The sequence below is a fragment of the Drosophila persimilis genome, unplaced genomic scaffold (assembly GCF_003286085.1).
Source record: "Drosophila persimilis strain 14011-0111.01,24,50 unplaced genomic scaffold, DperRS2 tig00000686-arrow-arrow-pilon, whole genome shotgun sequence".
Lineage (NCBI taxonomy): Eukaryota > Metazoa > Arthropoda > Insecta > Diptera > Drosophilidae > Drosophila > Drosophila persimilis.
In genome coordinates this window covers 1,414,242-1,472,424 of record NW_020825336.1, presented here as the reverse complement: position 1 = coordinate 1,472,424, position 58,183 = coordinate 1,414,242, and the positions used below count along the sequence as shown (strand labels likewise).

The window sequence follows — 58,183 nt, the reverse complement described above, 5'->3', positions numbered from 1 at the left end:
AGTGGCAGTGGCAGCGGCTTAACCAAACTCGGTTTGCCATTGATCTACATATGTACATGCGAATACGTGCACTTGTACTTGCAACAATCTGGTCATCCTTGCAGCCTGCATCGAGGTGCATCGAGAGCTGCGACTAACTAACTAACTCCAACTAATGTCTAATGTTAATGCAAACCGATCAAATTAGTAGATCGAAGCAAATGATTGTGCTAACGAGCCGATAATGAGCCAACACACACACACATCATCCGACCATCACGCAGCGGCATTAAGTTATTAAATATAATAGATTATCCAGCTGAGAGGAAAAGGCATAAAAAACATAATCATCGCGCTGATAGATTCATTATACAAATTGAATTGTACACATGATTGGATGCCATGATTCATGGATGCGATGGATGTTGTATAAGCAGGAAAATTATCCATTTATTAAAGCAGAACAAAATATGGAAAATGTATGTACAAAGTCGAAAAGATATGGGAATTACCATTAAAAGCTTCAACTTTCAATACAACTTTCCTATATTTAAATATAAATAAATTGAACGCATATTTCGTTTAAATAGAAAACACTTAAAAATTAATATAATATGTTTAATTTAAATATATAAAAACACATATATTTTAAAGATGAAATATAATTGATCAAATATTGTCATATTAAAGTCGAATTATAATATATATATTGCCAATTAATGCAAATTTCAGGGCTGCTTTCTCTCGAAAGATGGCTACAGAAATGGATTGGCCTGGCTTCATCCAGCTTTAAGCCTCCCTGCCATAACATTGGCCCCTTAAAAGCCTAAATGGGCTGTCAATCCATTATATTACCCATTTCCCGCATTACTCATTGGCTAATGTTCAGGTTTAGGTTCCCACATTGGCATTGCCCCCATTCCATTCACATTTAAGCTGAACGTTTACTTCCGATTTTCATGCACTCTTTTTAGGAAGCCAATCAAGAGTTTAGTTTGAGCTTAAGGTTTTTGCTAAAACATGCAAAATAAAATATACAAATACTCGAGTATCTTAATCTCTCACACGTTCGAATGCCTCCACGCCTTGGGCGAGCTTTTCTTCCGACTTTAGTAGTTTTCTGCGATTGTTCTTTGTGTGCCTGCGCCTCGGCCTGGGCCTGGCCTGCCTGCCTGGTGCATAATTGAGGCACAGCCTCTATAATTGTTGCTGTTAAAGTCTCTTATTTGGTATTTTTTTTATTAAATATTTAAATTTAATTGTGCATGCAAACAGATCCGAGAGTACACACACGCCCAAGGTTCCAGAAGTCATAAAAGTTGGAGTTGGAGTTGAAGTTGGAGTTGAAGTTGGAGTTGAAGTTGGAGTCGGAGAATCGTGATTCATGGCATTCTAGACACGTAGGCAGGTACAGATACAGATACCCGACCATTCACTGGGATTTCCTTGTCCTTGACCGTGAACCTTTAACGGTTGACTAGCCACCGTTTCTAGGCGAGATTCCCCCGTCTATACCTGGAGTTGTTTGGTCAAGCAGTTTGTTTGTTGTATTGAAGTCTCATGATCAAACCATAATAAGTGAAGCAAACTACATATATAAGCGATCTCCGATCTCCGATCTCGGCTCCCCGCCCGACCTATCCGAGTATCTATCTCTGCCCCTTTTTTGTTTGTAGTATATACAATGTTTAATTGTTTGAACAATACATTTTCGAAATGGCTCCTTTGAGAATTTGAGTTGAGTTTGAATTTGGCTCGAGATTGAAGGTCGATGCTTTTTAGCTTTTGCAATTTTTACTTTTGTTACATAAGACGGATAACTTTTTTTTCGGTTTTTTCTTAGACCTAATGATCAATCATCAAATAAAAAAACACACACACACACAAAACGATAATAGTAAAAAAAGAGCGTTCAAACAAATTAGATTCTATAATTAAAATTTCACAGGCGGCCAAAACCTTTGGCGGACTTTATTGGGTTTTTACTGTGCCACACGCAAACAGATAGAGGGCTTTGTTCTAATAAAAAGAGATAATATTTATGTTTGATTCAGTCACGTAGTCCATTTTGTTGAGGGGGGAGACATATGTAGTCGTAGCACAGTTTTGTTTGTTTTTGTATCCATTCCATCGATCATAATTGTCAGCATGAAATGCCAAAAACGTATCGGCGAAAGCAGTTCCTGTTGGCCATTGGATTCGTCTGAGAATTGAGAAAGCCGGAGAGCTGTCAGTCGTAGAGAAATATCATGAAAATTTAGATAAAAGTATAGTTACATAGATGGGCTGATGTGTGGATGGATATAGCCAGAATTGTAGAAAGAGTTGTCTAAGAGATATTGAAGATCATACAAAAGTGAAGTAAATTGGTATTTGGATAGGTACAAGGAAAGAAATAATGTGAATATTATATGCTCTCGAGAGCAGATTGAGAAATAGTTTTTATGAAAAGAAACATAGAAATACATGCGGATTTGCAGGAATATTTTTGAGAGAAGATGGAGACTGTCTATGTTGATTTATATGTGGAATGAAAGATAAGGATTTTACCTAATTCCTAGAGAGAGAACACATGAATAGATTACCCCAGATTCTGCTGCCCCCAGACCAGAAATTTTCCCAACCTTCCCGGACTACGTTTACTTTTTTCCCTTCTCGCATTTCCCATAATCTTGCAGCCTTGCCTCGGACCAGCTCCAGCTGCAACAGCAACTGCAGCTCCAATGATTTCCCAGCCCTCGTCGTGTGCCCTTGCAAAAACTTCCGAGAATATAGTGAATCTGTTGCAGGGACTCCACTTCCTATGAATCAAATTAAATATTATTCATAATTCAATTAAGTGCAATTAATAATACAATTACGAATCCATTTCAAAAATTCTCAATTTTTAATTTTTTTTCCATTCTACTGCTACTACACCAATCTACGGGCAATTATGTGCATTAATTACAAATGGCAATCGTTTTTGTTGCTAATTATTGTATAATATTGAGGTTTTGCTTTCCCAAATGCCCCAATCGGAGCCACAATCGGAGCCACAATCGGAGCCACAACCGGAGCGGAGTGTCCATGTGGATGAGCTGTCAGAGTGCGATCGCGGGGGACTCCACTCCACTCCACACAACACGCTGATGTATCAATCACGTGCCACTTAGAGACTGGACGACGCGTCGTCTCTACCGCCCCCGTCGCTGCCCCCTCACCGGCGGATGGCGCTTTCTAAGTCATATCGAACTCGTTTATGGCTGATTCACCTGGGGGCCAAAGATGACGCCGGCTATAGCTGGGCTGGTATCTGCAACTGTATCTGTATCTGTATCTCTCCGTACATCTCGTATCTCTCGCATTTAGCAATAAAAATTGTTCATTTGAATATGCAAAATAGCCGCGCGGTGCGCCTCGCGCCTCGCGTCTCGTTCGCATTTTGTTTTGTTTTCTGTTTATGGTTTTTTATCACACATTTTGTTTGTTTTTCTTTTTCTCTTGATTTTGCGTCACGTGCGACAAACAAAACATAAAAACAAAACAAAAAAAACCACCGAAAAAGACCAGCGTCAACATTTCTAGAGGGGGATTTTGTTGGCCAGGCAAGGACCACAGCCTGTTGACGTGGTTTCGGGGCCAAAAGACCGAGAGATTGCTCATTAAATGGATGTTTATCGATCTGGGAATTTGTGTGAACTATAACTATTCCACAGAAAAGCGTTGTCATATGGGGGTTTTAACCAAATAATTATCGAAAATAATTAGCTATAATTAGATAGATTCTCGACTACAAATGAACTTAAATGGATCGTGCAAGTGCTGCTTAGAATCTCAATCTCCTGGTGATGATGACGATGGCATGGATGGCTTGGAAGTTCCCCGTTTTGGTGGGGGGTTTTCGGTAGCCTCTGCACAGGACTCTCTTGTCCGTTCCGGCAGGCCAATCACAATTTTATATTTAGCTTATTGTTGAGTTAACGACTTTGCCTTACTTATTTGTGAATGTGTTCCAAAACATTTCCGAGGCGTGTTCGCTCGCTGGCTCTCTGGGGCCCCAAAATAAACACCAGCTTAATCACCAGCAACAGCCAACAGCCAACAGCAACGGTTGTGGGGCTCCGAACGAGCCCCCAAAAATAATCATAAATATATATCTGCCCAGAAATATGCCCGAGTACGAGGAGTACGAGTATATTATCATTATTATCACATTGTCGTTAAACGCCAACAAAGCAAGGGAAACCAGTTTATTGCACCTTGCACCCGGAGGGGCCAACTAACTTTACAAAGAAAGTTAAAATTAAGCCCAAAGTCGAAGAATGCACTGGATTGTCTGCTAAAGATTCAGAGATATACATATATTATTTAATAAGCCTATTAAATGGTGCGAATGACGGACCCTTTTAGTCACTTCATAATGTTTTTCTCTCCTCTGGAAGCACTTGACCCGATTAGCCAATAGCCAGAGGGTTTTTGTGGGAAAATCAATAGACATCTGTCATTGACAGGTCACACACGTCCACAGGTCCACAGCCGTACAGCTGGTGGTGGGTGGGTCACAAAAACACAGAGCGGAAGGCCTTCCACTCATGCTTTTCATTTTTCAAGTGCCTGTCTCTGTTTTTGATCAGTGGTGAAATCGAAGCGAACTTTCAGCCAAAATGTAAATCACACAAAATTCTCATTAAAGAGGTAAAGTCCCGTCCCGCACAAATGCTGCAAATTGCTGGTAGTGCCAATGTGGCGTGGCATGCAATTAAAGCCAAAGGAGTCACCTCGCAGATTAACGTCTGTTTGTGCCACAAAATCAAGTTAGTTGGGTCTTCCCCAACGCACATGTGCGTCAAGACTGTGTGAGAGTTGTGGCTGCTGCCTACGATCAATCGCTAACTGAGTCATGGTCGGAGTGTCAGCTGAGAGATACTTTCAAAAAAAAATTAAAAGGTAACAAAAACGCGATTATTTTTCCCACTTACATGGGGATTTTTCGTTTGATCAGCATTCTTAGTGTGTTGTTTTTTGTGTTATTTTCAGAATCGGAAATGCTGCGGTTGAAATGAAATGTGTAGATGTCACAGATTGCTCTGGCGCTTGGGCTTGTCTTTGGGGAATTTCCTTATTCACGAGTTATGGAGAAGTATCTTAAAAGTACAATACAATGGGAATGCAAGGGGAATCATTTGTAAAAGAGTTTTGAGATGAATGTATCCCGAGATACAGGTAATCCCGAGGTAATATCTAAAGATGCATTTACGAAACGTTTGTGTAGCTTAATATTCTTCAAATATGCCTCCCAAAATATTTCTGGATCGATGAAACTATTTTCTGCAGAAAAAACCTTGGGGGGTATTTTTCCAAGTTACTCGGTGATTCTTCTTTGATCAACATTCCAAATGTGTTCTAACTGACACTTGGGACTATGGAACATTCCCATTGCTTTTTATGCATTCCCCCAATCTGTCTGTTAATCCATAGGACTACTTTCTGAAGAGAAACATGTACAGTTTTCTAAATTCCATGGGGATTTTTCCTTCATCAGCATTCTAGATGTGTTCTTTTTGAACTGTCAATCAGCAAATAGGAAATGCTGCGGTGGTTTAACCACAAGAGATGATACACATCACCAATGGCTCGGCGTCTCTGTGTGATTTGCATAATTCTGTGCAGGTCTATTTCCTAGGAAACGTTCTATATATTTTCACAATAGTTTTTTTGGGCGTCGAGCGAATGAATTGACAAATTTTTTCTTTGGGTTTCTCTAGCGCAAACCAGTTTCCACAGACTATTTAGCATAAAGCGCTAATATGCTCCACTTAACGTCCAGTTTTTTGAAGACCATTGATAAGCTACCGTTCATGGATGTGCTTATGGGAATTGTCCCCAAAACTGTGTGTTAATTCTAAGGCAATTGCTAGGCTTAGACCCCGAACGAAGGTCGAGTACTTTCTAAGGTCTGTTTATGGTTTGTGTGTGTTTTTGTCAGAGGCCCAGAGGCTGTGGGTTCTAATATCTGGCTGCGTGTTAGTTCTAGTGTTTAGCATTAACATAAATTGCGATTCAGTCGATCAGCAGCAGCTGGCCATAAAAACTAGTAACAATTTCATTAGGCCAGCTGGCTGGCTGGCTGGCTGGCGGGCTGGCCCACAGGCTGAATGATGTTTAGCGTTTGAGTTAAGATACTTTCAATGCTTAACGAGGGTGAAAAGTGGCGGCGGCTAATTAGAGGCGAGTGTCATGTGAATCGAGATCTTGTGTGTGTGTTTTCGTGTGGGGGGGTTGAGCTCTCATTTATGTAATGCTATATTTCATCAAATGCCATTGCATTCTAAATTTAAATTTTTCACTTTACTTTTGCAACGCGCGTGCGCGACGAAAAATTCCATTGAACTTTTGAGGCGTTTGTGCAGGAAGTGGAGTTCGTTGCTTAAGTCTTTTGAATCTGTCGGAAACGAGAGGCGCTTTGCTCTTAAATATGAAAATAATATGCGACGTTTACGACAATGTAAATTTACAGCACAACAAAAAACTGAGCTGATACATAATCCTCTTCTAATGATCCATTAATCAAAGATCTTGCTCTTAAGAGGGGATTATCTAATAGAGTTTTGCAGATGACAGGGCGCCATGCACAGATCTACAATACACTACAGATCGGATCAGATCTACTATATTGTATAATCGCTCAATCAAAGGCCAAGTTCAAACCGCACCCGCCATAAAAGCCATTGTCTTAATGGCAACCTAACCACAAAACCCAACATATAATATTGTGTGTATATTGACAACTGAGGCCGCAAAATTCATTAAAAAAGAAAGAGAAAAAAACCCACACACACACAAAGGTTCAATGAACGCAGCGGCAGGTCCAAGGGAGCGCTATTTTTAAGCTCGATTTAATTTGATTTGTTTGCATTAATTGGCCGGATAACTTCTTTCTTTTCTGATTCACAAACGGAAGTCTAAGTCAAGTTGCTGACTAAAGAAGTTCTTGTAAATTGTCTCAACTGCACCGCGAGGCGGATTCACGAGGCAGTGGCAGTGGCAGCGCCAGTGGCAGAGGCAGAGGCAGTCAGCCGGTGCAAGGCTTGTAATTTAAATTTAGAAAGTAAAAGGCTGTATATGTATGCTCTCTGTCTGGGATAAGCAAATGCTGACTGCCTGACTGGCTGACTAATCTGATGTATGTATGATTGCATGTTATTTGCACATTCTCCTTGATTTACAACCGCCGCTAACTACACACGAAATCAATAAAAGTCAATTTTAGCGTGCCCATTACACCAATGTAATACAATAATTACACACATTGCCACCCATAAGAACCCCATACGGCATGGCGATTGCACAATGCACTCCTGAAGAGGCGAAAAATTGATTGCCTTATAATCGCCTTATTACGGGGGAGTTTATTGTTATTCCCAAGGGAATTAAAGTCTATTAAATTTATATGAATATGAAACCATCACCAATAATTATTTCAAAATTTTTTAGCTGCTCTGAAACTTTCCAGGAGAAATTGTTCCTCAAAGAAACATTGACCAAAATATCCTATGCATGCTTCCATGCATACAAATATATATATTATTTTGTTGATGATTTCTGCTTACAAAAAACTAATGAACCTTAGAAAAGTACACATTTCATTTTCTAAAATAGCCCTTAAACAATTCTTTAATATTTTTCCAGCATATCCATTAATGATGTGAGATTTCGAATTTGATAATTGTGCCTTTGAAAGTGCCTTTGAAAGGTGTGGAATTACTATTAAATATCCTGCTGAAACGACCAGCCTATGTTTCCTGAAATTATTTCTAGTTAGATTTCTAGTTATTGATTTTGCCAGCTAAAGAATCATTCGGTGAAGCGGATTTATCGATACAAGATTTTTATAGCCAACCATCGCATTATAATCATTGAAATTTCCATTCAAGCAAGCACCTGCAGCCAGCTGATATACCCAATTAAAAGTAATATTCCCACCCATTAGAGTGGTGGTGGCGTTGGTAGTGGTGTGCACCAATATTTGTGGCAAAAACTGTAGAGAACTTCTACTACGTATATAGTATATACACGAGTACTCGTAGTGGCATGGAATATAGAAGTGGCTTAACGCCATAGCAACAATTACGAGTTAAACTGCATAAATTGTATGACCTTTTTGGTCAGCAACGTAACGACGACGCACAATATTGTTTTAATTTTGTTCGTTTTTTTTTTTTCTTTTTTTTTTGGTTATGATTATTATGTATTACTATTATTCGTTGTTGTTTTATTTGTATTTAGCCTTTTTTTGCAATGAGCTCGTAAATTATGCAATACTGCCACACATAAATCTACAGCCGGAGGCTATTTTAGAATGCTGCCACTGCCACTGCCACTGCCACATGCCACTGAACAGCAGGTGAAAATCGCTGCGTGACTAGTTGCTCCGTAGAGTACGGGTATAGAAAATGATAGGCTAAATGCCACGCCTATAAGCAATTAGAATACAAGTAATACCGAAAATCCCAATCAAATTCGATTGCATGTCAATAACATTGAAAGAATTTCTCAAAATATAACAATCGTTACGCAACTGCCGGCATTTAATTAGCGGATTTTAAATTGAAATTTTTTTAAAGAATTTATTATGCGTATTTAAAATTTAAATTTAAATGTTTGTGCCGGTTTTTTTGGGGGGCGCTGTGTTTGCTTTAATTTCCATACATTTTATTTTTTAAAGCTCCTTCCTTCGATTTGATCTTGCTGCTGGTGAATAAACCAATTAACATGCACAATAATTGTTATAAATAAAAACCCTCAATCGCTGGCAGTCAGAACCGGATGGAAATTTCGTTCACTCGCGTACCACCAGCCAGCCAGCCATATGTCAGGTCATTAATCACTTGGAGCCATGACTCAAAGACTATCTTTAATATAGATTGCTACTAACACGATCGCATAGGTGTTGAAAACCCAATGTAACAGTGGCTCCATTAATTGCTGGAAACCCCAATCTTAACCGAAGAAGAGGTTCTGAACAGAACCAGTCCTCAGGCGAGCGTTAGTCACGCACAGCGTTTTTGGTTTTCTAATTTTTATATTTAATTAGCACCATGTTCAATACAATTAATTGGGGTGTTTTTCCTTAGCCCTGGAGCATGCTCTGGGACACGTCATCAAGGTATCTTTCTGTCAGCAAGGTATTTTTGCCTTCACCAAGTCCACTCCATGCCAGAGATTCTTTAAATATCTCCAAGTGAATATCAAGCGAAAGCCAAGGCAAGTACTTTAGTAGCAGATGATAATTAAGGCTGATCAATTACTTTCAGCGATTCGAAAGCACTCGGAGACTGACCTCTAGCAAATGGCACCAAGCATTAGCCACATGTTTCGTTTTCAACATCGTGCTTCGTTCTAGAAGACCTGACCAGATGATAGATGTATATCGTATAATAAATACTTGGGGATACACTTGCAGCACAGCTGGCAGCGGTTGTCTGTCTGCAATCTGTGTCTGGGAATTAAAAAAAAAAACACCAGAGGGAGAGCTGGTGAAGGGCAATCGCCGGACTCCGAACTCCCCGACAATTGTATGCAAATGAACGCGTGCCGTGCCTTCACTTGTCTCTAAAAAGTTTCTTCGCCTTTTCATCGTACAATATGCAATAGAATTCTTTATTGTAATTTATTTTTTGTTGTGTGTTTGCTGTGTGTATTTTTTGTTTATACATATAAATTTATGTACTCGCATTTTACTGTGCCACACAATGCATCACGTACGGCATATAATATATAATATATATATATATATATATATATAATGTATGTATATATTTATTCATTATTAATATAATATTTGTTTAGCATGTGGTTCTTTAAATATGTTTGTTTCTGCTCTTTTATGCTCTAGGTACCGCTTTTGCTTCTCCTTCTTCTTCTTCACTTCTCCTATAATCTTCGATTTGTTGTTCTTTTATAAACTATTTGTTTTTATCCATAATGAAAATTTAAAATTTAACTTTGAAAAACGAAAGCTTTAACAACTTAATCGATTACAGGGAGGGGGGTTCTATATATATTTTATATTTATATAATTAAGGGCTCTCTCGGTTTCATGTTCTCTCACTTTACTTGTGAATTTCCTCTCGGTTTTCGTAATAATTTTTAATAGCGACTAAGACACTTTTCAATATTTCATTAATTTCCCATTAAATTTTCATCTAATTTCGAATCAATCAATGTTTGTTTTTACACCGTTTAAAGCTACAATTTTGAGATGTGGTAAAAACGAGTAGAGTTTTTACCTGTTTTTATGTACAGCAAAAATGGTCGAGAGTATTGGATGTTGCTTTTGTTTTGGGTGGTTGGGGTGGATAAGTGCTGAGGGTTTTCCTTTTTTGTGGCGGAATGTTGCACAAGATTTGAGATGGGAGGAGCGGAGCTCTGTTTTGAATTGGTTTATTTGTGGGGCTTTAGGGTGTACGGCTTACTTAGCATATTTAACAAAAGTTTATACATTTTTTGCTTGGCTTTCTACAAACTAAAATTATGTGTCCTTTACGGTAGATAGTTCTGTTGTGTGCCTGCGGCTGCGGCTGCTGCTTTTGCGGTTCTCTTTTTAGTTTTTGCTTAGTTTTACGATTAATAAATATTTCAACAAATTGCCCGCTGCACGATCATCCTTCTCCTGCTTCGATAATAGTCATTGTAATAGTAGTACAGTACGTAATCAATAATAATATTCATAATTTACACGTTGAATCGTAAATTCTGTGGAAATAAACTAAAAACTAATTATAGTCGGGGTATTCTTTGAATTTCTATCCTCCTCCTCCTCCTCCGCTTGGTTCTTCTTTGCTTGTTTGTTTTTTTGTTAAGCAGTTAAAACAAATTAAGTTCAATTAAATAAAATTAGAGGCCTAATTAGAGCTAAGCCTAGTACGAGTTAATTGTCATAAAGAAAAGGCTTAGGACGAGTACTAAATACTAACTAAAAGACCAACTAACTGGCTAATTGGGGGGCGTGGTTCGCCAAGGATTCGGTTCGATTCGGTCCAGGGCGCAACTGCAGTCAAAACTAAAGGAAAAATTGCACAAAGGATGGGGTCAAGGGAGTGGGGATCGGTTTGGGCAGTGGAATTCGAGTCTTAAATATCAAACAATATCATTTAGAAACAATCACGCCCCAGACTTCTTTCGCACCACACAATGAAATCTCTGCCTGTTTGAAACCGTTCTACTATGCTGTCGAATCTCATCGCAATCTCATAGCTGTGTGGCTCCTGCCGCCGCTGACGTGGCAGCTCCTGTGGCCGTTGCTGCCGCTGTTGCTGATCCAGTTGCCGCCCCCGTTATGTCGTCCCCTTGGAGATCCACGTTGGCGGCACTGGCGTACTGCTAAAACCATGACTGCCTGTTTATGTCATACGGCTTGGGCATGCCCAGCGTCGCGGATCGATAGGCGGACGGCGGTGGAGGCGGTTGGCCATAGCCGGCAGCCGCTGCCGCCGCCGCTGGTCCCCCGAGCAGACTCTGGTTGAAGATCATCCGCGTGTGGAAGTCATCTCGCCGCAGATACTGTTGATATAGCTGAGAATTTGGATCCGCGAAGGGATATGCTGCGGCTGCCGCTCGTGTGGATGGATGTGCGGCCGCCAGGAAGGGATACGAGCCGGCAGCCGTGTTCAGTGGATTCTGCGTCTTATCCGCACCATTCCCTGCCGCATTCGCTCCCGCTCCGCTGTGCGCTGGTGCCGGTGGCATGTAGTAGGGATTGGGGGCATCTCGGAATTGATCCAAGTAGCTGCTGGCAGCCGCAGCCGCCGACTGGTCGCCGTAGAGGCCGAGGGCTCCCGGTGTGGGCGCAAAGTTGAAGGCACTGCCCGGCACCATGCCGCCTGTGGAAGTCTTGAGGGAAATAGCCGCAGCATCTGCCGCCGTTTGATTGCTTCCATTCGCTCCTCCGGCTGTGGGAGTGGCCGCTGCGCTGGCTGCCGGCGAGGAAACGCCTCCTGATTTGAGTCCTGCATAGAGCTGGAATCCCTGGTGCAGCACCTGCGCGTGCGCTTGCAGCTGGCTGTTGGTTGCCGACGAGGCGACTGCTGCTGTCGCCTGTGGCATGTTGTATTGCGCCATTGTCTGCTGGTGTTGCTGCGCCGCCTGTTGTTGCGCTTGCTGCTGCGCGGCAGCCGCCTGTTGCTGCTGCTGCACTTGTTGCTGTTGCACCTGTTGCTGCTGCTGCTGTTTGGCTGCCGCAGCCGCTGCCTCCGCAGCAATGGTGGCTGCCTTCTTCTTCCTGCCACGCTTTGCCGGTGCCTTGACCTCCGCGGGTGCCGCTGCGACAGGAGCCTGATGCTGCTGTTGCTGCTGCTGCGCGGGATTGTTGCTGCCGGGCACATAGTTGCCTGGCAACTGCTGTGCGGGATTACCGTACGCTGTGGCCGCCGCACTCGAGGCACTGAACATGTGAGCCGCCGGCGGCCTCGCCTTGTCAAAGTAGTTTCCAGGATAGCCCAGCATCGACTCTGGGAGGCTGTGCATCAGGGGATTGTTGTAGGTCTGCGGTGGCGGTGGCGTGGGCTTGTTGTACGCCGCCAAATGGTGCGTCTGGCTAAGATGATGCTGGTGCGCGGTCGAGGGGAGGTGCATCATATTGCTCGCATCGCTGACGGCTGCCCCAGCGGCCTGCGTGACTGGTGGTTTATCCGCAGTCGCCTGCTGCTGGTGCTGTGACGGGTAATTGTGATTCAATTGGGATTGCTGCTGCTGCTGCTGGTAGTTGTGCTGCTGCTGCTGCTGTTGCAGTGGCAACTTTTGAGCCTGCTGCTGCTGCTGTTGTTGCTGGTAGCTTTGACTATGCGGCGTTTGCAGCTGCGTCAAATGTGGCTGCTGCGTTTGTTGCTGATTCGACTGCGGCTTGTTCCCGCTCGCCTGTTGCGTTGCTTGTTGCTGCTGCTGCTGTTGCTGCAGCTGGCAACTGTTGTCCTTGCCAAAATCCTTGGGGAATCCCATGGCTGCCGCTCGATTGTACATCTCAAAGGCCTTGTCCGGCGCAATGTTGCCCAATGGTTTGCCAAACGTCATGGTGCCCAGGAAACTATTGAACATTTGCTGCTGCTTGGCCAGGAGAGATTGCGTGGGGTTCTGGACCTGCTGTTGCATCTGTGGCGGCGTTTGCTGCTGCTGCATCTGTGGCGGAGTCTGCTGTTGCTGCTGCATCTGTGCTGGCGACGGCTGTTGCATTTGTGCTGGAGTCTGCTGCTGCATCTGTGGCGGCGTCTGTTGTTGCTGTTGCATTTGTGCCGGCGATGGTTGTTGCTGCTGTGACGCAGCGTCATCTATTTTCGGCATTTTATTTGTTGCATTTCCACTGAAATCCATTCCCATCTCCTCCCCGGGTCTCTTTAGCGGATTGATCAGCGTCTCCGTCTTTGGCGGCTGCTGAATTTGTTGCATAAATGTTGCCATGTCACTGCCATAAGTTGGGGGCACAATCTTCTGCTGTTGTTGCTGCTGCTGCTGCTGTTGCGTGTCTACTGCATCGGCAGCTGCTGCAGCACTGGCTGCCGCATTGGTGGATTGATATTGCGCGTAGGTTGGATACTTGGGTTTCATTTGATGTTGGTGCCCCAGGACTTGCTGTTGCGCGGTCGTCTGCAATTGTTGCTGCTGATGCTGTGCCGCTCCCTGCAATTGTGGTTGCTGTTGCGTTGCCTGCTGATTCACGTTGTTTGTAATACTCGGAGGCAACAGACTCCGATTCAAACTCCATTCATTATTCGGTTTCGTTATGGAAGCCGCCGCGGACACAGCTGCCGCTGCAGTGGGCAGGGGGTTGATCAATGTTGCTGGATTATACAGCGATCGTTGCTGCTGCTGCTGGTAGCCATCGAGGGTGGAGCCATACGCATTGTTTCCCAGAGCTGAAGGAAGAAAAGTAAAATATTAATCCACTTTCCCGTAAAGAACTCCTTTCAAACACTCACCTGTTGGTGCCACTGCACTTGTCGTTGGCTGTACCGCAGGTGCGGCACCAATCACAGGAGGTTGCACCACCTGTTGCTGTTGCTGCTGCTGGTAGGGCGATAGCACGGGCTGCTGATACGGCGAATGCTGCTGCTCTGCTGGGGATTGTGCCAGCGGCGTTGGCGGTTGAGTGGCTGCCGAGGAGGCGGGCGATCCCACGCTGCCTTGCATCGGACTGTGCGCCTGCTGGTGCGCCGCCGGACTGTGCGAGGATTGAGAGCCCCCCTGCTGCTGTTGTCCCGCCTGCGGATGATATGGTGAGTGCTGCTGCTGGTGGTACGGCGATTGGCCGTGATACGGCGATGGGTGCGTCTGCTGGGGCGTCGTGTAGGGCGAACTCTGGGGCTGCTGGTAGGGCGAGTGGGGATTGGGGGTACTCGGACTCATCGACGAATTGTAGTCCGATTCCTGGGAGCGCGGCTGCTTGTACTGGTCATAGATCGGCAGCGGAGAGGTGGACGAGTACGCCGGGGTCTTGGAGGCCTCCGATCCAGAGGGATTATAGCTGTTCCCCCCGCCATATGGCGATGTCCCGCTCAGATCCGGAGTCGACACATTCGGTGACGAGGCGGACGAGTAGATGTGCTGCGAGTACTGCGGATATGGGGAGTTCATCTCCCGCGGACTGCAGCTCTTGTCGGGACTGCTCTTGGTGGTGGTGTCCTGGTAGAAGCCGACCTTGATCGCTCCATTCAGGGGATAAGGCGACGCCGGCTTGCCCATGTCATCGTTGGGCTTTGGAGACACCATAATCGGAGAGGCCCCGATCGGGGAGGCGCCGATCGGCGAGGTGTAGGATCCCGCAGCATACGCTCCGTAGCGCTCATCGATGGCTATCCGCGGCGAGTCGGGATCCTGGCTAAAGGAACTCCTCTCGGAGTTGGTGCTCCCGGTACTGGGCTTCCGCTGACGCATCACCGTGGGCAGCGAGAAGTTATCCCCCGCGGGCGAGTGTTCTGGTGGCGCCACTTTGCTGGATTCCCCAGGCAGATCTCCAACCAATCCTAGCGTCTGCTGCTTCTCCTCTTCGTCGGACTTTTTGCTGACCTTTGGACCGCCGAAGGCCTTTAGCCAGGCATCCAGATTCGGCTTCTCCTTCTGCCCAGCCGCTTCTGCCGCCTCTGAGAATCCCTTCCCATGTTTGCTCAGCTCCAGGCGAGCCTCAAAGGGCTTGGGCGCCAGATCCTTGCTGGTGGTTTTTGGGCTCACCGACGACTCATCCGATTTGCTCTCCTCGGTGGGGCTGCTGTCATCCTCATCCGTTGGCTTCTTGACAGTCCCCGTCCCCGTTCCCGGCCCCGTCCCCGCCCCCGCCAGCTCATCGAACGTCTTGCCCAGCGCAAAATCTTGAGTTTTGATTACAGTGCCCAGACTCAGCTTCGGTGCCCCATCGGTGGTCTCTGTGATGAGGGCATTCTTCAGTTCCTTGTTTTTGGTGGCCACCTGGTTGAGTGTGGTGTCTGCGCTCTCCTCTGTCTTCCCTGCAGCCACATTCTGGATGAGATTACCCTTCGCCTTGCCCGGCTGCAGGCGCTCAATCGTCCGCATCACATTCGCCTTGGCCTTAACCTGCTGCGCCTGTGCCGAGGCCGCCTGCTTCTCCTTCAGGCTCTTCCTCTTGGCCTCCTTGGCCAGCTGCTGCTTCACGTGTGGCGGCGGTGGCGGGTTCAATAGCAGTTGCGTGGTCGAAGGCTCCTTGGGCTTCGGAATGGGCAGTACTGGTGGTGGAGTGGCAGTCGTCGGTGTGGGCGTCACTGCCACCGGCATGGGCGTGGGCATAGAGGTGTTCGAGCAATTGGAACTGGAGGCAGCCGTCGCTGAGGTGCTGCCAATGGAGTTGCTCGAGTGCATCGAATGCGGGGGTGTCCCACAGCTGCTGCTCACGCTGCTGGCCGTGGGGGCTGCCGATTCGGACTCGGATTTGGGTCCCTCCTTTGGCGGACCATCGGCCACTAGTTCGTTTAACGCCTCCGACAATTTGGTGGGCACCAGTTCCACTTTCGGAGCCGCTAGGGCCACCGGCCGCCGAAAGTCCGCTGCCTCCAGTTTGCTGCCACCCAGAGCGGAGTCAAAGTCGTCGAGGAGATTGTATCGCGAGTTGGGGGAATTGCTGGCAGAACTGAACTCGGTGAAGCGCGGCGTGTGCTCCAGCCATCGATTGATGTCCTTGAGGGTCTGTTCTGTCTCCACATCGAGGGCTTCAAGGTTCGTGGTGCTGTTTGTCGTCGGTCCGGCGCCCTTCTGGGCCCCCTTCTTGCTGGCACCCTTCTTGTTGGCTCCTTTCTCTCCTGATTTCTCTGCAGGCTTTGGCGGTGGCGGCATTTCCTTGGCCGCACGCTTCTTGGCCGCTGCTTTGGCTGTCGTTTCCTTCACTTTGGAACTCGGAGCAGCAGCAGTGGCAGAAGCAGAAGCAACAGCAGAAACGGAAGCGGTAGCAGTGCTGGAGACAAGAGGTTCCTTTGTTGTCTCAGGTTTGGTCGTCGTGGCTGTTACTTTGGGAGGGGATGCTTTTGAAGCTGCAGCCTTTGGAGGCGGCGCCTTTGAAGACGACGCTTTGGAGCTTGAAGACTTCACAACAGCTGTGGAGGCTTTTGCAGGAGCTGGGGACTTCTCTTTGGGGGGTTTCTCCACTGTGGTTTTTGGTATCTCCGCTTTCTTTGACTTTTCCGGATGCTTCTCCGCCTCGACCTTGGCAGGCTTCGACGAGGGTTTCTCTGTTTTCTCGGTTTTCTCCAGCTTTTCGGCGTCCTTCGAACGCTTCTGTTCTTTGCTTTTTCTTCCACGCTTGTGCTCCACTGGCGGCTCTGGTGACTTGTCTCGCTTGGAGGCGGACTTCTTGCTCTCGCGACTCCCCTTGGTGCTGGCCGATTTGGAGTCCTCGGAGGGAGCAATCGAATTGGAGGCGGAGGAACCACTTTGAGCCGCGCGACTGCGTCGGTACTTGATCACATCGTACTTGTCCATAAAAGGGAGGAGCATCTCGAGTTCCGCCTGATCTGCAGCGGCGGCAGCAGCAGCAGCCGCCTCTTCTTTGCTTGCCTTCTTGTGTTTCCCACTTCGTCCTTTATCTTTATCCTTTTCCTTGTCCTTGTCTTTGTCCTTCTCCTTGATCTTTTTCTCCTTTTCCTTCTCCTTTTTGCTTGGAGAGGAGCTCTCTCCCGCTGCCTTCTTCCCTCTCTTGGTAGCCACTGGCGAGGGACGACGTTCTGTGGAGCTGGAACGACTGCTGCTTAGGGATCCGCGTCGGGCTTTCCCCTGGTCCTGGTCTTGCTCCTGCTCCTGGTCCTCCTCCTCCTCCTCGTTCTCGTCCTCGTGCTTCGCACTGAGTTTTGTTGTCTCTGCGGTGGGTACCTTTTTCACCGTCGTCAGCAGCTCGGAGAGATCATCGTTAAGTGCACTTTTCGAGTATTTCTTGTGAAGATCAACCTTGAAGGGTGACATACTACGCGATCGTGATCCATCCTCATCCTCATCGGCGTCATCGTCGTCGTCGTCATCATCTTCATCCTCCTCCAGCTCTGCGGCGGACTCTGCGAGAGCTGCGGCTGCAGTGGGTGGCAGGAGTTGCTTCTTAGCATCTACATCCGAATGATCGCTGTCCTCCACCTCCGTCGTCTCCTCTTCCGCCTTGGCCGCCTTTCTGCCGCCCTTCTTACCCTTCACCTGACGCTTCACGGGCGTCGGTGTCTTCACCTTCGATTCGGCCGGCACGGACTTCTTCTTTTGGGCCGCTATCGTGCGGGCGGAGGGCTTAATCAGGGACTTGGCCTTGGCCAAAGCCAACTGCCCGTCATCGCTGGAGTTTTCGTCCTCGCGAGAATCGCTTAGGTCCGACTCCGTTTCGGGCGCAGACTTCTTACCTCCCTTTTTGGTCTTTTGCTGTGTCTTGCCGCAGCTCGCCTTCGCTGTGGCCTTTTCGCTTTTGCCCTTTCGACCGCGTTTGACGGCAGCCGGAGTATCTTTCTCCTTCTCTTTTTCCTTTTCTTTCTCTTTCTCCTTTTCTTTTTCCTTTTCTTTGTTCATCTCCTTCTCCTTTTCTTTGATTATTTTGCCAGCTTTGCTCTTTTTGGTGGTGGCTGGATTTGGTGCTGGTGGGTGCGGCGATGGTGGCGGCGTTGGTTCTCTTTCGGGCTCAAACTCCTCTTCGTCCGTGTCCATCTCGTCCGGATGTGCTCCTCCGCTGCGATCCGCCTTGGTTTTGGTCTTCTTTTTGCGCCGCTTATCCTTCTCCTTGCGCTTGCGCTTTTGGGGCCTCTGTGCAGTGGCCGCTGCCGTCGCTGATGCCTCCGCCAATGGTTCTTCGATCGCACTCGGCGGCTCCTCCTCCTCGGCGCTGGTATCCACACGTGAAGCATTCCCAGCCGCATCCCTGCCCTCCTCCTCCTTGGCCTTCTTGCTAAAGTACTTTTCGCGGAAGACATTCATTTTGGAATCGGCAGCTGGATAGCTCAAATTCGGATCATCGTCCTCGTCGTCCGAGAGATTATCAAAGTACTTTTTGGTGGCCTTCTCAAAGGCATCCTGCAGATTGTTCACCATTTCCGTGTATTCTAAAAGAGGTATCACAATTAGCTATGAAATATGCATATATTATGGAGGGACGGGATCTCTACCATTATTGTGCCCATTGTACAGCCGACAATTGTTGACAATCAGGCGAAAATCATTACGAAATTCACCAAATTTGTGATACTCCCCGCTGTCCAGTTTATCCTCCATTTTCAAGAGATCCATAGGTCTGTAAAAGAGGCATTAATGGGGGGCCCAAAAGTATATATATCGAATGTTTAGTCACCTCCTAATAATCGAGTAGTATCGCGGGGCTATGTCCTCCTCCACGGGATCCATAAATGGCCACGCATCCCGGTGATTCTTGACATAGACAAGCACCTTATGCATTCCGATTTGTAGCACTTCCTCCGTTTCGGTGAAGCTAAGAATATTCGCATGATTGGAGGAGTTGTACGTTGTTGAATTGTTGTTTGATTTTGTTGTGGTGGTGTGGTTTGTGATTGAGAATGGAGGATGTGTTGTTAGGGAGTGGTTGTGGTGGTTGTGGTTGTGATGGTGCGTCTTGGATTTATGTTTATTACTATGATTAGTGGTTGTATTATGATGGTACGGATACTGGTAGTGGGATATAACAGAGGAGGTTGTGTTTGTGTGGTTGTTATTCTGGTGGTGGTTATTATGGGATCCATACGATGCTCCTCCTACGCCTACTCCTACTGCTACTCCTAGGCCTACTCCTCCTCCAGCCGCCATTGAGTGGTTATTCTTTCCATTATGATTGTGGTGGTGCTGCTGCTTATGATTGTTGTTGTTGTTAAGGCTGCTGCTATTATTATTATTGTTGTTGCTGTTGCTGCTGTTGTTGGTGGTGGCTGTGATGGTGGTTTTGGTGGTGGTGCTACGTTTGCTACTATTTACATGGCTACATTTATCGTACATTTTTTGTTGTTGTTTGTTGGTTGTTGGTTTTGTGATGAACAGTCGGAATGTTGTTGTTGTTGTTGGTGGTGGTGGTTCAGTGGTTGAGGTAGGTACAAAAGTTTACAACAAACGAATGATAAATATATGTTAATCAATTGAGATCACATTATATACAATTTGATGGGTGAGTATTTTATTATATGATGAAAAATAAACAAAAACCAAAAATTACAACATGCAAATGGTTTTAGAGCCACTGTTCCATTAGCCGAACATTCCCATAAGCGAATGGATACAGCACGTGAATGAGCAGTGAATGGATTGCCAGTCATACGTGAACGTAGGATGTTATATTACCATTCACGTGTGAGCGTACTCCAATGTGCTGCCAATGGAACTAAATAACTAAATAATTACTAAATACTTAAGAATTGCACAATCCATAACCAAAATGAAACAAATATAAAAATAGCAGTACTATGGAGGGGGCCAGAGACCCTCTACATAATCCCCATTTCTAGCATTTAGTAACTGCATTAAGCTTGGATTAAATGATATGCTTAGGCTCTAAAATTAGTAGGATCTTTGTGTGTGGGGCGTATGGTGGGGACTCCACTTCACTCCACTCCCCTGCCTGGGGCTCATCACTTACTCATCGCCACTCTTGTCTGAGAAGGCACCGCTGTGCCGCTCCGCCTTGCTGGACGATGATGAGGCCGATGATGGTATTGACTTCTTGCTCTTGTTGCCCGTCGTCGCCTCTTTGTCCGTCGAGCTATTCAGCACGGCCTTTTGCTTCTTGGAGCGCACAGTGCTGGCAGATCCCGAGGCCCCGGACCCACTGCTGTTGCTGTTGCTGCTGCTGCTCTGCGATTGCTGATGTTGTGGCTGCTGCGATTGCTGATGTTGGGGCGGCTGCGATTGCTGCTGCTGCTGCTGTTGTGTGCCACCGCTGCCTGGTATGAAAATGTTGCCCGTCAGCGAACTGAGCGAATTGTTGGTTTGCCGGCCTGGCAGCTTTACATTCGCCGCCGGCGCCATTTGCCGTTGCGCGCGCTTTGCGGCGGCCGTCGACTGTCGTGGTCGAGCTGGGGACTCTGCTGGTTGCTGCTGCTGCTGCTGTTGCGCCTCCTGCTGCTCCGCGTCGCTCTCATGTGCCACTGGCGAGGGTATGCTCAGGTCTGCAATGTTTGTGGCCACTGCAATGGCCGCCGAATTCGAATCCAAAAGCTGGAGCTGCCGACAAAAGTTCTCCTTGTCCTCGGGACTCAGAGATGGGGCATGCGGTCGCTCTTCTGAAGCGTCTGTACGCTGTTCCAGCTGCTGTTGTTGCTGCTGTTGCTGGTTTTGCTGCTGACGACGACGTCGCTTATGCGACACACTATTGCTGCTGCTGCTGTTTTCGCTCTGCTGTTGCTGTTGCTGTTGCTGCTGCTGCTGCAGCTGCAGCTGCTGGTTGTTGTTGTCGTCTTCTTGGTCTGCCTCTCCCTCTGAGGCATGCTTGTGACGCCTCCGATGGTGACGGTGCTCTCGCGAGCGTTTCTTCTGCTTCTTCCCCGACTTTTTCTTTTTGTGGTGATGATGATGGTGATGGTGGTGATGATGATGGCTCTTGCTCTTTGATTCCGCTGGCGTTTGCGATTCTGATGGCGGCGGTGTTTGAGGCGTACGAAAATCTGTGTCTGGTGCTACTCGTGTTGATGCTGATGCAGCTATTAATTGGTTCTCTTGGTCTTGCTGCTCTGTCGGCGACGAAGACTGTTCCGCGTCGTTGGTCTTGCTGTCGTCTTCGTCCTCCTCGGTGTCGGTGTCTTCTTCACTTTCTGGCGATAGGCAAAAGGTTTCCCTGTGACACAGAAATTCGCTCGAATTAGTGGTTGTGGTACGTCGGAAGGAGCTTGCGTATGTGGAAATACCGCTGGCCGTTGATGTTGATTGAGATCTAAATGTGGCAGGGGGGAAAGACAAAAAAAAAGAGGGAAAAGAACACAATTTAGTAGCAGTTTGGAAAGAGTTTGGCTCTCAAATATTCTGTGATTAGCTTTTGCTCTTATGATTATGGAGTATGGATTATGGTGCTATGGCGCAATGGCTGTTTGAAAATGGGTCTGAAACTTAACTTAAATCATAATTAGATCAAAAAGCATGCTTACAGAGTGTATTTTGAAATGGAATTCCAATTAATTATCCCATACACAAAACTAAATGATGGGCAAAAATCAAATTAAGTGCTGATCCTTGCTCTGGGCATCCGCTGCGGGGTCGTCTTCCGATGGCTAGCGCGTTGATGTAGATGGATTTTGAATGAATTCTGATTGCAAAACGTATAATTTTCTTAACAAAATGAAAATTAAAGGCAACTCAACGATCAATTAACGAATTAACGAAATCAAGGATGAGAGAGTAATGTATTGCATGTTTTCTGTTTCTGGTGCGTGTCCTCCAGGTTCTTCTGTTCTGTTTTCTTTATAATACTGGGCGTTCTAACCGTCTGCGTGTGCGCTGGTTCTGGTTCTGGGACGGCGGCGCCACCCAGTGTGCGTTCTGGCGCTCTCTGTAGAGCTGCTCGCGCTCGTTTCGCTGGCGTTCCCTCTCGTTCTCGCGCTCCCGCTCCTGACGCTCCTCCTCCTGGCGCGCCTTCAGCTCAGCGATGCTGCGAATGCGACTTGAGTTTCGCACTTGCAGGAGTCTGGATAAAAGATACAAGATTCAGCATCAATTGCTTTAGGCTTTTTGATGGAATTTGGCACTCACTTTCTCCTCCTTAGACGTTCACGCTCGCGGAATAGCTGCGGCAGCTTGGGCAGAAAGTTCTTGTTGAGTATTTGGAAGAGATCACGCTCTTTGGCATTCTTAGAGGTCTTGAATTTGGCCGCCAAGTTCTGCCAGTCCTCCTCGGTGAAGCAGATGACCTGCCACACGGTATTGCAGTTGTTGCCTGCACCGCCAGCAGATGCTGCGGCTGCTGCAGCGGCCCCACCAACGGCCTTGTCCTCGCGGTATAGACGGGTGCCGTAGAAATACCAATATCCGGAATTTTTGGCGTCGTGGCCGAGTGGCTCTACGCGCAGGCTGTCCGCCTCTAGATTGCTGAGTATGACCTGCACATCGGCCGATTCCAGGCGAAAGTGGCACAGATCGTGCAGAATGTGGAGGCGCTTGCGCGGTGGCAGCGATTGAAAGTCAATGTCCGTGTCGAAGGGATTCTCTGTTTGATGCAGACGACACTGTTGGCGCAACAGGCGGCGCAAGAACATTTGATAGTTGCTGTGTGTGATCTCCTTGGCTACCGATTGGAGCGCATCGCAGCCCTTGAGGAGGCGCACAATCAGTTCGGGCACTAGGGCGACCTGATCCTCATCGCTGGTACCATCGGAGAGCAGCGCCGATTCGAGGTCCTATATACATACGTACGTTTAAAACTCGTTTAAAGGCCAAGATGGGTGTATCCAAGCACTTACCTCGATGTCTATATCGGGTAATTCGAAGGCGGAACTAAACAATGAACAGAAATGCGAAATACACGGTATCTCCCACCATGATTGAATGTCTACAGAAGAATGAGAGATATCGAAGTGTGTTCCAATCCATATATGTAGGCATGCATCATCTGTAGGACTCACCCAATAGGCCGATGAAAGTAGAAACCATTTATATATGCTTGCTTATTAGAAACGTTGCTTCGCTGCAGGAGATGTTTAAATAACTAAAATAAATCCCTCGAGGGCCTCCGATATGAAGCTCTTTGGTTACTCGATTCGGGCAGGCTATGGATTTATTTACCGGGAATGGATAAAACGAAAAAAAACAAACGTATCGATGCGTTAAAAAATTAGTTTCAGGTTGCAACAAAGGAGCAAAAGAAACGAAAAGGGAAAAACAACTTCGGGTGCCGAAGAGTTGATACCCTTGCAGATCCGCGTCTGTTATGGATACTATGTATATTTTATGGTCATCGATTTTTGTATTAGATATATCCACTAGACTTTGAATACTAATCAAGAATAGGTATGCAATATTTACTATATAGCGTCAAAGATATTTATTTTCTTCTGGTTTAATGATGTTACAAACATCTTTACAAACACATCATACTATCTCTGCACAGGGTATACATATACATAAATGTGTGCAACATGTGTGTGCGTGCGCCGTTGTTTGCTGCGGCGCCTGCTGCTGCTGCTGCGGCTGTTACAGTTACAAGATATATGCACAAACATCTGGCTTTATCACTTATCATGCATTGCGATACACCCGCACACACGCGCCTACACGCACACACTCGCGAAATATGGGAGAGCGGGCGGGTGGTAGGTCAAAAGAAAGTACACGAGCACCCCTTTCGCGCGCTTATTTTCAAGAAGAGAAAATCAAAACAGACAGCCAACAAGCGACGATTGCGTAGGCCAGAGTAGGATGGCGAATGTGCTACACTCGAATAGCCGCGCCGCTCACTTTTTCACGTTTGTATGCCGTCTCTCTTCCTATCGTCACTATTCCGCCTGCTGTTCCTCCTGCCGCCTGCACTCTTTTTATTTTAATTAATATGTAATTTACATGGCTGCACGCAGTTTTTAAACCCCGTTAATTTCACGAAGCCCTCGGAGGTTTTGCCACGAGCAGGGATTTCCTAGCTTCGATTCGTTTTCCGGAGCATGCGCGCGGGGGCTGACGACGACGGCGCCTGGTGCGCCTTTTTCTGCGTTTTGCATGCTGGCCAGTGTGTATTTATTTTTATTAATACATGTATATATATTTTTCACAAACGCTGCAGGTTACGTGCGAAAATGTCATTTAACTTTAGAGACGCCCAATCGCAGGCGCTCCTCTCTCTCTCACTCTGTTCCCTCTGCTGAATTCCACCAATTTCTTTTTTCAAACACACACACTCGCAGGCACACACAGGCTAAGAGAGGTGCTCCATCTGCATTAAATTATTAATTATTTGCCAAACAACAGCTGCACCTGCACACACATCGCACACACACACGCACTAGAAGAGTAAAGTAGTTTTGCTAACATTTTTCAATCCCGTTGATTCGATTTGCAGTAGGCCAAAGGCGGCGCAAATATTTTCTATTTTCCTCTTTTGCGCTTTCCTTCGCTGCTACAATTTTCGTGGACACTACGAAGCAGCAAACGCGGCGTAGAGTTGTAAACTTATCGAATGCTGATCGATAGCATGTCATATATCGTTTGCATAGAGATGGCCGACGCGTTTATGAACGGAATAAATCAAAAAAATAAATATTATTTATACAATATATATAGTAAAATGTATTATTGCTCATGCTTAACCTTTATAAACATAACATTATTTTGAATTACCATTAAATTGACAAGACAATTGACAAAATCAAGATGTTCCAGCTGAAATATACACGATTATTATATATGCATTTGGGTAATTTTAGCAACATTTTGTTGAAAGTGTTGTTTTTTTTTTAGTTTTTAACAATTTAAATAATTAATATCCAGACCGCGCCATTCCATACAATCATCTCTAATCGATACATCGATACGCTTATCTCCAATTTCCTTTTCGTTTGCCATTCCGTTCGCCCTCACTCACTTCTTCGCTTCCTCTTCACCCCAAATTTCACCCTCTTGCCATTCCTCCTCCATCGCAACCAGCTGTGAATATAACCTTACTTTTCAGCCTGTTCAGCTACATGGCATCATGTATCATCCATATGCCTGTATGTGTGTGGATGCACGTTCGTGTCGGCATGCGTTTGTGTGTGTATGCGTGCCATGTAGCCTGCCATGTATTCTAGAGTAGCTACATGGTAAGTATCGCGGGGCGCGGTGAAGGGCCCTCAATTACACATTAATCAAAAAAACTCCAGCAACAAGAATGAGCAATGGATGTTGGATTGTAGATAAAACTCCACCGATTGCCGAGGATCGGCTTTAGGCCATATTTATCACTCATTTAATCAGATCCACCGCCCTGCCTCGGGGAGTCTCACCATGTATCCGTCATGTATATTCCCCCCCCCCCCACAAACTACATGATGATTCTAGGCTACATGGCATGCCGCCGCCGCGAAACTGGTTTGGGCAAGGGCGGTGTGGGTGCAGATGCGGATGCGTATGCGGTGGGTGCGACGCGTATCGGTGGATGCATTAGAAAGCCTCCCCTTCCTGCTGTCTGCTGCCTCTGACAAATAAATAAATCAACGGACAAACGACAGACAGCTGTTTCTGGGTGTATTTTATACATACGAATTTTTATTTATTTAACGATTTATGAAATTTTACTTTCACTCAGTGGCGACAGTAATGTTGGTGTTAAAAAAAAATTATGCTGGTAAAAATGAAGAGAATTACAATAGTTGTACGATGTTAAAATGTATTTACAGGTGGTGATGGTGGTGCTGCTGCTGCTGCTGCAGATGTGGATGTGGCAACATCAGCCGCAGCATGCGCTGGGGGGCGGGCGGCATGTCGATGCGTTGTTCTACGTCCTCCCGATGCTAAGGCTCGATCTTGCGTATCTTAAGGCTGCCGCTATTGGCACGTTGCCCCAGATGTGTCCCTGCCCCGCCAAGCGCGCCGCTCGCCGTCGTTGTGCTTACCAGCTGTGGCAGCATTACAGACCCATTGCTCGTCATAGTGGTCCCCAGGCCGTTCTGCAGCGAACGCTTCAGCACGAACCGCTTGGTCTTCGAAGTCACCGTCGCCGCTCCACTGTTCACGGTCGTTGCGGTGGTGCTAACGACCACTGCTGTGGGGGTTTTGGCCACAGGCAGATCATCGCCCACGGGATCCACTTCCATTTCAGCGACAGCATTGTTTTCCTCATACTAATAGAGGGGCAGAATAATGAAAGATTAGATTTAGATTTCTCGTATCTGCGGATCATTTCTGTTACTTACACTTTCGCTATTGAGCTCATCGTCCTCGTGACCCTCCTCCTCCTCAAACTCTGCACTCTCAGCCTCCTCGGGATACTCCACCAGCTGCCCATTGAGGGTGGGAAACTCGATGACCGGCAGGATCAGGCGCTGCTGGATGTTGGTCTCGTCCATCAGCTTCTGGATGAGATTGGAAATGTCCTCGCGCTTCTTGGTGACGGTGATGAAGTCGAACCAGTTCGTCAGCTGCTTGATGGGCAGTCTGTAGTCTCTGATGGGTTCAGCAAAGAACTGCTCCACGTACTGCAGCAGGTAGAGGCCGCAGTCGGTGAAGTTGTTCTGCTGCGGCACTTTGACGCAGTGTCCGGGCATGTTATCCTTGTTGAAGACGTGCGCCTGCGCATCCGGCTTCTTTACTCTGTATTCGCAGGTGAGGTAATCCCGCAGCGTGGCCACCACGCGACTGCGCGATGCCCCGGCCAACGAGTCAAAGATGAGGATCAGGGGCTGCTTTACCGCCGGCACCTCTTCCGCACCGCTGCTCCTTGCTGGGCCGCTGCTAACCTGAGGCGTGGGTGTGGATGTGGATGTGGGTGTGGCTGCCGATGCCGCTTGTTCCTTGCCGGTGGCAGCTGGTTCCTTTGCAGAATTCGAGTTGTAACTGTCCTCGGAGGCCATGTCGCTGTCATCGCCTTCGGCCTCGTCTCGCTCACTCTCCCCGTCGTCGCCTAGGCGGCAAATCTCCGAGTTGAGTGCCGCTGGCAGGGCTCCACCCTCGCCCCTCTTCGTCAGCGGTGTGATGGTGGTGTTGCCTATCTGCATAGAAACCTTCTTGCCGCGCGCACGCTTCAGGTGCTGCGGCTCCACGGGCTGATTGGTGTCGTAGGTGACGGGTCCCTTGAGGTTCGGGAAACAGATGATGGCGAGGAACCAATGCGACTGCTCGTTGATCGGCACAATTATAAAGTCCTTGTCGAATATGTCCACCACTTTGGTCCACTTTTGGACCCTGGCATGCCGCTTCTGGGCCGCTGTCTGCCGCATGTCGGTGGGACGTGTCAGCGTCGTCAGTCGCTTATAAAAGAACGTACTAAATATGTGCGTACGTTCACGTGTTGCCTCCGGTATCAGTGTGTTTCGGAGCCACAACAGGTAAAAGTCAATAATTATGTCGTTTACGTAGGACTCTTTCCTCAGGCACACAAAGTCCTCCATGCTGACGGAAAGACTGCCCGTTCCTTTGGGCGGATACATCAGAAGATTTAGCTGCTCGTCGGCACGCAGCTGCCGCACCGACGGCTGTGTTGTTCTTGTTGCCTTGCGATCGGAGTCGGCAATGCGATCGAATATATCAGCCGCATCTATGGCTGAGATCTCGTCTACGCAGCTGAACATCGTCTTGATGGTCTCTCGCGTGGCGGCGGGTATGCTATCGAACAGCAAAACGAGCCGTCGTGTGTGGAACGAAGTTTGCGATTTGAAGCCAGTCTCTGCGGGGAGAAGTAATCGGTTAATATCTGTAAAAAACGAATTCCAGTCAGGGAAGGGCTTAGAGTCCTAAACTTACGTTCGCTTGGTTGATCATCGGGCAGACAGAGCTGCGTTTTCACATACAGTGCGCATGTCTTGAGCAAATAGAGCGTTAGCAGGGTCTGGGGCTGGTCAGAGCTACCGAAATGTGCAATGACTTTGATCACCTCATGCTTGTAAATGTTTAGGGTGAACTTCTCGTCCATGTCCTTCAATATGCCATTTATTCGAATGCCCTTCGAGGTGAAGGTGACCTGGGAAGGAACGAAAGTATGAACACACATTGCATGCATCGCGGTAGGGTGAGGGGTTCAAGGCACATACCGGCTCAATTGTTTCGAAACGATAGGGGATCAGACGCACACAGCTGCAGGTGATCGCTGTTGAGAATTGTTCACTTTTTGGTACATCCGACAAGTCCATGACATCGCCGCGCACAAAATCTGCAGAAAAAAATGGTAATTTGAGAATTAATTTATTGCTTTTTTTTACATGTGCTGCTGATACACGTACAACATCTATCGTGAGGTCACATTTTTTTCTCTTCTATTCTCACTGCGCACACGTTTTCGCCCAAATCCGGTTATTACCTTCGTCATTCATGGTTGTACGGATAGCGCAAAGTGCAGCTTCTTAATAACTGACTTAATTTTTAGTATGATCTATTTAAAATGACCCACACTTTTCCAACAATTTCACAATAGATGCAATAGAATTGTGGAAAACGATGTGTTTTCACGCATTCGCTTCTTCTTCTTCCAATCTTTTTCTCGCACCCGACACATAAAATGGCGTGTCGCTCCGCCCAGCGCCCTCTAGCGGTACATCTTACAACTAAAAATAGTGCGATAGGCATTGCCAGCACAAAAATTTCGACACACTCGCGCGACACACACTACATACAAACAACAACAAACATTGCTCTGCATGTACCCATACGAATGCGTGACAGCTGAATATGCGCTGCCAATGCTAAATATTTGCTTATAAAACTATATATGTATATTAGGGTCATACCTCTGTACAGCGGTTCTTCGTCTACCTCGGGCAGCATGGTCTCGCAGGCAAAGGCCACGGCGGCCAGAGGGGCTTTTCCATTCAATAAATTGTTGTAGTTGCTCGAGTGTTGGGATGGCTGCTGCAAGAAGAGGAAAGAAAATACGGAAGAGGAGCGTTATTTGAGGGAAATGCGAGACAAGACCGAGTGACACTTACACTAGCACTGCCATCGACTGTGGTATCATCGCCGTCCGCCTCATCCTCGCTGCTCAGCAGCACCACAGGATCCGCCTCTGGCGCTCGCCTGCCTCCACGGGCTCGTCCCCGCATAGCAGCCAGGCCACCGCGGCCTCTGGCTCCCGATGGAAAGGTCACACCACTCAGCTGTTTGCCGTAACGTGCGGCTGCTGCCAGCTCGCGCTTCTCCGTGGGCGTGGCTGGCTCGCTGGAGGTGGATGATGCCGGCGAGGATGTGGCATTCGACTTGGTGAGGTATGACTGGCGCTTGGGGGGCTCCAGGAAGACGCGCTTGCAGCGCTCGCATTTGGCATGGTCCATGCCTGTGAAGCCGCACTGTTTGCACACCGCATAGTAGCCGTCGATCAGCTTTCGCCCTTCATTGGCCACCGACGCGACACCTGCTCCCGCGGCTGTGCCGTTGGTTGTTCCACCGTTCGGTGCCGCTGCACTGGCCGCCTCTCTCTTGGCCTGCTCCGCCGCTGCATTGGCCTGCGTGTACGCCGGCGACGGTGTCGTGGTTGTGGGCGCAGGCTGTGTTTGTGCCCCACTGGCGGCAGCGTTTTCCTGCTGTCGATTCATTTGTAGACTTTCCTCTGCTCTGGATATCAGTTCACTGGCAGATTCGTTGACAGAAAAGCCAACAGTAACTACAAAATCCACATTGGCACCTCGATGCTCGACACACTGGATTGTTGTAGTGTTGTCAAACGGCACAGAGACCTGCTCCAGCAGATCCTGCACAGTGCACGACTCCCGGGGCAGGGTGAAGGTGATCAGTCGCTGTTCTCCCGATGCGAGTATTACCAGCATCTTGGCACTGTTCCGATCCCTCTCGGGTATCGCCTGACCCGCTCGATTGTTGAGCACATGCTGCGAGTGAATCTCGTAGTTGTTGTGCGACGTCTGCTGCACGGATGATCCCGACTGCGAGGATGATTGCGAATCGCCGGGGTCCACCACGGAGGCAGAGGGTGGTGCTATTGCTGCTGGTGCCGGCGGTGGGGGTGCCGGTGCGGCTGCTGACGCCGCCTGTAGAGGTGGCGCTATGGCTCTTTGCGGCTGCATAATGCGTGTCCCAATCGGCACAACTCCTCCAGTGGGCGGCTGTGTGGCCAACAGTTTCGGTGCGGCACGCACCATAGTTCCCGGTGTCACGGGTCTCAAGGGCGTCAGGCCTCCACTAGTCGGCACGGATGTGGGTGCCGGCGACACTGTCATCGTCTGGCGCTTCTTAAACTCCGCCAGCGACATGCTGGCTCCACTCGCAGTGCGCACCGCCTGGACCTGCTGCTGCTGCTGTTGCATTTGTTGCTGTTGCAAATGCTGTTGCTGTTGTTGTTGTTGTTGTTGATGCTGCTGCTGCTGCTGTTGTTGCAACTGTTGCTGTTGCTGCTGCTGCTGCTGCTCCTCTTCCGTGGTGGCCTGTGGAGTGGTGTTGCCTGGATAGTAGGTCGTCAGGCTAGTGCCCTGCGCCAGCTGTATGGGCATCTGATTGGGGGGCGGCTTCTGCTGCTCCTTCTTCAAGACAGCCGCTTGGATACGCTCCTCCATATCTATCCCCATGCTGGTTGTGGTTGCTGCAGCCGGTGTGGCTGTCACAGCGGTGGGGACGGGCGCCGACACAGCCGAGGTGAGGGAGACGGGCGCCCGATATCGCACCGACGACTGTCGCATCATCAGCATCTGTTGGTGCTGCTGCTGATGCTGCTGTGGATGCTGCTGCGGATACAATGGCCGCTGCGAGACCTGCTGCCCTGGGATCGTCGGCTGGCCGAGATTCGCGCTAATGGTTATATGCTTCGTCATCTGTGTCTGGGTCACGATCTGCATTGTCTGGCTGCCCTCCGGGGAGCTGGTTTGCACCACTAGCTGGGCTCGCGTTGGACGAACTCCCGCCGGACGCATATTCCTTACAATCCCGCCTTGGACTGTGCCTGCGGCTCCTCTGGGACGCACGTGACGCACAATTGTGGGACTGAGCGTGGGTCGTACCCCTCCGCTTGTGGCAATCATTGTTCGCGCGACAACAGTTCCTCCCCTTGCGGATTTGCCGCGAAAGGCGGCTCGCACGAGGGTTCCTCCTCCGGGAGCTGTGGCCACCAGTTGTGGCTGCTGTGTGTGCACCACCTGCTGCTGCTGCTGTTGCGTCTGTTGCTGCTGGGGCACCTTCTGCACTTGCAACTGCTGGTAGACCACGTTTTGTGTCTGCTGTGGCACCACACGCGTCTGGACGAGGTGTGCCGTCTGTGCTGTGGCCTGCAGCTGCATTTGTTGCTGCTGCTGCTGTTGTTGCTGCTGCTGCTGTTGCACGTGCTGCTGGAGGACATGCTGCTGTTGTGGAGATGTGGCATAAACCACGCGATTGTTGTACGGATGAATGGCCGTGGCCTGGCGCATGATGAGCTCCTGGTGCTGTTGCGCCTGGATAAGCACCGGCTGCTGCTGGACAATCACATGCATATTGTTCTGGATCAAATATCAAATGAGAAGAATCGTTATATTGAATACTAAACCACACACACCCCCAAAAACATTAGCTAAACTGCAATTTCTATTCATTTGTTGTCTTGATTCTTACCGTAAGCGGCCGTTGCTGCTGCTGTGTGGTGGTCATGCGGTAGACGACCTGCGGCTGCTGTTGTTGCTGCTGCTGAGCGGGCGATGTCTGTAAATGCAAGGTCTGGGCCTGCTGTTGAGTCTGCTGATGCTGCTGCTGCTGGGGACTCTGCAGCAGTTGTTGCTGCTGCTGGGGACTCGTCTGTACCAATTGTGCCGTCTGCTGTTGGTAGGTGGGTGCATGGTACTGCTGCTGCTGTTGCTGGAGGACCTGCTGTTGCTGTTTCTTCTGTTGCTGTTGCAATTGCTGCATGGATGCATGCTGCACAATAGTATTGGGCTGTAGGACCTGCTCGGAGGTGTAATATATCTGCTGGGTGTGCTGAATGGCGGGCTGTTGCTGCTGATGTTGCACATATTGCTGCGGCTGTTGCTGCTCCAAATGGATCTGTTGCTGTTGCTGTTGTGCATCCTGCTGTTGGTAATGCACTTGCTGCACTTGGTGCTGCTGATGGTGCATCACGACTTGCTGCTGCTGGTGCTGCTGCTGTTGTTGCTGCTGCTGCACCGCGAGATCGTCCCCGCCGATGATATAGTGGGCCGGAGCCGTGGCCTGTTGGGGCTGCTGGTATTGGGCCGGCGCCGTGGTTTGATACACCACCTGCTGCTGGTCGTTGAACACCAATTGCTGGTCATCCTGGAGCACCAGAGACTGCGATATATGTAAATGGCATTCCAGTTTATAGTTGCACGAAGTTTGCTGCCGACAGCACTCGAAATACTCACCCCAACCTCCTCTTGGGGCACTTGCACCACCTGCAAATCCGAGTAGACGGGCTCCTCTATCGGCACTAGATACTGCTCCATTTTGTGTGGGGTCTGTGGTGGTGTACTGCGAGAGAGTACAAAGAGCGGAGAGTAGACACAATTTTTTAATGATGGTCTCATCTACAAGATGGCCTTCCACACACACACAAACACATGGCAAGCGCACACAAAAAAAAACTCTTTTTCTCCACATCAATGGTGCAGGATAATAGACCGCATAGAGCAGTTAGCAAGCGGAACGTTTATTCCACGTTTATTATACAATTTCTGGGACATTTCTTCAGACCATTTTCATGCGTTTCACACACATACACAAGCAAACACAAACACACACCTTCTGCTGCGTTGATGAGAATACGTCCGTTTTGCCTTGCTGGAATCCACTGGTGATTCTAGGACCGCGATTCACTTAATCTGTGTTAAATCATTTTCACAAAACGTTTTCACACACAAGTGGGACAAGTGATTGGCTAGCCTTGCGCAGCGTTTTCCTTTGAAAATTTTTTAATTTCTTGTATTATAATGCAAGCAGCCGAATCAAATATGGCGTTGCTCAGGGCAGCATTACAATTGAACGTTTCTGGCAATGCCTACTCGACGCTGGCGCGCCCCCTGGCGGCTTGGCGGAGTTTCGCAGCTGTTTACAAACATTTTTCAGTGTTGCGTTTTGCTACACTCGTTTATCGAAGTCTGTCTTTTCGCCGTTTTCGTCTAATGTTTAGTGGTACCACTCTTTCGCATGTAGCCATTTTATTGGGACCACTAAATATTTGAGACATTGGAGTTGCACTAATATTCACTGATTTAAGCACTGAAGCCCGCGTTTGAGTGTTTGATATCATTTTATTCGCCATTATCAGCTTGATAAGCTGCACTTTGTTGAACGCGATTTTTTGGTAATTGAAATCGCGATTTAAGGGCCGTTTGTAGCTAACGGACAGCGCGCTCTTGCAGATTGGATGGAAGAGGAAGAGAGCCCAACAAAAACAGAATACAGGGGAGATGTGAAGCAAGCGATATACCAAACCGATAGCTTTGGCTGATACAAATCGTTAGCTAAAAATGTGCGTTTCAGAGATAAATAACCGAAATTCCACTATGGAAATTGCGTTTTCTGGGTGATTTTATATCCTTGCAAAGATAAATCGGTTATTCGGTTAATAGATGAGGAAAAGCTACCCCTCAAATGTATCGAAAATATCCATTAATCTTGGATTTCAGCAAACTCTCATCGCTAATCTCAAACATTTCATTATAATTTCATCATGTCCAAAATTTTCACACCCACAAATCAAATTCGTCTCACAAATGTGGCCATTGTGAGGCTAAAAAAGGGCGGCAAGCGTTTCGAGATTGCCTGCTACAAGAACAAGGTCTTGTCCTGGCGTAGCAACAGGTGAGTAGTGGCTAAATTTCGTCCGTGTTGCTTGACGAAACTCTTCTCCCAATTGACATCGCAGCGAAAAGGACATCGATGAGGTCCTGCAAACCCACACAGTTTTCACAAATGTGTCCAAGGGCCAGGCGGCAAAGAAGGATGAACTGCAGAAGGCCTTCAACAAGACAGATGAAACAGAAATCTGCAAGGAAATCCTGAGCAAAGGCGAGCTTCAGGTATCGGAGAAGGAGCGCCAAAGCGTGCTCGACACGCAGCTGAACAGCATCGTCAACAGTGTGGCCGCTCTCTGCGTAAATCCCGAGACGCGTCGCCCCTACTCGGCATCGATCATCGAAAAGTCCCTCAAGGATGCCCACTTTTCGGTGAAGATGAACAAAAACACCAAGCAGAACACCCTGGAGGCCATCAAAATGCTGCGCGAGCATCTGCCCATCGAGCGGTCACGCATGAAGCTGCGTGTCAGCTTTGCGGGCAAAGAAGGCGGCGGCAAGCTCAAGGAATCTGTGGTGAAGCTGGCCAACGCCGTGGAGCACGAGGAATGGGAGGAATCAACGCTCCATTTGACGTTGCTGATAGATCCTGGACAATATCGCGTGATTGACGAGCTGGTGCGCAACGAAACCAAGGGCAAGGGTCTGCTGGAACTCCTCGAACTCAAAGAGGTCGTAGAGAATGAAGAAGTCTTCTAAATTGGACATATATATGTGATTATTTATGTTAAACAGAATACAGGATCGAGAATATACGATATAACAAATTCATTTGCGCTTCTTGAGATTCTCGAAGCGACGCGACAACTCATCGAAATCGATCTCATCTTCATCCTCCTTCTTGCCGCCTGAAGGTCCTGGCGGAATGTCTGGCAGATCCAAGGGTACATTGGGCAGCGATGAAGGGTCCAAGGCAGGCGGGGCACTCGGAAGTGTGGGCCCCGGAGGTCCACCAGGAGGCAGCTTTGAACGCGGTTGTGGTTTCGGTTTGTTGGCATTCTGTGAACGAAAGGAACAAAGGGAGGTTTTTAGCTGGGGATTGAGTATCCCTAGTTTCGGGACCTGACCTGCAGGTTGACGGGATTAATGGAGGTATAACGTGGCGGCGGATCATTGTTGGGTTTGGGGCGCTGTCAAGCAAAAAAAAGGGAAATCAAAAAGCAAATCAAAATCAACAAAAACGGTGGGAGTGATAGCAGGCAGCAGGCAGGGTATGAATCATTTTCTGGGATGATAAGACTTACACGCATTGACGTCATATAGAGTGAGATAGAGATACAAGGGCGAAGGAGAAGATACAACCAGTTAAGTGATGAAAGAACGATAAGCACGATCAATGTTAGTAGATTAAAGAGGCAACGCCAAACTACAGGAAAAACCTACCAAAATATTCTCATCTGGGCTGCCCGAATCATCCGTATTGTTAGTTTCCCGCTGCAATAACCCATAAAATCATGCAAAGACATGCGAAAAAGTGTGAGGAAATATACAAAAAGATCTAGTTACATTTATGAAATTGGTATTCAGATCCTTCTCCTCCGAGCATTTGCCAGGCACCACCGATGGCATCGATGGCTGCGACGGCGGTGGCTGATTGGGCGGTATGTTGTAGGCAAACGGTGGAGGCGGCTGTGGGCCTCCTGCACAAGCACCAGCGCCTCCTCCACCGCCACCGCCGCCGCCGCCACCAAATGGCGGATAATTAAACGGTTTGCTTGTGGGTGGCACCGGCATATTGGGAAGCGGCGGCACGGCCGGATACCCAATGAAACCCATCTGTGGCGGAGGCATACCACCACCACTGAGATTGTTACGATCGGAGAGATCGATAAGATGGTGCTGTTCCGGCTTCTGTTCCTCCTGCATCACCTGCGGATCCGGCTCGTACTCGATGTTGTAGTTCTTGGCGATGGCAAGCAGATACTTCTCCACCAGCAGCTTGGGCGGCGCCTGTAGGGTGAGCTTGTGCATCAGCTTCTCGGACACATAATGATCCCCGGTGGCGGTGCGGTTGTGCTCCGCAAACTGCGGCCCGTACTTCGTGATGAAGATGTCCGAGATGATCTTGAGCTCCGCAATGTCGCTCTGCAGGCGGGGGCAGACCCACACAAGGCTGGCCACTGGCTCGGCTATGCCCGAGTCCAGCTCCTTCATTTGGGTGATGAGACCGAAGCGAGCGAGCAACAGGTCGCAGTACATTTCCACCATTTCCATCGCCTCCACCAGGTAATCCTCACTGTGGGACAGAGGGTAGATGTCTGTAGTGGTGGAGGACCATTTATTGCGTGTCCTACCGTATTATATGTTCCACCCGGATGCGGGCACGCTCCGTTTTCCCCGTGGCCAGATAATCGGCTATCTCCTTCCTGGACTTTTGCGTCAGCTCCGCCTTCTTCTTCTCCAGGAGCTTCAAGCGATTGAGGGCCAACCGCAGGTTGGTCTTCAGCTTGTTGTAGTTGGGTCCGCTGGAGAACATTGTGATTTGAGCAGGTACTTTGCTCTGGGAAGCCGTTAACTAATGAAAACTGTGAACTACGTTTTTTGGTGATTCATAAATTAGGGAAAAACAAATGTCAGTGACGTCACAGGCATGCCAACCTGTGGCTGCACAAGACAGTTGGCAGTTCGGCGAAAGTTCACCATCGATATATCGATATGGTATTTTGTCATCGATGTTCCGAGTCGTATTGTAATTACGGTTCAATTTTTCAACTCGAGCGGCCCATTTTTCAACCACCAATAGTATCGATAGCACTATCGATTTCTTCCCAACCATAAATTCCGGTAAATTCGATTCGCGCGTAAAAGTGTTTTTTTTGTGGTTTCTTGAGCTTTATTTCGTTGAATTTTCAATAACATAAAAACCTTTAACAATATTTGTTACAATTTGAAATTTCACCGCTGCACTGCAATTGTGTTTGGCAGCCGGCTGCCGCGATACCAGAGGCAGCACAACCGCCAGACACGACCGCAAAACGGCGGTGCATGTTCGATCATGTCCATCATAGCGGTTATTTTGGGTATTGTATATATGTATGGATGTGTGTCTTTTTGTTTTGTGTGTATGTGTGTCTGGGAGGGGCCGCTTTTTGTCCAACTTAAAATCTTAACTAAATCTAAACAAAAAAAATCATTTTGCAGCATTTTGCGAAGTGCTCACAAATGCGGAGGCTCCGGCGGCGGTGTGGGGCACTCTTCGTCGGTTCCGGTCTCGCACGGACACGCCTCCATCTCGTCGACCATGCAACCCTCTTCCTCGCAAACATCCGTCGTGAGTGTGGTGGCCTCGGACAAGTCTTCGCGATAGCCGGCATACACCTCCGCGCGCTGCTTGATGATCTCCTGTATGATGGCCGTGAGGATCTCGCGTGAGTCCACAATGTGGCCCACCTCCTCGGCCACCTCCGCCGAGAGCCAGGGACAGATGCTCTTCATGAGCTGCTCCTTCTTGACGGCATCGCTGGCCGGCTCGATGTTCTCCAGGACCTCGGGCACCAGACTGGCAATGTGGCCCTGCAAGAGCTTGGCTGCCGTCACGCTCTTCTGCATCTCGGCGTCGAGTTCCTTAGCAATGGCATCTTGCCGCAGGCGGCGCTCCTTCTCGGCACGCAGACGCATCTCCTCAGCCTCCAGGCGCCGCAGTTCGGCAAGCTCCACCTCGCGTTGGGCGAGGAATCTGCAAGAGAACGAAATAACTGTATAAAAATGATCTTCGAATGGATCTCTGGTTGGCGTACTCCTCCTGCTTGCGGCGCAAACTGTCCAATTCCATCTCGTGTGCGACCTCCAGCATGCTCTGCTCGATGCAGGCATCCACCAGGACATCAATGATGGGCTGTGCCTCGGCATCGAAGTGGAAGAGCTCGCCCTCGCCGATTTCGGTGCCCACATCGACGCCCACCTTCGCGGCGATGAATGGCGGTGTTGGCGGCTTCTCCAAAAACAGATCCGTTTGCGTGTCCACCGTGAATTCGGGTGGACGTTGTCCCAGTTTCTCCAAATACTTCTCTGTCTGAATAGTCTCGTGTTTGCGGCCCTTCACCGGCGGTGGTGTGCCCAGGACATTCCTCTGGTTCCTGCATTGGATCGAACGCTTTCGTAGCATATTGCGTCGCTTAATTTCCGCGGCCTTGTCGAAGGGATCCACATCCGCCTGAAAAACACACACAACACAAGAAAGTGGATCAATCCCGGGTCACGGCTGGCGGAGGACTGCCCGCCCGATGGACAGCAGCATACCACTTACCACCATGGAGGCGTTGCCAAAGTTGCTGCCTTTTATGACACGACGGTCGTACATGACGTTCTTGTAGGGCTCTGGCGGCGGCACAACGGCTCTGCGGAGGAGGCGAGAGAAACGGTGAGTATTCGTATTCCATCAATTAAAGGAGAACCTCGACCCAGTTCAACGCTCCCTTGCGTTCCTCTCTCTTTATTCTAGAGCCCCCAAATCTGATGCACCGCCTCCAACGCGGGCGTGCGATAATCATCAAATTTGTGCATTTCCCAACGCCCCAACGCCCCAACAGCCCAACGCCCCCCAGCTGGCTGCTTGTCAAGTCATCTCCGATTCGAATCAATTTCGAAGGCCCACCCCCCTCCCACCCCAACCGAAGTTCACTACACTTTTGGGTCAAACGAAAGACCATTAATGGAGTTCCCTCGAGTTTTAAAGCTTTAAAACTCCTTTTTCGCCGCCCTGGTGAGTAATTTATGACTTGCTAATTTCTATGTACTATTCCTTTGCCAAACATTCCTTGTGTCAGACGTGTGGAAGAACTTGGATCGTGAACTCGTGACCTATGCAAATTTTTGTAGCCACTTTTTGGCCGGAAGTCAGACATTGAACGTCGCGGGCGAATGTCTGGTCTGGTCTGTTCGGGTCGGGTCGGGTCTGGCTGCGGCCTGGCCTGGCCTCATGTTCCTAAAACTTTGGCTCTAAATAACAGGAGGGTTTTTCTCTAGAGTTACACAGCTGTTGGGGGACAGGTTACTTAAGGGATTAGCTCTGTTTTGGGATCTGTATTCTGTATTTTGGCAAATGACAAAGATTCGATTAACTAGGTTCCCATAAAAGAAAGGATACCTTGAGTTTTTCCATTGCTTGCTGGCTGTAAACCCTTTTTTGTTCTACAATCTGTCTGGTATTTATACTTTTGTTCCACTTTTCTACTTTCCTCGTTGCACAAATGTCCCATAAGCGAAATACCCTTTTTTTATACACATTTTGCTTACAGTAAACCCCCTTTATTCTGCCCATTATCTTCCGTATTGTATTCCCCCTCTAAAGTGGCCAGAAAAATGATATTTACTTAATCAACTTCCTGCCTAACCTTCTCCTTTGCATTGTTGAGTGATATATTTCACATATTTACCATCATACGAAAGTGGAGACCCATTTTTGTGGCTGCGCCATTTACCGGAGACACAGAGACACACAACAACCGGCGTCAGGAGCCAGGAGCCAGGGGTCTGGGGTCTGGGTTGGGTCGTCCCATGTCCTTCCTGCCACACATTTGGGTGCTGGGGCTGGTGTGGCAATTGAACTTAATTTCCCCACCAATTTGTGGCACTATTTTTTGTCGTTGCTTTGCCCTTTTTTTGTCGTTGTTTACGAAATCTAGATTTAAATTATTTAAGGGACTGCCATACGACACGAAAAACATACGAGAGTCATTCTCTTTGCCTGTCCTTCTTTTATGCAAGGGCTTGGTTCCATTTTCCGCTAGTTTCCACTTCATTTTCCCCAGTAGTTTTCCCTCATTCTCTAACCTAATAAATTAATCAAAACATGACCAAATGAATTGAAAAACAAAAACATTTTCTAATTGAAATGCTAAACCCACGAAATCGATTGAAGGAATCCGAGGAAGGAGGTCGAGGGAGGGAGCCCCCCAGAGTCCGTTTCTCATTTGAATTTATGGTAATATTCGTACGGCCGGCCCACTTTACTGCCATTGGATGACCGCCAATGCCAATACAGCAAGGAAGCCCCCGCCTTTGGGGGTTTCTCTCTGCTTCAGGGGTGGAAACCGAATATCCTGACGTCGCGGCCCGTGTGCCTCTGCTTTTATTACCTCTTGTCGCTGGTGCCGCGACGCTGCTGCAGTTGCTGCTGGAACTGGGCCTTCGTTATGTGAAGACCACCGGCCAGGGATTGCGTTTGATCGGTGGAGGGGGCCTTGGGGGCCGCTGCCACTGGAGCTGCTGCCACTGCCACTGCCGCAGTGGCTGCTGCAACGGCAGCGGTGGCACGAAACCCATTCAATCGTGTGACAGTCACCGCCTTGGGCTCCTTTTCCCCGGGATTGGGCGATTTGAGAGGGTCCTTCGAGTAGTAGCTCTGCAGGATCATGGGATACGAGGAGTAGGCATACACATGGCGCCGCAGCATCGAGGCTGGGAGCATCTGCACTTCGTGGGGCGGCGGCAGAAAGATGCCGGTGGGCACAGTCGTCTCGAAGCGCGGACGCTGTGTCATGTCGCCGGAGTGACGGGCGGCCATCCAGGCGCCGGTGATGCCGCCGATGCTGCTGATGCCGCCACCGTAGTTCTCCTCCGGCGCCAGGAAACGCAGCTTGTGGCTCAACTCATCCGCAAAGCTGCGCACCTCCTGGTTGCTCCTCGAGAAGAAGGATCGAGGCGGATCTACATGGTCCACGGATGGTTCCGGTTCGAGCGGCACCTCCTGTCGCCGTGTGGGACGCACTATGGCCTGCTGTGGTCGCGGATTGAGAGCAAGATCCTCCGAGGGATGAGGCTGCAGCACGGAGAAGGCGTTCGTCACCACGTGCTGGAAATTGTAGGGACTCTGATAGCGTTGCACGTTGTAGGAATTGTTCAAGTTGGAGTTGGAGTTGGAATTGGAGTTGGAGGTGCGTCCTGGTGCATAGGGATAGCTGCTGGAGAAGGAAAAGTTCTGCTGCTGCTGCTGCTGTGGCTGTGGCTGTGGCTTGGGAAAGTGATCTTCGTGCTGATTCTTGGGGCTGCTGCTGCTGGTCGTCTCTGTCTCTGGCATCGTTCAACAATTGTGTGTGTTTACCGGTAGTTGTGCCTGCTGCACTGCTGCTCCTGCCGCTCCCCTCCCGCTTAGGAACGGGCGCTGCCGGTCACCGCAACGTCCATTTATAGCCAATGGCTAATGGCCCTTGGGGCCCGACACACCACACAGCAGACCTTTCCACACGCCGGAAAAAGTTAATCAATATTTTGCCTTTGTTTCGTTCTATTTTCTAGTATTTATTCCGCCCGCCTCTGCGGAGAGTGCCACACGCGTTGTACCGCACGATTCGAGTGGCGAAAGCCAAATGACCAAGGGACCAAAGGACCTCGCGATGGTCCGAGCCTTGGGACTGACGCCTCGGCCTGGGGACACGATAAACTTTCGTGTGTGGCATGCCCATCCCATTCCAATGCCCCTCTGGTCAGCGGACTCTGCCCCAGAGTGCGGTGCGGCGAGGTGTGGTCTGGTGTTGGGGCCTTTTTTTGATGGTGTTGCAATAATAATGCGAAAACTGTTAACAGGCCACCGAATCCCAAGAATTTTTGCATAGGAATCGTCGCGTCGTGTGTTTGGGTCTCCTTTTTCTCCATTATTGGACCTTGAATTTCGTTATCCGCAAGTGTCGCACCATTTCCCGTGGCACCTCGATGGGTGGCAGTGGCAGCGGCACTGGCAGTGGCACCTCCTTTGAGCTGCAGATGACTCCACGCATTTCCATTGAATGTGACATTGAATTAAGAATGTGGCTGGTCCGGGTGGTTTTCTTACCAGGAAATCCTCCCACTTTCCTCCTCCTTTCGGGGGCCACTAATGTCAATGGGCAAGGTCAATCGCGATAAACGATAAGGCGGGAAATTAAAGAGTCACTTGAAGTGGATTAAGTGGATTTCGCGGCAATCGAAGGCGCAATTCCGAGATACACAAGGATGTTCCTCGATAAGAAAGCGGTCTACCAGGAAAAGGCCAGAAGGCAAATGAAGATGGAGGATCTATAATTAAAGTGGGTTCTAGAATCGGGGAACATCTGGCATTGCTTTCGGCTTCCTTGATCGATTTTTGGGCGATAGAAATCACTCCTTGTACAAATAATTGGGGGTTTTCCCTACTATTTGCGGTCTTACGATAAGAAATACCATCGATTTCTTGAGGACTTCAACGTTTTCTTTTAAGGTTTGAGTCTACGTGGTTTAAGTGGTATAGATTTTCCCTCCCTGTATTTGTTTTTGTGGTTACGAATTGGACAATGTCTCTGGTATATTGAGAACTGTGTTTTCTTAGGGTTTGATGGATATTTTCTTCTCTACTGATATTAGTCGATAATTGAAGGATTTATCTGTCATTTGTGGGTTTGAAAATGGTTTACTTGGATCCCTATGGATTCTATACAATATCTTAGGGATTTTCCTGTCAAATTCCTGTTCAAATAATACCTAGCAAAATATATTCTTCTTTAAGGGTTCTAGAATGATATGCATGGGTTTTGTTCTCCATGGGTTTTATATGGTGTAATCGATTTCCTTAGAATATACCCCATAAAACCTTCCTACTTTTATCAACTTTCTTCAGATAATCCTGCCGTATTCCTTAATTTGACCTTAAGCCGACCCAAGACCGACGCGACCCTCCCCCCTCCCCCCTCCCCCCTGCCCCCTAACACCCGTTCTTCTGTCATTGTCCTTCCATTTCTGGTGTATTTTTATGATTGTGCGTCAGTTTTTAAGCACCCAACGAAAGCTGCACAGTTCGTAAAAAAGGCGCTCCCCCTCGCCCCGCAATCTGCCCGGTAATCATCATTCATGCCACTTCTATTGTTACCACCTTTTGTGGCACACGAATGTCTCGATTCATTGCGTGTCCGTCCGTCCATTGTGCTGGCCAGCCCCATACCCCGCGAAAGCGTTTAATAATTTATTTACGCAGTTTATGACTTTCGGTTTCTAGTCTTTCTCCGGATTCCATTGACCCCAACAGCTAGGGGGGGATCGCATCCCTCTCCGATGTGTCCCCGAAATGGATGTGGATGTGGCATCTACTTACTTGGGGCAACCTTTGATTTTGACGGGCTTTGGCTGACTGGACCACCAGAAGGCTTGCTTGCAGGGCGGCGCCGGGCAGGGGTTGTCCTGCCACTTGATCTGCATCTCTGTGACCTCGGTGCGGATGAGCAAATCCATGCCCAAATTCTTGCCACCGCCGGGGCCACCGCCGCCGCCCCCGCGCAGGCGATCGCCGCCTGCCCGGTAGCCACTGCCACCGCCGTTTGGCTTGTAGTCGCGTTTCGGAATCGTTGGCATCACTTCGCGGCTTTTTGTGCGTTTTTTTGTGTGTTAATAAATTTACGAAAAGTATCTCTCTCACTCGGGTCAGAGATCTACCGGAATGAAGTGTACAAAACTATGGCCCCAAAATGACGCATTTTCCACGGGCTTACTGTTTTTGTTTTTCTTTCGGTTTGGAAATTTTATGATTATTTTGAAATTTGTATTGTTTTGGGACCGACGTTTGCCTGGATTTGTATCCAAAATAAACAACAACGGCGGAATTTCCCGTCAGTTGCTATGGAAATGGATATGCGGCATTGTTAAAAAACTGTTGCCGGTGTGGAGGAGGAGGAGGAGTCAGGGCAGTGGAGTCGTTAAAGATGGGCTCCCTGCGTCCTGTTGCAATGCGCCATTAAGCGGGGGGGTTTTTGTCTGTGCGATATATCTGCGACTTGCGTCTCTGATATGTTTATCGAATGAATAATTGGTGGGGTTTTTTTTTTTGGGACACCAAATGTTGATTTTCTTTTTTGGTTTTTCCACTCCCGATTTATTGGCTGTATAAATTATTCAAGGATTGATTGTGTACTGTCTGTCTTTTAGTGTGAGATTTCTATTTATATATCTCCCTCAATCAAATAGGACTCCCTGGACAGCGCAAAGGAATGGAATTCTCAGCTTTTTCTTAGCTTAAAGCTTAATCTCTAGGCTCCTTTCCTTGGAAGTTTTGAATTTGAATTGCGAAGTTTATTTGGTGATGTGGCAGCCCTTTTTATCCATGTTTTAAGCTTAAAGCTTGATCTGTGCTCTTTTGAATAGCGATGTTTATTCAGTAATGTGGCAGCCCTGTTTAGATGTTGCTTTTTCAACGAAGTGGCAGCATGAAAAAACAAGCAGCTGCACTGCTCTCAAGCAGTTTTCCAACTAAGCTGCTTTCAACTGCTTGTAAGCATGTGTTGTTTGTAGCTAACGACAAAGCAGGCAATTCAAAGCAGTGGCCCGATTTAGTATTTATTTATTTATTCATTTATTTACAGCTAGATTACAGCTAAAATATCATAATAAACTATCTCACAGTACGATATTTGCAGAGTATAGGGTTATATTAGATTTGAAAATTGTTGCAAAATTTGGCCACGCCCCCACAAGGGACGAAAATCCATAATTTCGAAGATTCTCTCGCAACAACGCAGAATTATAGAAACTGACAATTATTTATAGTATATTTCCGATCTGGATGTCCCATCCACATTAAATATGAGTATTTTGAGCCAGAAAGAACAAATTAAATTTCAGTGGCTCATTCCCTCTCTTTCACACACACTCTTTCGTCGTGCGGTGTGCGTCCTCTGGCGGGGTATAAGAAATGAATGAGAGAGAGAGAGAGAGACAGATGTAAACAAAAATGTAAAGGAAAAGGAATAACATATCAAATCGAGTCTCCCTTTTGCGGAGAGCTATACCAAGCAATGTATAAAATATATTGTATAAATTATATAAATCATAGCATCATCAGCATATGTACATCCATATGTATTGACTAAGTACCGGACATAAAAGTAGAGCCGCGGCTCCCAGCGTCCCCCCTCGTTCTTTCACAATTAATAAACATTTTTACGCTTTTCAAATTTTAATTTTTTTTCGTTGTCTTCTCGTTAAATTAATTTCCGTCACAATTATGAAAATGTTATAATTGCGTAAATAATGAATCTAAATCGTTTATGATTTGCCTGATAAAATCCTTTGAATTTCTTGGAAAAATTAAGAGCCTGACTTGGAATTTCCATCATTCAAACATTAGTCAATCGAAATCTTAAATTTCCATCAAAGCCCTGCCCAGCCCAGCCCCTTCCCTGTATCTAATTTCATGGAAACGTGTCATTTAATTACATTTTCCCCAGGGATTTCCCCCATGGCTTCCCTTTTGCTTCCATCCGATTTCCAATATTTATCATTAATCCCGCTCTAAACGATACGATCCAATCGGAAGGGAAATTACATGCTGCATCCTTTTTGTATTTTGTTTTTGCCTATTCATTAACGCAATCCATGGACCCGTGCCCCCTGTCTGCTGTACCCTGCCCCTCTACCCCGGTGTCCCCCTGTTCCCCTGTCCGTAATGAAGAGTGGACAATGACTGTGCGACTGTCGTGCGATGACGTTTTGCTTTATGCCGTGGCCTCTGTCTCTGATGCTCGATGCCCGATGCGCGGGGGTGATAATTGTGTCCCCTTTTGTCCGTGTCCCTGTCCCCGTCCCTGTCCTGTGTGGCATACCCCCTTCTTGGGCCCCTTCTGTTCTAATAAGATCACAGAGGCGGCAGAGGCATTGAGTCAACATTCAACAACAATCAATAAGTGGCCATGACGTTTGACATTTGAATCTTTTGGGAAAAGGTTAATGATGCCACCACTCGAGGGGCAGAGGCAAACAGAGGGCCACACAAGCGATACCCACACCCTGGCCCTCGGAGAGGCGACACGAGGCTGCGAGACCCCTGTCCCTTGGAGACGATGAGGATCTTGTCCGAGCAATTTCCCGATCATTTGCACAGATACACAGACCCGGAGTCCGAGTCCGCGTCCGAGCCCTGCCTTTTCTGCGAAGGCTCTCGGGGGGAGGAGAGAAACGGAAAGGAAAGGGAAAGGGAAAGTGTGTGTCCCACTGCGTCTCGATGTCAAACAAATCATTTTACACAGATCTCTACTGGTTTTCCAGTAGGTGTGAGCCCTCGATGCAGTTTTTCCCAAGAAAATTGATTAATTTATTGACTTGCGAGAATGGAAAAAGTGATACGGATGGGTCGGAGGTTGAAGGTCGCTGGGTAACGGTGCCCCAGGGATCGTAAAAAATATTTTAAAGACAGAAATTGTGGAAATCGTAATTGTGCGGGCATTGGTTTTTTTTTATGAGTTATTTATGTGGCGCCAACAGGAAAATGATGGAAAATATCACAGAATGTTGGAAAAATGTACGAAAAATCAGCAACCATCAAAACAAAAGCCTTTAGTTTTTATGTGATTTTGAATTTATTTTAATGGCAAATCGAATGCATTTTTATTCGAATTTATTTAATGAGATTGGTCTTTTATCTGATTTATTTTATTGATTTAATTTATTAAATGCAATCATTCTTTTATCTGATTTATCGGACACATTTAAGCAAATTGTATACATTTTTCTGGTGTTTTTGTTAAAATTTATAATTAAATTTGTTTTTTAAATATCTTGAAAGTAATTTTAATATTCCCCTGCACTTTGATAAATATAGAATTTACTTGAAACATACCCTCTTTGAAAATAAATTTGATGAGTAAATTCCTTAAATCTGTAGATAATGAAGACCCTCCCGACTCTCCTCCATGTTTTATAGGAGATAAACAAAACGCAAATTAAAATAAGTATAACAATTTTTCCGTCTCTTAATGACAAGCCCCATCCATGTATCGTATAAGAAATGCCAGGCACGCAAACTTTTGCCTGACTGAAATATTACCCCGGGAAAGTACGGGAGTACGGGCGGAGTATTATTGATGGCCAACATTCAGGGCGGACGGATGGATAAGTGGGTATTTAACTGTGAGTTAACCCCTGGTTAAGTATGTTTCAGTGTTAGTCAGACATTAGACATTGCCGGGGACTCTCCTTGTCGATGGTTTTTGTGGCGGCTGTCATTTGCATGCCGGGTGTTCGGTGTTCGGTGTTCGGTGTCCGTTTGTCGATCGATTGCCTTCCTCCTAGAACTACAATTGTGGAATAACTTAAAGAAAGGGGAAACACACGGTGGGGCACGGCAGGGCACGGTAGGGCACGGCAGGGGCGGGGGGCGGCGGGAAAATAGAAAATGAAATAAAAATAAAAACGCGATCGTCTGATCGTCAAAAGCGACAGCGCACCGCCACAGCAGCAAAAGCAACAATGAGAATGAACAATATATAAAATCGCATCGGAATTGCTAATTTCTTATTCGATTTTTGTTCGGTTCGGGGTTTCTGTCAGGGGTTTCGTTCCTGAGTTTTGGATGGAACTGGAACCTGGGACAGCGACTGGGACTGCGACTGGGACTGCGACTGGGGGTTCGGTTCGGTTCTCTGTTGTCTGCTCTGTTCTGCTGTTGCCCCTCGCGATCTTTGGGGTCTGGAACCAAGGGCCGTTGCCGTTGCCGTTGCCGTTGACGGGTTCCTGCCACCGTCTGACCGTCTGACCCTCCTCCATTTTGTGGACTTGTGTTTCTGTTTGATTTTTGTGCGACATTTTTGACATGCGGATGTGCCATGTTTAACGAGACGTTCGGGTCGGTACGGCAGTCGCTACAGCAGCTGCACTCCCAGAAACAAATCCTTTTTGCACAGCATTTACAATAAATTGAATTTGACCAAGGACCAATGCTGTTTTGTGGTTAACAGAGCATCCGCCCTGCTGACCCTGCCCCTGTTCCTGTCCCTGTCGGACTCCGGAATCCTCTGCTCGTTGCAATCAAAGTTGCAGGCAAGTGAAATGCTTGTGAAAACCGCAGGAAATTCGTCGAATTTGCCATGCGGTAAACTGTGCTGCCAGGGCCATGGTCTTGGAGCGACAAGGGTCCAAGGATCCAGAGTCCTTGCTGGTGGTGGTGCTGCTGCTGCTGCTGCATCCCCCGACCCCCATTGTCGCATGCATAATTGATGCGAATGTTTGCGGCCAGTGTTTCGGGCTTAGAGAATCCCAAAACCCAAAAACCATTCCTCATAATTGAGTCGCACTCGCACTCGCATTTCTATCTGCAGCATCGACTGGCCCTCCTGGCACTGCCCCTGCCTCTTGCAACCCATGAAAAAAAAAACCCGAAAAGTTCATTTGCTGAAACTGAGATTTTTTTCTCCTGCAGCTTTCCTCCGAGTGCGAGAGTGTAATGAAATGCAGTTGGGAAAGCCGCAGCTTTTCAATTACATATTGAGGAGAAGTTGCTCTGTGGATTGCTCCGTGGAGGGTCTTCCCCTGGAGCTATTCAATATGTAGATCAGCAATGGTGCTGGTGCAAAAATGTACATAAATATGCTATTGAGAGGGACATACATCCCGGAAATACTCACAACTATCAACAAATTACCAATAGTCGAGTGGAATATCTGATGTCTGAAACAACGTTTAATAAATGTGACTCTCAGGGGGATTCCATTGTAATCTTAATTGAAATGATGCTAGAAAATATCAATATCTTCATTTTGTTTGAATGTTTCGATACTAAATCGATAAGTATATTTTATTATTTTTAATTTATTAGAATTATAAATCAAAATTTACTTTTTAAGACGTTTTGTACTTATTCATACAAATCCGAAGAGAAACAATCGATTTTTAGCCGATAAATAATTATTTTATTATTATTTATATTTATTTATTTGTATAAATCGGTACATGTTTTATTCACAATATTCGCAATATTTTTTTTATAATTTCCGACTTGTCTTTCTTCTTCCCTTAAATTCCCACACATAAAGAACGAATATTATGACTCGCAGCACCGTTAGGCGCCACCTGTACAGGTGCCTCAATATCGATCCCGTTGCAAGGACAACAGAGATAGGGTCGCAGGATAAGCATCTCCCTGCTGGTGTCACACTTTCACTCCTCGTCGCCTCGCCAGACAGTTTTCCAAGGAAATTACCTGACGGCTCTCTCTCGAGAGAGTTTCCCTGGAAAAAACCTTGTAAACAATTATTGTTGTTGCTGTTGAGTTTTGGGCACTCGATCGTAATCGATCTTTATGGTCCTGTGGGCTAGTGCCTTGTTTTGGCTCATAACTCAATTAGGCTGAAGATTTTCCTGGTTTCTCTGGCCTTTGGACTACGTGTGGAGATGTTTATTAGCGGGTGGGATTCCATTCGATTGTCCATTATCCACTATCCACTAACCATGTTGTGGCCACAGTTGTGGACTTCCGTTTTCCCTGGAAAGCGTGTGGAAATTGCCTGTTCCTGCTGGAACTGTTTTTATGGGCTGGAGAGAAGGAACAAGTGTTAAGGATGCGCGTGACTGGAAAGAAGGAGTTCCAGTCACGTAGCCCAGGGATTTCGAAAGACGTGTGAAAACAGTTAGGCGTTGAAGATGATCAGCGGAAACCCCCAAGGAATATATAATTTCTCACTCTCTGTTTGCCTTTTTTGGAATTTTGAGGCAGCAAATCGATGCTCTACCGGCCGATGGGCGCTGCTGTATGACGCTTATTATAGATACTATTTCTAATCGAAACTAAAAGGTCTATAAATTAAAAATATTCATACCAATTACGCGCCTTTCTCCATCTTTATATCTTTTCCCTCGACGAAAGTTTTCTCCCTGAAAATCATCATCAAATAAAATCATATATTCATGGAACGAATCATATCAAGGGGAGGGCTCTCTGGGATTAAATCCTATTACGACTTGACGATTGCCTACAAATTGGTATTTAATAGCCAATCACTCCCCTATGCTCTCCCTCTCTCGTCTCTCTATAAGGAATAATCATATCGTATCGGGCGAAACGATCTTCACTTCATCAAACTTTCAACAGTCATCGAGTCATCCACTTTACTCCGTTTCCATCGATGGTTTATTGTCATTGAAGGCCAAGAAGAAGAGTTTTTGTGGCCCCATAAAATCCCCAAAAGAAAACTATGAACGAAATTAAACAATCAATGGATTTTTATAGATTTTTATGGTTTTTTATTTGAGATGGCGCTGCGTGGGGTTTTCTTTTTCTTTTTCTTGTTCCTTTTGTTTTTATTTATTTTTTGTGTGTTTGGAAAACATGGAATATTTCCGTAGATGGTTTATTTTTATTGATCGAACGAGTTTTTAATTATGGAAAAAATGCTTCTTATATTCCCCCGCCCCCCGAATAAAAGATGGTAGTCCATAAAATGTAGCCCCCTTCCAGGGGGAAAACACTCGTGTAATATTCAAGAAAATTTATTACATTTTATGGGATGTTTTTTTGTGTGTGGGGATTTGTTGGCTGGCAAACAAAAGGCCAGCCAAAAGGCGCACAGGAAATCTATAAAAAAAAATCGAGGAAAACAAACGCAAAACAATATATCAATGAAGTTGTCGCTGTCGCTGCCGCTGCCGCTGCCTGGGTTGTCCTGGGTAACGCACACACGGACGTGTGTCCAGGATGCTTTTAAAAAGAGAAATCCCTTCCGCTAGCCACTGCGCTTTCTGGCCAAATGAGTTGGACTTCCGTTGCAACGCGTGCGACTCAGCCACGCCTTCTTGCCTCTTGCCTCTGGCCCTGCCTCTGCCTCTGCCTCTGCCTCTGCATCCCATCCCCTAGCCTAAATGTCTCTGTTGCCGCGCGCCACTGCCTTTCTCTTCGCCATGGTGTCGTATCTCTGCTATATGGTGTGTGTCCTAATGCAGTTGTCATAGATATAGATATCTATTTGTATTTGTATCTGAAACTATGCTAATCGATGGTGATACCAAAACGAGTCAAGAACTCGCTCGAAGATGGAGAGCCGCAGATGGAGAGCCGCTGCTCGTCGTCGTCGTCGCTGTCGTCGTCTATCGAAGGCGACGCCATTTGCAGTTTCACACTTTTTTATGCGAATACCCATTTTTATGGTGAAGCGTGCCAAATTTGTAAAAATGCGCCAGAGACAAGTGTAAAACAGACTTTTGATACCCTACAACAGGACGGGTATGCGGTCTATGATTGGAGTGGGCTTCGAATGCACAAAATAGGGGATGTGGGTAGCAGCAATATCTGTATGATAGATAGGGTTTCTTCTTTGGTTTCCATGAAAATTTGTCAGATAATTTGCTACTTTCAAGATTGGATCCATTTTAAGTTGGTTTTGAGAGGTTTCTCTGGGAAGAACTTTATTTATTTACAAAGATAATGCCACAAAACCTAAGAGAAACAAAATGAATAAAGTTTTCCATAGGAAGGAACCATCAAAATCGAAGTTTTTCGATTATAACTTCTTTGTTTCTGCAGGTAAACCAACAGAACTTCAAAGAAAAGTAATTCCAAGAAAATCTTATAGAAAACATAACTTATTTTAAAAACCGAGCAAATAATTTATGGAAGATCATGTCTTGGTTTCTTAAGATATTCCACTGAATCATGGGAAATCATCCAGCAAAAGTTCAGCCAAAGCCGATCCCTATATCATAGAGTTCCCATAGGTTGCCTCCACTCTAAAGGGTATCCAATGCCTCGGTGCTCCTTTCGTGTGTGACAGCGACTGTTGCTGCGATTGAGACTGCTGCTGCCGCTGCTGTTTTGTCGCTGATTTGTCGCTGGCTGCTCGTTCGTCTTGCATAATGGCCAATAGTCCATAGTAAAGGCTCTGCTGCTGGTGCTGCTGCTGTGTCTCTGTTTCTGTGTCCATAATTTGTGCAATAAATCAAATGAATTTCACTCGAAGAGAAACAATCGAGAAACTATCAGAGGGACGGCAGGCAGGGGAGACATTAGAGTGACTTCAAGGCAATAGTCTGGGGAATAATTATTAGCCAACAAAATGCCTTGGCAACGATCAAAAACCAAAAACCAAATACCAAATACCAAAGAGACCCAGAGACCCCAAAAAGCATATCAATAAAAGTCGCACACGCAAACAAGCGATTGACACGCAAAAACACATTTAAAATTGATTAGAGCCCGGTCAATCCGAAAGCCAAAGACCAGGCCCAGGCCCAGGCCCAGGCCCAAGCCCCAAAGCCCCCCTTTAGAAGATGTCTAGACGAAAACGAAACGCATGAATCTCTGGCCCCCTCTCTCCCTCACTGGCGGTGGTTTTGGTGTGACATTTGCCCGCCGGCCCGCCGATCGGCTCTCCCAAGTCCCTGCCCCTCTCTCTCTCTCTCTCTCTCCCTCTCGCTCTGGTGTGTCGCGTGCTATGCCACAAAATAACAATCACAAAATTATAATTCATCCAATCATTTTGTACATTAGTTAAAAGAGAGAAATATTAAGTGGGGTGATACTTAAGAGTTCTGATACTCTATAAATGCAGGCAACGCAGGGAAATATCTGTTTGTGTGGGGTATTTGTAGGGTATTCCTTAGTTTTTTTCTAATAGAATTTGGTATACTTGAAGGTAAGCTCTTTGTAACCAATATATGTTAGGGTTTTGGGACATATTTCAAAATATTAAACCCCAAAAATAAAGCAAAATTAGCACCTACTTAAAGATGTTGTATATAAACAAATATTCATTAATTCCACACAATATTTAGAGGAAATTGTGTGAAAAATCCCCAAAGGTAATCCAATTAATTTTCAGAAATGCTTGGATTCTTCGATCTTCAGTAGAAGGAAATCTATCTATGATATCTTTTCGTAACGTTTCTCGAATGAAATAATCTTTAATTTCCGAATTTTTCTAATAGAAATGGAGCTGGAAAACCTCTTGGTTCTGGTAGTATTCTAGGACATGTTTCGAGATAAAGAAGTGACTCCAAAAAGGATAAACGAATCTATCACCTATCCCCTAGTAAACCCTCCTTCATCATTCATCCTTGAGCCGCCCATCGAGTGTTCAATCCCTTTAAATAGTCCACATACCACTCTTCTGCCATTTCTTAGGGTATTCTTCATGGCATGGAAAAACTGTAGGCTCTATCTTTCTGGTAAGACTGATAAGCAAAAATGTTTGTTAACTCGCCCGCGGGTTCCAATGTCTCTTCCTCTTGTATCTTGTATAGAATGTCTGTCTTTCACTCTCAATTTCTTGGGAGGATGGATGCTCCATCTCCGATGGTTAGACGGAGGGGGGGAGCTGGCGATCTCTTAAGGTATGGGGCATAATTATTGGGTCAGCGTCCAGCGTGCGTCGCGCATAACGGACGCAAAAGGCAAAACCAAAACTAATTTTCAAAGAGCCCAAGTCCAAGCCCCAGCCCAGGCCTGGGCCCTGGTCCAGGTCCAGGTTCAGGTTCAGGCCCTTGCTGCCCCTGCCGCCAATTTCCAGCCAAAAGTCAAAGCCCAAAACTTTTATAACATCATATGGATGATTTATGAGCATTGATCAATTTGATGGATATTTTTGGCCAGCCAGCAATCGAGGCGAGGGCCTACCTTAAGGGCTTTCCAAAAATTCGCTTAAACCAATTTCCACAACAACAAAACAAAACAAAACAAAAAAAATAAGAACAAAAATCGAAGCTTAATTAAACGGAATCTCTTCCTGGCAGACCGCAACTCTTGGGGCAGTCAGAGTCTGTCTCTGTCTCTGCCTCTCTCTCTCTCTCTCGGATCTTTTGGGGTTCTGTGGTGGAGAGTCGCCTCAGTTGAGATTCCGCGGATGGAAGCTTCAATGGTGGTCGTCGCCCCAGAGACACGATAAACGCGTACAATTGTTTGCACTTAAGATTTTTACACATGATTCAGTAGCAGGAGACCCCGCCGATCCTTGCAGCAGCCGCAGTAGCAGCAGCAACAGAGAGTCATGTCTGTTGCATATGTTGTTGCCACTGCCACTGCCACTGCCACTGCTGCTGCCACTCGAAATCGAAATCAGAATCCGAGGCTCTTCGAGGGATCCTCCCTCCCGTTTCTGTTGTTCTATCAGATGCAATATTTGCTAACGAATAAATTGGCATTTCACAAGTTGCCTTCTGACAGACAGACGACTGGATGGCTGGCTGGGCTGGCTGCCTCCTCGACTTTCTGCCTGTCTGTCTGTCTGTCGCCGAGAAACTGGTTGCCTCCTGGACCTTGCAACATGCATTGCAATCATTTTTGTTGAATCTAAAATTGACGCATCTCGGCTATGACTTCGTCATTCTTCTGTTTCAGCTTCAGCTTCAGCTGCTCTTGTGGCCCCCTCCTACTGCTTGTGGCATGCCACCACACTGAGATCTCAGCGCAACTTCTGTGTTACGCGAACGGAGGCTAAAATGGCCAGCGCGTCGCGCATTTTTCGACGACATCTGAATCTGATTAGAGGCCCAGGCCTCCAGAACTTCAACTTCAACTTTCAGCTCCAGCTCCAGCTCGTCCTCGTCCGTCCACTGCCTCAACATTGACGTTCGGGGCTGACGGGCAGTGGCTCCACACAAGCAACAAGCACCAGAAGGGAGAGGCACCTCCACTGCATTTCACAGGAACAACAGACAACGAGGGATCTGCTTTTCAGGGAGAGAGAGAGAGGATCCACTGTGCTACAGTGGGGTTCAATGGCAGAGAAAGAGACATTTTGGTAGAGGAATTTCTTGCCTTGGTTTCGACCGAGGGGAGCTTCTGAATGACGCGTGGCACTTATAAACGAACGCCTTAATGGATATAAAAGTGTGATATTTTTGATATACTGATATTTCTTGGGATGATATTTACCTCTTTTTTCTAAGAGATATATTGCTCTCTCCTTGAATATATATTTGTATCTTTTTCAGATATATTTCATCCTTTTTGAAGCTGTAGTAAAACTACTTTCCACTGTACTTGTATTTTGTATATTTTAAGGATCTTTGATGGTTTATTCTGGCTTCCTTTTCCGAAGAACTCTTGCCCCCTAAACCATATTTTGTATGCCACATAAATTCCCTCTCTCCACCCGCCCCCTCAACATTTTCATTGTCATCTATATTTTTCGTTCGATTTCTGTTTTTTTGTTTTTTGTTTCAGCCTTAAATTATTTATAAAAAAAAAGTAAAGGAAGGAAGACAAAAGAAATTGTGGGCCACGTTTTGCACTTTGCATAAATTGTGTGTGTGTGTGTGTGTGTGGAGGGACATCCATATAGCACACACATCCGCCACAGCCTTTGGATACTTTAGGATCCTGCTGGTGCTTCTGCTGCTGCCGATGATGTGATCGTGTCCTTGTACAACAAAAGCAATTGCTACTGTTTGCCGCATCGCATCCGAATCGTTGTCGTGGTTGCACACACATCATGTGGCATATATCATGTCGTTCGAGGCGTATAGTAGATGCACAGCAGACATGGCCACGCCCCAAAATGTATCTCTGTATCTCGTGGTTGTGGCGGTGGTGGTGGTTGCGCCTGCGCACTCTCGTCTGTTGCAAAATTTGCATAAAATTATGCAAAATCATGCAATGCGCTTAGTGTTTTGTTGTCTGTCTTTTCTTGAAGAGAGTGCGCTTCGTTTTATGAATGGAATCGTCTGCGACTCTGAGGATGGAAGATGGAGGATGGAGGATGGAGGACTCTCTGCAACGTGGCTGTGACTGTGGCTGCAACTTGTTGCCGCCGCCTGTTGTACATTAATGAAATTTGTTTGTATCACGACTTTTGGGCCTGGAGATTTTTTTTGTTGTTTTTTTTTGTATGCTTTTGTTTGTGTTTGTTTGAGTTTTGATTTGGATTTTATTTAACATTTGCATTGGCATTCAAATGTTTAGGAAATGTAAATAAAATACAGATATGTTTTACCAACGGAAGTATCTTTGAAGTTCATTAAACTATGGCTAACCCAGGGGTGTCTTCTCTTCGAAGAACCTTTTCTTTTCTTTTCTTTACAATAGAACTCCCACAAGTCCATGTTTCAGTTCTGTGAGCCTCTTGTCAATCAAAGACTGCTTTCCGTCACGCATTTAATCGCGATTTTTAGCATAAAGATCTGCCATGGGGATCTGTCTGCCATGTTGGGTAAACATTTAGCCAAACGATGATGCGTATCTCTGTATCTGTGGGATATGTACGCACTGGGGATCTCTGAAAGAAACTATTTTTGGTTTAAATGCTGACGGTTTTTTGTTGTTGTTTTTTTGTTCGTTTTCGTTTTCGGGGATTTTACAATACAAGAGACAGAAAACAGTGCGCATATCTTTTTGTTACAATCGATACCCACACGAAATACAATACAATCCGTATCCATGGCACGGGATGGGGAGTTTTCGGTTTCTATCTGCCGCGAGAGTCGCGTCTCTGGGAGTCGTCTCTGACGTGTAATTTATGACAATTTATGCAGCGTTAATGTCGCCTGGTCGCCTGGTCGCCTCTCGCATTGATCGATGTCTGTCACTGTCTCGATCGCTGGCTGCGTTCCGTTGCGTTGCGTTCTACGGATGCTGAATGCTTATATAAACTGCTGCTGCTGCCACACCAGACCCCAAGATTGTTATCATATTCCCCCCACTCCAGACACCTTTCAGGGTGTCTCTCTTTGGGGATCTCTACTGTATTTGGCACCGCCAGGCAGCAGCAGACCCCTGGCTTTCTCGCTTCGAGAGTTATGTTTATCAGCGCTGACTGTTGCATTTATAATTGATCTACGAACTGAACCGAACCGAACAGAGCACAAATTTGCATCATCTGCGGGGAGATCCGTGCGGCCTAAAGAGGCCAATCGATCGCATGTTTAATGGATGTCAAATACAATTGCTACAGATATTCTAATCGATTCCGATTCCGATTCCGATTTTGAGTACCCAAAAGAGTTTCGCAATCTGCTGCTGGTGGCATATGCAGGAATAAAGATTGTATCTGTATCTGTATCTGTATCTGTCCGATCCAATTGGGTGGGTGGCTAAATCTGTAAGGTAAACAAAAGCAAAAACAATATCCAATACCAAAATGAAAATCAAGTTATCCAAGGGATGCGATGGATGTATATACATATGTATGTATGTATGGCCTGCCCTTGGCTGTTCGGTGGATTGATTTTTGCATTTAACAAAACGGTTTTTATGGAAAACTCAAGATTCGATTTGGTTAGCCGAAGGTTAAGGGTAGCGGAAATGGTGGAAAAAATATTCCAAAATTCGTTGCGATCTTGAGATTTGTTTATTTATGAGCCACAAAATGTGGAATGTACTTGGGTTTCTGTTGAAGAAAAACATCCTTTGATGGAACAAAATGTAGTATTTTTTCAAAGAAAAATCCTTGGAAAATATAGTGTAAATAATCCCAAAGATCGCCTTTGAAAAATGCAATTCTAATTAATTTATTTTTTATATTTTATTTTTTTATGATGATCTTTATTTATGATCTACAAAAGTGGAAGGTTTTTCCGTTTTTACTTTTGTTAACTGAATATTTTCTACATTTATGGATCCTTCAGATCTCAAAATCGTCTCAATTTCCCGCTGTTTCAGTGTGTCCAAAATAACACGAGTATTTAGTGCAAAATTTGTTTATTTTGCCTTTTCTTACGATCTATATACATGAAATATATGTATATATGCTTGTGTATAATTTATGCACTGGACGTATTGGCTGGCAGCGGCTCAAATAAGGGCATGTCTGGTGGCCAGTGGCCATCGTCGGGCGACAACAGCAGTGGCAGTGGCAGTGGCAGTGGCAACAGCCAGCAACCAGCAACCAGCAACCAGGACATGTTTGCCATGCATGCAGCAATGCGGCAGCTCTTGGCCTTCAATTAAACAGCAACAACATAAAATACAATAAATAACTGGACGGTTGGGGCAAATGAAGAGATATAAACCATGACTCCCAGCCCCCAGTCAGCCCCTCCCCCCCCCTCCCCACCCCCAGAGTGCGTCTCTGTCTTCGCTGCATACGCAAAACCATGGAGGAAGATAGCCAACAGATAGCCGAAGCTTGAGATACACTTAGAGACGGGACTTATCTGATATATTATCGTAAAACACAAGGAAGTATTCCTGGAAAAATATGATTCTTGGGAGATCTATGGCCTAGAGCAAAAGGTATAGTTTTTATTTAGATATTTTCGCATCTGTAAACGATTCCTTTACATAGATGACACGACATTCACGTCATGCAGCAGTGCCCATCGGTCGATTCCTTGTTGCCGCTTGGCTGGAACTCTTTCTTCGACTTGCTTCAACTCATGGTACTCCTCTTGAAAGGGTATCCCTATGCAAGAAAGAAAAACCGTGGCCAGAAAACGCCCTAAAACGTACTACAATCAACGATCCACCGTTCCTCCTGCTGCTGCTGCCCCTTCGGCTGTTGTTGCTGCCTTTTCGCACGCACTGCCAAAAAAGGGGGGACACTGCAGATTGGACAAAGAAGAGGTTGCTGGGCGTGGCGGAAGGGTAAAGAGAGCGGGTGGGGGAGGGGGGGGGGGGAGGTCTCTTGGAGGCGTTCGAAACGATCCGCTCCACTCCGCTTCGATCCGTTTGGTGAAAAAATTCCGTTTGTGACAATGATAAAATAGTTTAACCTCGGCAGAAAAATCGCGTTTTGAATTTG

General features: G+C 47.0%; 5 protein-coding genes across 11 annotated transcripts; 1 reads left to right on the top strand and 4 right to left on the bottom strand.

The window, feature by feature from the left end:
- Positions 1–9,767: 9,767 nt before the first annotated feature.
- Positions 9,768–24,509, bottom strand: LOC6601669 (serine/arginine repetitive matrix protein 2). The gene is made up of 10 exons (XM_026991710.1): positions 24,425–24,509; positions 23,028–23,171; positions 22,866–22,954; positions 22,159–22,802; positions 21,893–22,093; positions 20,057–21,346; positions 18,767–19,405; positions 18,585–18,709; positions 13,932–18,521; positions 9,768–13,868 (listed from the first exon to the last, which is right to left on the bottom strand). Exons 2-10 carry the CDS (start codon positions 23,053–23,055, stop codon positions 11,344–11,346), a joined length of 10,131 nt encoding a protein of 3,376 aa, XP_026847511.1. The 5' UTR covers positions 23,056–23,171; positions 24,425–24,509; the 3' UTR covers positions 9,768–11,343.
- Positions 24,510–25,621: 1,112 nt separating this feature from the next.
- LOC6601672 lies at positions 25,622–33,476 on the bottom strand. Of its 3 annotated transcripts, XM_026991712.1 has the most exons (9): positions 32,752–33,476; positions 32,376–32,481; positions 31,612–32,301; positions 29,010–31,499; positions 28,812–28,929; positions 28,119–28,237; positions 27,832–28,048; positions 26,286–27,754; positions 25,622–26,213 (listed from the first exon to the last, which is right to left on the bottom strand). In XM_026991712.1, the coding sequence occupies exons 2-9, from the start codon at positions 32,454–32,456 to the stop codon at positions 25,884–25,886; spliced, it is 5,514 nt and encodes a 1,837-aa protein (XP_026847513.1). In that variant the 5' UTR covers positions 32,457–32,481; positions 32,752–33,476; the 3' UTR covers positions 25,622–25,883. The 3 variants fall into 3 exon arrangements, with proteins under 3 accessions (XP_026847513.1, XP_026847512.1, XP_026847514.1); XM_026991711.1 differs by having other exon boundaries at positions 32,376–33,476; XM_026991713.1 differs by lacking the exons at positions 28,812–28,929; positions 29,010–31,499; positions 31,612–32,301; positions 32,376–32,481; positions 32,752–33,476 and adding an exon at positions 28,385–28,442 and having other exon boundaries at positions 25,636–26,213.
- Positions 33,477–33,667: 191 nt separating this feature from the next.
- LOC6601674 (ribosome maturation protein SBDS) lies at positions 33,668–34,505 on the top strand. The gene is made up of 2 exons (XM_002026703.2): positions 33,668–33,813; positions 33,878–34,505. Exons 1-2 carry the CDS (start codon positions 33,683–33,685, stop codon positions 34,503–34,505), a joined length of 759 nt encoding a protein of 252 aa, XP_002026739.2. The 5' UTR covers positions 33,668–33,682.
- A 69-nt stretch (positions 34,506–34,574) lies between these two features.
- LOC6601675 (IST1 homolog) lies at positions 34,575–36,366 on the bottom strand. 5 transcript variants are annotated; one of them, XM_026991764.1, is made up of 5 exons: positions 36,101–36,366; positions 35,313–36,042; positions 35,190–35,240; positions 34,874–34,936; positions 34,575–34,805 (listed from the first exon to the last, which is right to left on the bottom strand). In XM_026991764.1, exons 1-5 carry the CDS (start codon positions 36,280–36,282, stop codon positions 34,575–34,577), a joined length of 1,257 nt encoding a protein of 418 aa, XP_026847565.1. In that variant the 5' UTR covers positions 36,283–36,366. The 5 variants fall into 5 exon arrangements, with proteins under 5 accessions (XP_026847565.1, XP_026847566.1, XP_026847567.1 ...); XM_026991765.1 differs by lacking the exon at positions 35,190–35,240; XM_026991766.1 differs by lacking the exon at positions 34,874–34,936 and having other exon boundaries at positions 36,101–36,365.
- Positions 36,367–36,629: 263 nt separating this feature from the next.
- On the bottom strand, positions 36,630–43,200 carry LOC6601676 (radial spoke head protein 3 homolog B). Its single transcript, XM_026991761.1, has 4 exons — positions 42,847–43,200; positions 38,053–38,143; positions 37,544–37,959; positions 36,630–37,482 (listed from the first exon to the last, which is right to left on the bottom strand). Exons 1-4 carry the CDS (start codon positions 43,101–43,103, stop codon positions 36,963–36,965), a joined length of 1,284 nt encoding a protein of 427 aa, XP_026847562.1. The 5' UTR covers positions 43,104–43,200; the 3' UTR covers positions 36,630–36,962.
- Positions 43,201–58,183: the final 14,983 nt, after the last annotated feature.

Coding starts and splice junctions, on each gene's coding strand:
- LOC6601669 (XM_026991710.1), bottom strand. CDS start 23,055: ATGGTTTCTACTTTCATCGGCCTATTGG. Junction 22,955..23,027: donor TACTTTCATCGGCCTATTGG/GTGAGTCCTACA, acceptor ATTCTTCTGTAG/ACATTCAATCATGGTGGGAG. Junction 13,869..13,931: donor AAGTGCAGTGGCACCAACAG/GTGAGTGTTTGA, acceptor TTCTTCCTTCAG/CTCTGGGAAACAATGCGTAT.
- LOC6601672 (XM_026991711.1), bottom strand. CDS start 32,537: ATGAGACCATCATTAAAAAATTGTGTCTACTCTCCGCTCTTTGTACTC. Junction 31,500..31,611: donor AGCAGCAACGGCCGCTTACG/GTAAGAATCAAG, acceptor TATTTGATCCAG/AACAATATGCATGTGATTGT. Junction 27,755..27,831: donor CGATGATCAACCAAGCGAAC/GTAAGTTTAGGA, acceptor TTCTCCCCGCAG/AGACTGGCTTCAAATCGCAA.
- LOC6601674 (XM_002026703.2), top strand. CDS start 33,683: ATGTCCAAAATTTTCACACCCACAAATCAAATTCGTCTCACAAATGTG. Junction 33,814..33,877: donor TTGTCCTGGCGTAGCAACAG/GTGAGTAGTGGC, acceptor TTGACATCGCAG/CGAAAAGGACATCGATGAGG.
- LOC6601675 (XM_026991764.1), bottom strand. CDS start 36,282: ATGTTCTCCAGCGGACCCAACTACAACAAGCTGAAGACCAACCTGCGG. Junction 36,043..36,100: donor CGGGTGGAACATATAATACG/GTAGGACACGCA, acceptor TCTGTCCCACAG/TGAGGATTACCTGGTGGAGG. Junction 34,937..35,189: donor GCCCAGATGAGAATATTTTG/GTAGGTTTTTCC, acceptor TTTGCTTGACAG/CGCCCCAAACCCAACAATGA.
- LOC6601676 (XM_026991761.1), bottom strand. CDS start 43,103: ATGCCAACGATTCCGAAACGCGACTACAAGCCAAACGGCGGTGGCAGT. Junction 38,144..42,846: donor AAAATCAAAGGTTGCCCCAA/GTAAGTAGATGC, acceptor CCTCCTCCGCAG/AGCCGTTGTGCCGCCGCCAG. Junction 37,483..37,543: donor TTGCGCCGCAAGCAGGAGGA/GTACGCCAACCA, acceptor GTTCTCTTGCAG/ATTCCTCGCCCAACGCGAGG.